The sequence below is a fragment of the Glycine soja genome, chromosome 1, assembly GCF_004193775.1.
Source record: "Glycine soja cultivar W05 chromosome 1, ASM419377v2, whole genome shotgun sequence".
Taxonomy (NCBI): domain Eukaryota; kingdom Viridiplantae; phylum Streptophyta; class Magnoliopsida; order Fabales; family Fabaceae; genus Glycine; species Glycine soja.
In genome coordinates, this window is record NC_041002.1 from 8,494,448 (window position 1) to 8,563,069 (window position 68,622).

A 68,622-nucleotide genomic window follows, 5' to 3' on the forward strand; every position below is an offset into this window, starting at 1 on the left:
TTTCATGTATAAGGACTGTCTCAATTTATTGTATCATTTCTTATTTTACTTGAGTTACGTACATTCAAATATAGAGTTGGACGTATTTTAAGAAATGAGTGCGTTTCTTTGATAAACACCAGAATGGTCATAAATTATTTATTCAATCACTTATTTCCTTTGTGTCATTTCAAATAAAAATGTAATATGAACATTAATGAGACTTTTTTATCAATTGGGAGTAAAAAATTTCACAATTTTTCATTTGGGGGTATATTTTAAAAAATTATCCAAAACGGAGTAAGTCGTCAGAAATCGTAACAACTGTTACCATTTTTTAATTTTTTTTATTTTTTAATTGAAGTCGTAAAAATATTTACAACTTCAATATAAATATAATTTTTTTTTCGACTTTAAAATCGTACTAAAAAAACGAAAGTCGTATTTTGTTTTACAACTTTAAAGTCGTAAAACTGTATTTAAAAAAAATTGAGGTATACCACTTCAAAGTTATAACCTCCCTTTAAAAATAACGATATTTTTTTACTATTTGCAGCCTGTTTTTACTTTGTTAACCTTTTTTTTCATAAATTTGTTTTTTTAATTTAATAATGTTAACGATTTTATTTTTTTAAAATAAAAAATTTTAAAAATATATTTAAATATATAATAAATAATATTAAGTTATTTTTATTAGAATATTTTTTGTGATTTTATTTGATATGTTATTATTTTATTTTAATGTTTAATTATTTAAAACATATTATATATATTTTTATTATAGTTTACTTTAAATGTTTAATTATATAAATAATCTATCAATAAAAATTAAAAACAACATAATTAATACATTAATATAAAACACACAATACAAATAAAAGAAAAACATAAAAATTACAAGTTATTTTAGTCATGTACTTGTTTGTATGGACAATTATTCTGATTATGTCCTTCAGTTCTACATAATGAGCATTTCTTAGGCCTATTTGGAATTGGTTCATCCATCTCATTATGTATCCGAGTAGTGGTCGGCCTGCCTGATGTCTGCCGCCGTTTTGAAGGATTAAACATAAATTGCGGACCTAAATAGTGAAACCATGTGTCTTCACTTCCAAGGGAATGAAAATAATATTGATAAACTTTGAAAATATTTTTCAACTTGTATACAGGGTCAACAAAGTCATCATAATTTAAATTGCAAAAAGCACACGCTGCAATTGCATGTGAGCAAGGTAGTCGAAGTGCTTGAAATTATCCATAATCACACAATCATTCATTCAATTTGACAGTGCATGTCATTGCTCATCGACCAAGTCGCGTATTTGCAATTTCTTAAACCTCAAACTCCCCTGTTTCTCGAACATACATGCGAACATAATGTGAGGTAGTAATGTGTTGATTTTCTTGCATCATGACATATACGTCTTCGGAGTACCTATGCCCTGCCTTTACCAAAAATATACTAATAAAATCAACTTAATATTATTTATTATATATTTAAATATATTTTTTAACTTTTTTATTTAAAAAAAATAAAATTGTAAACATTATTAAATTAAAAAAACAAATTTACGAAAAAAAGGTTAACAAATTAAAAACAGGCTGCAAATAGTAAAATAGCTTTTTTTTTAAAAAGGAGGTTTACCTCAAATTTTTTTAAAAATACAGTTTTACAACTTTAAAGTCATAAAACAAAATAGGATTTTCATTTTTTTTAAAATACGACTTTAAAGTTGTAAAAAAAATTATATTTACACTGAAGTCGTAAATATTGTTACGACTTCAGTTAAAAAATAAAAAAGATTAAAAAGTCATAACACTTCTGACTTTAGAAGTCGTACCAACTATTACGACTTATCCCATTTTGGATAATTTTTTGAAATATACCCCCAAATGTAAAATTGCGAATTTTAATTTTTTACCCCCGATTGGTTAAAAAGTCCATTAATGAAGGTGTGGATTAATTAGTAGGAGATTGTTCCATTTTAACTAATTGTTTCAAGTTCAGTCTTAAGTATTCAACTATGTTAAGAATTTATGTTCCTTGTTCCTGTTCGTAATTTATTTTTTAAAACTATAAAATGGGGGTAGATTTTGAAAAAAATGACTTATTTAAGGGTAACAAACACGACTTCGACAAAGCAGTTTGGTTTCATATTACGACTTTCAATTTTTATTTTTTTTGTTTATGAAGTTGTGAAAGTAGCAATGACTTTAACTTTTTTTTAAAAAACTTTTTTTATGAAAGTAGTGTTTAAATTAAATACTTCAATTTTTTGAAAGAAAAAAAATTATGTGGCTTCACTCACGACTTTGTTTATGTTTTTTTTTTAATTAAATTTTTCCCTTTTTTCATAGTTTGTTTGTTTTTGGCCTAAATATAGGTTAAAATTTTGTTAAGCATTTTGAAAATTTATGAATTAATTTTTTATGTAAAATGATCGAATTGTTGTAATTATTGTTTTGTGGTTAATTTTTATTGTTTAACTTATATAATATAATATTTTACAAACTACACTTATACTCCTAAACTTTTTTCGAATTACATACAACAACTATATTTATAAGATATTTTAATTAAATTTTAATTTTTTTTATTAATTGAAAATTTTATTTGACTGTTTAATAAATAAATTTTTTGAATAGTTTCTAATATTTTTTTGAAACATTACTTCAAACAAACATTATTTTTTAAAAGGCTAATTTTTATCCTTTTATATTTTTCATCTTTATGTTCTTAGTTATTTATTAGATTTCTTTTTAAATATTTTTTAAGGTAAAATTTTATTATTTTTATCTTTTATGTAATTTTACATGTAAACTACGGACAATTTTACCAAATATTTTTTATTCAATAAAACTGCTTTCTAGCTCACCTTCAGCTACCTCAAGTTAATTTTTTAATTTTCAACTAATTTTTTAGTTAGTTTTATCACACATAGTCAATATCATCTTTTTTTTTTACGCTAACCATCCTTAATATTTGAAAATATTACACAAACACCCTTTTACATATTACATTACCCACTTTAATGTTTGAAAACATTATATGACACTTTATAGACTTCCTATAAAGAAGGTTAGTGTAAATATTAAATAAGGAGAATTATTCTGTGTAATGTGATAAAACCTAATAAAATGTTAATGTGATTCGTTCTATAATATATTATGTTGCTTTCATTTTATCAATTAATATTTTTAGTAAATAATTTTTTATTCTTAAAATTATGATAATTTATTAGATTTATTTTTTGATTTTATAATAATTCATTTTCCATAAAAAAAAAATCAATTCATATGTTTTAAAATGTTTAACAGAAGTTTAATCTAAAACTGAGTATGAAATAAGAAAACTAAAAATTATTAAACAGGTCGTGAGTGTAACCACAACTTCTACAAAACAATTACTCTCTCCGTCCCACGAGGTATCCCTGAATGGCTGAATGGATAATTTTTCAAAATTTATTTCTAATTTCTATATATATATATATATATATATATATATATATATATATATATATATATATATATATATATATATATATATATATTCCCATTTCTATTTGATAATTTCAAATTACACACAATATCTCTCGTTCCATTGTATTACCACCTTTCCAAAACTTATGTTTTACCTTTTTATTTTTTAAGAAAATTTGATGTTTTAAAATTTTAAAGTCTAATTGATTCATGTTTTAAGTACAATCTCATTTAATATTAATTGCTAGTGATGTAAGTATCAATGATCAAGGTATTAAATAAGGATATTTTAGTTCAAATATAATAATTTTTAGTTTTATTAAATATTTTTAATCTAGGCGCAATAATCTTAAACATCAAAAGATATGGGAAGGAGATAATTTATGTAATTTTAATGATTATTTCAAAAGAATTTTTTTAAAAAAATTTAGTTAAATGAAAATCTTAAGACAAGGAAAGTTATGACATTTATTTTCAAGAATTTGAAATTCAAAAATTAAGTTATGTTAATGCTCATAAAAGTCAAGAGAGGGAGAATGACAATTATAGACGCATAATTGATTATAAAAAAAAAATTGGGTGATGGACGTGATTTCAAAGGTATTTGGGTGTCAATTTTTTTTTCTTCTCTTTACTTCTATTAATCTCTCTCACTCTTTATTCTTGGGTTGATTTTATCTTTACAAGTTCTATAACCTTAATTCTCCTACGACATTCCAGTTGTGTTATAGAAAGTTTGCGTGAGATATCGCAGATAAATCATTTAGGCTAGTGACTATCATGCGTTCAACCATATTCATGATTTTTTATTTCAACAAAAATAATAACAAATAGTGGAGTAAATGAGTCCAATTATTCGTGAATTACTCGAGATTGACTTGTTAACTACTTGATCAAGCTTATTTGTTTAATTAAATAAACAAATGCAAACTTGAGATTTGATTCAATTATTTATGAATCAAATCCAAACTTTACAAGTTCCACAGCTCCTCATGAATAACTCATTTATATAAAAAGAATATTAAAGTTACATGAATTCTACTATATATATATATAATTAAAATTACATTAGATTTGATAATATTATACCACATGTTTAACACATATATTCATTTGTAGATTATTATATATCATTAAAATATTTTTTTACAGAATAATTACTAAAATAATTTGTTAAATACTAAATTAATAAAGTTAAAAAATAATTTAGGAATTTTTTTAAAATAAAAAATAATTAAGTTTTAAATGAACTAAATAAGTTAAGTTTAAGTTTTAATTTGTTTAAATAAGTTAAATTTAAATTTTTGATTAAACTCACTTAAATAAATGAACTAAAATTAATCACCCATTTTTTCATAATTCAAACCTAAATTTTAAGTGTTAAGTTAGACTTGATTGATTTACACCTTTATAACAAGTAACAAATGTGGTTCAGCAGTGACTTTATTCTATAACACTACAGTGTTGCACATGGCAGCGCATGCACCTTGCTCGGTATATATGGTGAAAACTGACCTCTATATATAAATGACTAGGTAATAGGAAGGACAGCACAGAAATAGGCATAGGACATTAGGTACAGAGTGCAACCTAAAGAGTAAAGAGGTTCTGGACCCTCTACACTGACATTTATGCACAATAGGCAGAATGCTTCAGTTATTTTTAGGGTGGTGCCCGTTATCATTGCTTGTTGAGGTGGTAATGAATACTTTACCTCTTGTACCATAATATCATATGTTTATTTTTTTTGTTATAATAATATCTCGATGTTGCAGTACGAATAACGACAAAAATATCAAATAGGATCCTTTTAGAAATTTATTATTAAATAGGGTTTGTTTTGCAATTATTTATTTTGGGGTCTGTTTTTTTATTGTAAAGTGATCCCCACATGCGCTTCCCTACAGCGACATGTGGCGCCGCAAGACAGGAAGCGCAGCGCACAAGGGCGCCCTGGGTAGCGCCCCTGACGCGGGCGCGTTTGCTAGCGCCTAGGGACTAGGCGTGATTGGTGGCACCCCTGCTGCAGGTGCGACTGCAAGGACAGGGCTGCCAGGCGCGTCCCTCTCCCTCACTCCCTCCAGCTCCGTTAAAGGGCTAGGCGTGAACAAATTATTATTTATTATATATATATATAGATATAGATAAAATATATATATATTTTTTCTGAAAATTAAGAAAAAAAATTCTTCAATGTGAAGAAATTATTTTTTGTCACTAATGCAACCCGAGCTTAATGAATGGAATAGTCGCTATGAAAGGAGAGTAGAGCAAACGCCGCCACAAACAGGGACCCTTAGTCTGAATTCTGAATATATAAGGTGGTACAGGCGTAAAACAAAAGTTTATGTTGACTCAAAACATGCAAGAAGAGGACTATTGGTATACATTGTTCATTATAATTTAGACAATAATGTTGCGCTTATTGAAGATTATTTTAATAACTATTCATTTATTTTCTATGCAGGGTGAAATCGCCGAAACACTACATTTTATGATGTTGCCTGTTGGGAGAAGGGTTTGTACTTTTGACGATTTACTGTCATGTATCGAGAGAAGATCACTCTTTTGTCTGACGAAGAGGATAGGATACTTGAGGCACATGAAGATGCTCCCCCTTCTCAGCCACAATTTGAACATCAACAATTTAATATACTACAGCAAAGTGTGGAAACTATTGATGCAGCAACGTATAGTTTGCCTCCGATGCCAGAACGACAACATGTAATGTATTACACACTGCCGACATTCACCCAAGAACCGTCTCAGATGCCGCCGATGTATTCATACCCACATGATTTTCAACCAGGGTATAGTTTTGCAGGCATATTTGGGTCCTCTCCTCCTTCAACGGGAACTCCTTCATTTACCCAAAGTGGTCAACTATCGACCCCAAATGCCCCACTTGCTGGTCCGTAGAATGTACCTGGAGATATACCCGACATGGACGACTTATTAGGGGTCAATTTACGTCATGATTTCTCTGCCGAGGCTGACCAAGTGGATGAAAGGGCGAATCGTAAAAGAAAAAATCCTGATAGGGTAGCTAGAAATTGGGACCGGCCATGTGGGACTTCGTCGCGGCATCACAAACATAGTGATGATTGATTAATAATGAGTTTACATTTTTTTCGCATGATTTAACATTTTCATGTACTTTGTATTATTTTTTTCCATGTGTTTCATATTGTCATGTACTTTGTATGGTTTTTTTTCATGTTAATTTTATATTATTGCCACTTTAATGTTTCAATTTATTATGCAATGCTTTTAAAATAAATAAAAATAAATAACGATAATGTCAATGACACATAAAACAAAAGTGATCTCTAACGTAATTTAATGGCCAAATCAAAAAGCATTTTAAAACATTTTAGGATTTCAAAATGTATTTTAGGTGAAAATGTATTTTATTGAAAATGTACTTATATATACTTCAAAAAAAGAGAATAATAAAATATAAAAAAATAATAAATAATACTAATAATAAAAATGAAAAAAAAATATAATTTTTGATAAACAAATAATAAACAAATTAAAAAATATACAATTTAGAGTGTATAAAAAATAATCTTATTGAAATTTTGGGGTGGGGGGTGTGAGAATATAAAAAAATAACAAATAATGCTAATAAAAAAAATGAAAAAAAATTAAAATTTTTGATAAACAAATTAAAAAATATACAATTTAGAGTGTATAAAAAATAATGTTATTGAAATTTTGGGGTGAGGGGTGTGGGAAGAGGCTGGGGGATGTGGGAAAAAGAGACTGAGGGGTGTGGAAAGAAGCTGGAGGGTGTGAGAAAAAGAGACAGGGGGGAGTGTGGGAAGAGGCTGGGGGTAGGGGGGGCAGGCGCCAGACCCCTGGGCGCTAGCATACGCGCCCGTGTCAGGGGCGCTACCCAGGGCGTCCTCGTGCGCTGCGCTTCCTATCTTGCGGTGCCATGTGTTGCTGTGTGTAGGGAAGCGCCTGTGGGGGGCACTTTGCAATAAAAAAACAGACCCCAAGATAAATAATTATAAAAAAGATCCTATTTGGTAATAAGTTTCTAAAAGGGATCCTATTTGGTGTTTTTGCCTACTAATAACAGCTAGCTATTCATTGCATGAGAAGGAAAAGCAATCCTCCTTTATCTTAGTAAGCTGCTGTTATTATGGTACTGTAAATAAATTTTTTTACAAGAATTCAATGCAGTTACCATATATTAGGATTGGAACTAAAAATGATTGACTATATTAAAACAAATTTGTGTTAATTAATTTACGTGTTGGGTGATATCAATATGCAAATGTTATTCTCTTCTTTTTTTAATTATAAATTTTTTTTAGTTAATTCATATTCCATAAAAAATAATTAATTTAGTTAATCATATTAAATTTATCAATTAATTATATTTTTTTTATTCACTTAATTATTTCACATTAATATTTAGAGAGATAATAATTAAATAAAAATATATAAAAAATAATTAATATATTTAGAAATTAAAAAATGATCTTATAAAAACTAACATTTTTTTAAAATATATTTTATAATTAGGGATGGAGTGGGTATCTTATACTGAAGTTATATATCGAAAATATTAAATTCAAAAATATTAATTAAATTGAAATAATTTTATATTAGTAGGTTTACCCATTTGATGATTATTAATATCGTGTTTAAATGTTTAAATAGTCTGAAATTTTATTTTTATATTTGAAATAAAGAATCATACTATTCAATCTTAAAAAATGAAAAAAAATAAGACAAAAGAACATGGATAAAACATTATTTGAGTCATTCAAGAGTATATATCATTTTTATATTAGTATTTAAAAGTAATTTTTTAAAAAAAATCTTAAAAATATAATTTGTGGATCATTTTAGTTTAAAAACTAAAAAATTATCACTTAAATATTATTATTATTATATATTTAAGGATTAAATTAATAATAATCACTAGATTTAATAACTAATATTATTCTCGGAATTTTTTTTGAATTTCTTTAATTTCATAAATTAATATATGAACGTTTTAGGATTTTAAAAAAATGGTGTTTAAGGATATTTTGGCAGAGAAAGGAAGGAAAAAGAAGGAAAATTTTAGTAATTTTCACACTTTTAACACATTACTCTAATCAGTTAATTTTTTGTTCATTTTATTTCATTCTACTCTACCAAAATATGCATAAAGTGTGGCAGTGAAACAAAACTAGCGGCTGGGGTTTTATTTGGGTCATCCTGGTTTGTTGGTTCTTTCAAGAGATATTTCTTAGAAGCATCTCTCTTTGGTCAGCGTTTTGCTCTTACTACCAGCGTACCCTCTTCACTGGTGATTATGATTATTTAGCCAGATATATATGTATGCTTATTCTTCCTTCAGCCTTTTGATTTTTTGTGCTTATCATGATGGAGTGGGAGAATCCTGCATGCAATATTAAGGAGCTCGAACTTATTAAGTACGTGATCCTTGATTCTAAGACAATTATGTAAATATAATTTTTGAATAATCGAATAAAATTGTTTGAATTGAACATAGCACAAGTTAGTGCCGAGGCTTTCTGACAAATCCTTAGTTTAGTGTACCTAATAGGCTAATACATATAACTACACAATGGCAAGTGCATTATACATAGGAAAATGTTGCGTGGAATGTCAATGGACCGCATTTTTTTTCCTTTGAAACAAATGCATCGTAATGTTTTCCCCGTCTTATACTTCCATAAAACAATATTATAGTTTTTAAGTTAATAAAAAACTGAATTTTTTATTTCATTTTTCTCAAAATTACAAATCCCTGTATAATTTTCAAAATTTTATTATATTTATTTTATGTGTATGGCGGGATATACTATATTTATTTTGTATACTCACAACAAAATTTAAGTAAATATCACCCCGTGTAAAGTACTGGTCAACATACTAGTATATATACAATAGCTAACTTGGAGGGATTAATCGCCTAGTCTCGTAAGGTTTATCAACTTACTACATTGAAATTTCCATGCCATATATACAAATAGATTTAACGTATGAGTAGCTGATACATAAAAAAATATATAAATATAAATATAATAAACATACAATAATTTATACAATATTTTTTATGTATCGCTCTATCATTATATTTATTATATTTTAAATTTTAATTTTTCTCTCATGGTTAATCACTTGTACCATTAATACAATACTTTGTTGTACAAGTTATATAAAAAATTCTATTAGATAGCAATGTTTATTCTTATAACACTAATATACTTATTAATGTGATTTAGTTAAAAATAAATTATTTTCATCTACATGATTTCAACTAAATCTTATATTAGTTTGTTTGTTTTCAAGTAAACGACAAAAATCATGCAAAAAATATGAATGATTAAGGTTATGTTTAGCAAAATTAATTAAAAAAACTAGCTAAAAGCTGGTTAGAAGTTAAAACGATAATTGATAAACGAAATTTTAAAACTTGGTAGTTGAAAGTTATTAGCTAACTTATCAAATCATATGTATTTGATAGAAGTATTTGTTAAAGTAGATAAAAAAATGTAAATGACATAAATAAGCATATTTATTTGTTATTTTTATATAAATTTTAATTTTATTTTATGAATAAAAATATATTTTGAGGTGTTATAATTTTAATTTTTAATTAATTTTAAACTCTTGTAATTTTTATTTATAGATAAATTATTTTAGTTGCAATTTTAGTTTCAATTATTACATTTTATCATATTATGTATTCTACCATTAATTTTATATTATATCTTAAAATATTTGTAATCAAATTTATAATTAAAAAAACATATCCTTAAGTAGACATCATAATTTTATTAATTAGCTTGATGCTTAAAATAAATTGTCTAATATAAAATCATTTTAAAGCAATAGAAAAATAAAATAAATTTAACATTTGGCATTGCCAATTTCGTGATGTATAATGTGAATGAGTAAAAAAAAAAGCAAAACCCTATTTTATTTAAAAATGATAATTATAAATTTTTTAAGAATAAAAAATTAAATATGAAAAATTATAAATTAAAAGGTAATATTTTAAAAAATGTTACTTCAAGTGGTGTTTCAAAAAATATTACAAACTACTAAAAATATTATTTATCGAACAGTCAAATAAATTTTTCAGCTAATAAAAAAAGTTAAAAGCTAACTAAAATGGACTTTTACATTGTTTTAATTTCTTTTACACTGTTTTTAGTTTTTTAAACAATTTGTATTTACTTTTTATAATAGTTATATAACTTAAATCTTTCGACAATTGAAAACATGACTAATCTATCTTTTTAACTATATACACAATGTTTTATATTTAATCATAAACAAATGTTTATTAATCTTAAATTTTGTAATATGTAAAATGATGTTATTATAAAAAAAATTAGATAGAAATTTAGCAATCTAAAATTTTGAAATATTTGTAGTATAAATTAGTTGGATGAGGTATATGGCGAAGTGATTCCAACAACTTATTGTTCTGAGTGATACTGAACTCGGCTTTCTTAAGCAAGGTTGTGAGTTTAGGCCTTGTAAATGAAAAAAAAAAGGGATTGGGAGGAAAAACTCTCATTAAAGATTACTAACCAAGTTCTCCAACGGAGAAAAATTATTGGCAAATTCGGTAGATATTTTGTATCAATAACATGGTAACAAAAACATTATGGGGACGTGATAGTAGTTTCAAATTCACTTTTTCATGTTTGGTATCTCTTTCAAAAAAATAATATTTTCAAGAAAGAATGTTTTCGGAAAAGAATAGCTAGGTCCACAAAAACTTTTCCATGGAAGGAGATTAGAATCTAATTACTCTTGTTAGATTATTAAATGTGTTAAATAATTATAATAATTGATAAAAAAAATATCACATTTTTATGAAATAAAGGAGCCCAAAGCCCCTAACTCAAACCATTTTATTTTAAAAAAAACTCCAATGGAGTCGGTCAATAATAACACAGATAAAAATTCTGGAGAATGCTCAAAAGCAATAAATTCTACGTCAAGAGAATGATCATGCCTTGCAAGCACATCAACAACTTGGTTTGCCTTACAAAAGGTATGCCCAAAAGAAACATTGCGCTCCCTTTCTAACTCTTTAATGTCCATGACTAGTAATTAGCAAGGATGACTCTTCTCACACCCTTTAATTATCAACTTTATAGTTTCATGAGAATCACTCTCAAACATCCCAAAAACCTTTGTCATAAGCAAGTTGAACTCCCAACTGATTGGCTCCGTGTAAGTTATGTTTCATAATTATTTTTACAAGTGATTACATTAAATTACAAGAGGAAATAAATTCAATTTAAGTGTTTATAATTAATTAATTACTATGAGATGATGTTGTGTGATGCTTGTGTGTATATTTATGTTCACATATCTGAAAAATCTTGTTTTAGGTGCGAATAACAAGTTCTAGAGTGTTTGGGTTGAAATGAATAGGCCTTGAGTGGTAATAATGAGGTAGTTGAATTTAGGAAGTAATAAGGTGTAAACAGATAGAAGTAGAAGAGTCATAGACTCAACTATTTGTATTTCAAAGTTGAAACAAAACATTCACACTTTCATTTCACTCTCTTCTACTCTCTCACCAAGAAACCCACCATTGGAGAAATCTTGAGCTTTGGTGCTATGCAAAAATGGAGTTCATTTCTCTTTCCTTTAGTGTTTTTTGATTGTCCCTATGTGAGGTAATTCCCCATTCTTCCTCTCTTTGAGTTCATTTTCATTTTCCTCCATGGACACTCTTCAAAGCTTCATAAAGTGTTCATTTTCATGGTTTTAATGTGTTTTTTGTTTGGGGTGGTGTGGATGATGCAGAACTATTGTAGGAGTGAGAGAAAGCGTGATAGGTCTGCTCATTTATTCCTTTTTTTCATCTTAAAGCTAACCCATTGAGTTTGATAGGTAAGTGAAGCTTAAACCATCTTTAATCTTACGTTTTATGTGTGTTGAATCGTTGTTTTTGGTTCTTTAAATGTGTTTTAATTCGATGTTCATGTTTAAAAATGAAAATTTTAAGTTGAAATTCAATTTGGGATCTATTAAAGGAGATTTGATAGAAATCGTGCAGGCTTGCAGACCTATCGCGCTTAAGCACACTCAGGGTGCGCTTAAGCGAGACAAGGGAACTAGCTATTAGAAGTTGGCACTTAAGCGTGAGCTAGTAGAAAGGAATCAAAGACCACACTTAAGTGTAGGGTAAGTCGATTTCAAGCGAGACTGTCTACCAAGATTCTTTTGTACATTTCATTTGAATTTCCATCTCAAATGCTTCTTGAAGTGTATGTGAACCTTAAATGGGATAAGTGAAATTGATATGTCTTGTTATTCTCACGTAATTCACATTCATATGTCGAGATTGGTGTTTGATTATGAGAACTTATGGCGTGAAAAGTCTCATGATGTTTAGATGAACTATGTGAGAGTTCATGATTGGTGAGAAGGATATGAATGGTGAATTGATGATGAAATGAACAAAATGTGAATATTGAATTGATGATATGTTGAATGAGATATGCATGATGAGTTGACGAAGGATTAAATTGTTGATGAAATGAATTATATTGATGATGGCTGATGAATGTAATGATGAATGTGATATAATGTATAATCATACCATACATGCATTGATGAATGACATTGCATGTGAGTAGGCATGCAAGTTGAAGATACTAGGAAGGCCCTCAACCTAGTGCTGGAGGTTGACATTGTGGTTAACGCCGTATGGGCCTATAGAATGGATGAATGGGCGAAACTCTAGATAGGTTAAGGTTCTTGCAAGCTTTACTGAGGTAAGCCACTACCCATACTTGTCCATTTTTTATAAAACCACATTTTCTCCATAGGGTTAATTTGAGTCTCCCCGAATAATCAAATCATAGAGTATGACTATGTTAAGGGATGTACTTGGGTTAATTGCTTAAAAGGTGAAATCTCTCAGGAATAACGAGTCGGCATGGCATAACATGATAGTTAGACATATGCATTAATAATTGTGACTTGAGAATAATGTATTACTTGATGAGTTGTATAACTACATTGCTTTCGAAAATGTGAAGAACTTTATATATATATATATATATATATATATATATATATATATATATATATATATATATTATATATATATATCTTTTGAAATGATGATCTTATGATGTTTTCAATTATGTGATGTCTCTTTTAAAATGAGTTTGCCCTTGTATTTTCTGTTGAAATGTGATGATCGTGTCATTTGACATGAGAGCAAATTATGATGTAGCTTTTGAGGAGTAGATTAAGATGTTTTCAATTATATGATGTCTCTTTTAAAATGAGCTTACCCTTGTATTTTCTGTTGAACTATGATGATCGTCTCATTTGACATGGGAGCAATGTAACTTTTGAGAAACAAATTAACATGTTTTCAATTATATGATGTCTCTTTTAAAATGAGCTTATCCTTGCATTTTTTGTTGAACTGTGATGATCGTGTCATTTGACAAGGGGGCAAATTATGATGTAGCTTCTACGGAGTAGATTAAGATGTTTTCAATTATATGATGTTCTCTCTTAAAATGAGCTTACCTTTACATTTTTTATTGAACTGTGATGATCATGTCATTTGAAATGAGAGTAGATTATGATGTAGCTTCTACGGAACAAATAAAGATGTTTTCAATTATATGATCTCTCTTTTAAAATAAGCTTACCCTTACATTTTTGTTGAACTGTGACGATCATGTCATTTGACACGGGAGCAGATTATGATGTAGCTTTTGAGAAGCAAATTAAGATGTTTACAATTATATGATGTCTCTTTTAAAATGACTTTACCCTTGCATTTTTTGTTGGACTGTGATGATTTTGTCATTTGGCACTAGAGCAAATTATGATGTAGCTTCTGAGAAGCATGTCCTTTAGGGTTGAGATGGACTCAGTGGTGGGCTTAGGGGCAAGATCTGACCCTTAGGCATTTATTTATGCTTTATCTTAGTGGGGACCAACTTAGGGTTTAGATATGATATTAGATTTGTGTTATGTTTATTCCCTTAATGGAACCCTTGAGATTTGTTAAGACCTTTTATGATTGATATTTATATGACATACTTGTATTTACAAAAAAAAAAATTAAGTATTTTCAAAAATTAAACAAATTCAAGAGTTTTATAAGGAGTAAAAGTGAATCTTTTTTTGTCAAAGTCTTTGTGTTTAGGGTTGTTACACTCTCAATGTCACAAATGTCACCAATCCTCCCTACAAAACCAGTACAAATTCTGAAGCATGGTCTCATAACACCCTATCATATGAAGCTTCATCGTCTCCCGTATTAACTCTCGTATCTGCATTAAGCTTAATGCAATTTGGCTGAGGAGCCTACCAATACATACCATCAGAGTCATCCCCTTCTAGCTCCATCTTGTCGATCATTAACAAGCTTTGCACCATACTCTGGGCTCGTTGCTTGACTTTAAACATGATATTGTTGTTCTCACCCTACCATCTATTATGGAAAACCAACTTATTTATACAAAACCATATATAGTCAATGGTTATCACAAAAATAACTAGCCAATCCTTCTGCGTATTCCTACACGGATTGACATTAGTCTCGATCCTATCACACACAACATCACTATTAAAATTAGTAATAGTTCTCCCATTCAAAAGCTCCCCCCACACTTCCCTTACTCTAACACAATCTTTCAACATATGAAACAATGATTCAAGTGCCATGTTTCACATTATACATGTAGTATCATTCCCCAAGTGGCACCTACTTCCCTCCTCATTGGTTAGTAATAAACCACGAGCCACCTTCCACACATGCATCCTAATTCACTTAGTTACTCACAGTCTACAAATCAACTTAAACACACAGTGATTTGGCCTATTTGAAGGGCCAAATAATAACAAATAGGTATCTTTCGAATTAAATCTCCCATCATTAGATTTCTTCCAATACACAACATCATCCTAGCTCTCCATCTGTGGCACTGGCAACCTCATGATGCATTGCACGATTTTCCCTTATAGGAAACTCCTTAGTTGATCCTCATGCCATGTCTGGTTCCCTAAAACAAAACTGGCCATCTTCTTCAATTTCTCAATCTCAAATAGGTTAACCAATGAAGAATTGGACAATTTCCCCACTACCATAACCTAATCATCACTCTAAAAAATGATAAGCAACCCATTATTTACTCTCCATGCAAGGTGTTCCCCCATTTTAGGCCAAATCCTTTTAACACCTCTCCAAACATTGGAACCTGGTCTCCTACCATTCACTCAAGGAAAAATATCCACACCATACCTATATGTGCTTCTAAGTGTTCAAGCCTAAAGATAATTTCTATTATGGATAATCCTCCAACCCATCTTCATCATAGACACCTGGTTGACTATTCTTGTCTCTCAAAGTTCTAACCTGCCAAGATGTTTTGGCAAACAAAGAGAACCCCATGCAACAATATGGATCCTACGTCTTTGAGGTGTGTCTTACCACACAAAATCCCTACACTTCCTATCAATAGCATCACAAACTAACTTAGGAAGCCACATTATTTGCATGACATAAATGTGTAGAGCTTGGAGCATGGACTTGGTAAGAGTGACCTGCCCTGGAAATGATAATGGCCAAGTTTTCCATGTACTCAATCTAATATTCATCTTATCAATAATAAATTGGTATGTATTCTAGTTCTCCTTTTTGTGTAATATAGGAACCCCTGAATAATTACCCAAATCCTCCGTCCTTTGGAAACCCAATCCTTCACTTAAATGCTCCTTCACTTGCTACAAAACATTTTGAGAAAATAAAACATGTGTTTTATCCACGTTAATTTTTTGCATTGAGCTCTTACAAAACAAATCAAGAATGGTTTTGAAAATTCCCACTTAGCTCTCTTCCGCCTTTGCAAAAAAAGTAGGTTGTCTGCAAAAGCCAAATATGAAAAAGTAGGGCCTTCCCTAGATAGCTGGATAAGCTTCTACATCTTCTAATCCACAACTATATTAATTAGTTGAATCTATCTCTCAATGCATAATAGAAACAAATACGATGACATGGGATAATCTTGATGAATCCCTCTAGTAGGTTTAAACTCCCCCAAAGCTTCCCCATTCCAAAGAACTCTTATTTTAGATGAAGAAGTACACCACAAAATGAGCTCTACTAAGTTGTGAGACAGACCAATATCAAGTAAAGTCTCCTTAATATGTACCCAACTGAACCTACTGTAGGCCTTTTCAAGGTCTATCTTAATTTCCATCCACCAGCAGTTGCCTTTCTTAGTCTTTATTGAGTGAAACACTTCTTGTACAATTATCACATTATCCACACTTTGTCTATTGGGTATAAAGATACTTTGATAAGGAGAGACAAGACCTTGAATAACTTCCTGAAGCCTCCTATCCAAAATTTGTCATAATTTTATTGGCCACATTGCAAAGACTAGTTGACCTAAAATTCTTCATATTCTAGACTCTTTCCACTTTAGGAATTAGAAATCAAAGTATTATTAATTTCTCCCACCCTTTTAGGATCCTCAAACACCCCAGTCACCAAATTTGTCAAAGCCTGACCAACCACACTTCATTGGCTTTGGTAAAACATTACATGAAATCCATCTGGTACAGGTGCCTTTAAGGCACCCATCAAGAAAATGATAGCACAAACTTCCTCCCAAGTTACCATCTTCCCCACCTCCTGCACGCTCTTATTAGATAGTCAAGGAAAAGTTCCAATCAAGTAGAATGGCTTACACTCAACATCCTTTGTAAATAAATCTTTATAAAAGTTTGAAACCATGCTCTCAAGTTTAGCAGGACCACTCATCCAGTCACCATCATCTCTTTGAAAGGATTCATAAGTGTTCTCCTTTATTATAATAATAGTTTGACCATGGAAATATTTTGTACTCTTATCTCCATAGACTAACTAATTAGACCTATATTTCTAGTACCACCCCATCTTTTCATGCAACACTGTGGTCGTTTACTCCTTCCAGATCCTCTCTTGTGCCTCCTCAAGATACATAGTATCATGGTGTTCTCTTCGGTTTACAATCCTATTAAGACGCCTTAACAAGATTCACTTCCTTATGACAATATTGCCACACACCCTTTTATTCCACTCTTCAAGCTCGAATTGGAAAGCCTTGATATTTTGCTTCCAATCTCCCTTACTCCTCCATTAGTTTATAAACTATGGAAAATATTAATGAGAAGTCTAGGTAGCCATAAACCTAAAAGGTTGTCTTCTTCAATTATTTTCCCCATAGTTAAAAATCGAATTCATATAAGGGTATGATCTAACTTTTGGGGAGCAAGACGTTGGATTGTAGCCTTTTGGATGCATAATCTCCACGTCAAATTCACCAACATGTGATCCAATCTTTCCTGCAGGTTCCTCATTTGCCAAGTAAACAGGTATTCCTCAAAACCTGCAATCAACTCACAATCATGCACAAATGGATTAAAATAAGTTAAATTCCGCATAAAGGGGGAACAGCCCCCCCCCTCATGTTCAACTAGAATAGAATTGAAAGCCCTAGCAATGGCCGAAGCTCCCCCCATCAACTAACTCCTCCAAGTCCCCCCCCCCCCCCCCAATAATTGTTGTCTTCAAGAAAAATGAGGAGACCTATACACTGCTGTCAAATGCCATGGTTGCGCATTCCTTCTTACAACCTTTCATATGGAAAAACTAGTAAGCAACCTTTATAACATCCACATTCCCCCTTTTCCATCCCATGAGCACCAAATACCCCCAAATGCATATTTTGTATCTTAAACAAAGGATTTATCAAATGGCATACACTTAATAATGTCCTCTGCCCTCAACCCACTACCTTGAGTTTCTACTAACACCAACAAACCAACTTCTTAATACTAACACATCTTTAATCATAGTTGGGAAACCTTTCGTTGATGTTCCCTTATAATTCCAAATGAGGAAATTCATAAACACATGTTAAGGTTGGTAGGGTTCTTAGACCCCAAGCAATCTGATGTAGCTTCATCCACTACCATGGTTTCTATCTTATGACCATTCTCATTCACCACCTCTTCATCCTTTGATAATGGTTCCGAAATCTCTTTTATATTTCCTGCTGAAGTGTTGCCCACATGAACCGATCTCATGAAATTTAAGAAATTCACACCCTCACCTCCATTTCTCCACTTAGCATCATTGAGAAGAAGCCCACTCTCGTTTTTTCATCTCAATTGCTATTCCTGGGTCTAAAAGCTTGAATTTCCCCTCCATTTTAGCCTTCATCTTCTCTACCCTATCTTCCATTCTCTATTGAAGCCACTAGTACTACCCTTCTTTGTACTCATGGGACGTTGGTAGTTAGATATTATCAATAAAAGAGTCATACTCTTTTTTATTTCTAATAAGCCCCAATCCTTTGCCTCCCTTACTTGTTTTTGATATGTTTCCTTTTTTAGAATTTTTCCCTACTAGTGGATTGCATACTTTATTTTAAACCACCTAAGGTAGTGGATCCCTTCCATTCATTGGAACAGTAAAAAAAAGCTGATGTGACTTCCCTTCCAGCCCCATTAGGTCAACACTTCTTTTTTCCTCAACAATTTCTCTCTCCAATGCTAACAAAATCTCAAATTGTGAGACATTAACTGTTTTTTGTTTATTCTCCTCAATTTTCACATTTGCAATATTGCCTTTCCTCATAACCGCATTTGCATTAATACCTTTCCCTTAACCACCTTACTCTTCATTTGAGGATTGTGCTTCACTAACATCCAGGGCCCAAATGATTGGTCCTAACTACTTGGGATTAGATCCTGCAAATCCTTGTTTTCCATTAATTGTTTACCCTGATCTATAGCAATAACCTCCACATCAGCCTTCGTCTCATCCACCTTCATCCCCACATTAGTACCTTCGACCAACACCAATTTTGTTGGCCTACCAGCAACCACTTGAACAACCTCCAAAACACCAAACCTAAGCACTGAAAGTAACACCTCAAATTTTAAACTAAAAATATTACTTGAAAATACTTTAATTTAATTTATTTTAGAAATACACATCACTTTTTTTAACCACTACTTATAAATAATAAAAACAACTTCCTATACTATTTTTTTTAAACAAAATGCGATAGTCGAGAAATGCTAAATAGTTGCATCAAATTAAAATAAATGCATATGTCGAGTAATTCAGTTTTCATACATAAATAAATGAGTGAATAGGCAATTTAGTCCCTGAGATTGTATCCATTTTGTATATTAGTCCCTAACTTAATATTAAATTCAAAATAGTCCCTATCTTTGCAAAAGTGTTGCAAAATAGTCCTTCCGTTAAATTTTAAAGTAACGCCGTTAATGATGTCAATTTTAGTGCCACGTGGACTATCCAACGTGGCACTAAAGGATGACGTGGCATGACACGTGGATGTGCCTCTTAAAAGATGCCACGTCATTTGATAATAACAAAACGAGTAAATAGGAAATTTAGTCCCTGACTTTGTACCCCTGTTGCATATTAGTCCCTAACTTAATGAAAAATTCAAAATAGTCCCTATCTTTTGCATAAGTATTGCAAAATAGTCCTTTTGTTAAATTTTAAAGTAATGTTGTTAGTGAGGTCAATTTTAGTGCCACATCATTTGATGATGATAAAATGAGTGGCTTCTTCAAATTTGATGGTTCTGAACCAATTGAGGCATATATACGAAAAAGAACCCACACACACTTGCACAAATAAAAAGAACCAAAAATCCACAGCAACAACCTTATCTCTATAGCTGTCAACACCAATGGGCGAGGTCTGCATAACCATTCTCTTTTCCTCTCTTTTTTTCTTCAATTACCATCAATATATCATTCCGAGTTCTGATTTTTTTTGTGTGTGTTTTGAATAGGAATAGAAAAAACTAGAGGAAAACAAAGTGGAGGAGAAAAAAGCAAATGAAGAAGAAAAGAAAGAAGAAGAGAAAAAACCAGAGGAATCAAAAGATGACAAGGAATTCAAGGAGGAATCTGTGCCGCCAGAAATTGTGTTAGGCACAACCTTTGCAATACATGGACACTTTAAGCACGATTTCCGGCATCTTTTAAATTAAGGACTATTTTGCAACACTTATGCAAAAGATAGGGACTATTTTGAATTTTTCATTAAGTCAGGGACTAATATGCAACAGGAGTACAAAGTCAGGGACTAAATTGTCTATTTACTCGTTTTGTTATCATCAAATGACGTGGCATCTTTTAGAAGGCACATCCACGGGTCATGTCACGTCATCCTTTAGTGCCACGTTGGATAGTCCACGTGGCACTAAAATTGACCTCACTAACGGCGTTACTTTAAAATTTAACGGAAGGACTATTTTGCAACACTTTTGTAAAGATAGAGACTATTTTGAATTTAATATTAAGTTAGGGACTAATATGAAAAATAGGTACAATCTCAGGGACTAAATTCCTATTCACTCTAAAATTTGTAGTGTCACAAAGAAATATATGGATACAACCCTTAATAGTGTTATCCCTACTACAACAAAATACATGTCTGTGGAAAAAATATCTCTCAAAATACATTAAAACAGTAAAGAAACTAGGACTAGAGCAAATCATTTATCACACTAGAAGTATAGAACTAACTAAGGAGTGTTCTCGGAAGAATCGTCACTCTCCACCTCATACGACGGTTCCAATTACCTTAGTAGTTCTCGTTACTCCTCCATCTCCTTGGATAACATATTCAAATGGTCACCTCGGTCCTTTGTAACCTCCACTAGGTGTACTTGATGCACGTTGTATCCAGTCTATCAGTTGGCACTACGTGGACTTGAGAATGGCAGGTGTAACGTGTAGTCCATGTTACAGCGCAGAACCATACCTACTCTCTTTGCGAGCTACGTTGAGCCTGCACACTCCTCGGTGTACTCGACATTGTTATTTCCTAAAAGTTGTTGGTTGTAGGGGTGAGTCCTCTACTCCTCCAACACCACAAACAATAGACAATAGTAAAACAAAATTAAAACATACAATCTATGTAACCATTGTATGTGGTTATCTAAACAAACAACACTCTCACATCCTAAGTGTGTAACTATCACACTTAATTCACAATAGGGCCCAATCATTGCCACCAATCCTCCCAGGTCTTGATGGGCTTACAAAAATCATATGGATAACAGTCGAGAGGGATTGCTACATATGGATACATCGTACACCGGCCCCTCATCTCTCAACTCAAAAAGCATAGTCTCGAAGCCCGTCAGAAGTAGCAAAGTGAGGCCTATAAATTACCCGCACCAAATGAGTGTACCAACAGTTGGGTAGTCACCACTCGCTAATTCTCCTAGGTTCTTCAAACCTCTCCACCCACTACACCACTTGTCACACAAACAATTGAACAACATAACACCTGTAATTGTAGCTAACCAAACATAGCAAACAATTTGTCAAGGGTCGAACACCCTAGGACCCAAACCACAACACGTACTAATAAAAATGACAATATGCAAACATATATATATTAGAAAATATATTTGCATGCCACAGATATAATTGTTGGAGTTTGCACTCTGCTAATCTTATCATTCAATAATCATAATACAATACAAGCACACATTTCAATAATATGTTTAGCATAGAATCATCACAATTTCAGAACATGCTTAGTCCTCAGATCTTGCATTTATCTCAGTAATATAATAGTAAATATATCAGCAGTTCTAGAAAATAAATAATTCCAAGAGAATTTATACGGGGCACAAATTCCAAAGTTAAGTTATATACTATCTAAAATCACTTTGTCGCTTGATTTTTCAAAATTTTGCTCCTAACTTATTTTTACTGCTCTCGGTGCTCTGGAAGTCGGATTTTCGCAAATCTTATATGCTACCCTACATTTTTAAACCTAAAAAATTCATTTTTGAGGTAAAAAATGTAATAAAAATAGTCCATATTTCTGTAACTCTCAATCCAAATTCGTGACAAAATTTTCATTTTACTAAAGGTCCTTAAACTTGTTTTATTTGTAACTTTTGCTAGAAAATTCTTATTTAGGTTAAATTTAAGGCTAACTCTATGTTTTAGCATGCAAAGAACTCATTTTTGGCATAAAAAAAACTCAAGGAAAATAGCTCAGTACATAGATTCAGGACATGAAGACAAGCTCAAAAATTTCAAAGCAACAACATGTTCAAGGAAGTTTATCAACAAGCATAAGGTTTAAGAGTTGGAGAGACCCCCTTACCTCTTGATGAACTCTCGAAATCTTGAAGTAGAATGAAGAATATTCAATTTTTTTCAAAGTTTTCCTTCATGAGTAAACTAAATGATAGTTTCAAGTTATTAGAGAAGCTAGAACAAGAGAATGAAGAGGAATGAAGTCTAGGATGAAGAATGAAGCTCATTTACCTAAGCTTGATGACTCAAAGGCTCAAGAACACTAGGAACAAGCTTGGATGAAGAAGAAGCACAACTGAACTCCACTCCCTCAAGTTTGAATTCGTACAAAATGAAAGGACGAAGGCTCCAAAAGATTTTTTGTCACAAAGACCTATAAGCTATGATGTAGGCTTAAATTGGCAAGGCTTTGTGACACTTGAATGACCTCCTTGGCTTCCATTTTGAACGTGTCAATCTATACCAAAAATGGGTAGTTTTGTTTTTTTTTCTAAAACTAGTAAATCTTATCTTAATCGTCAAGGTTATTCCACTAATCTTCCAAGGAATATGTGTATCCAAAGTGATCCTCACACAATGAACACTCTTAAACAGAGTTAAATTATATTGTCGCTCAGTGTACCGTGCAATTTCATTACAGATGAAATTTTTATTCAGATAAATTCCAACTTTCTATCAACTAACTAAATTAATAAATTATTTATACTAAAAAAATATAACTAACACTAAAATTATACAATTAATATCATATAGATAATAAATTAAATCACATAGTCATATATTAAATTACATAATGTAAAATTTTCACTATCTAACATTTAATAGTAATTTTACACATGTAGAAAAATAAATAAATTGAGAAAGAAATTGCAGGATGTTATATTCATGGTTCTTGTGGCTATACTTTCCATATCTAAAGCACACTGCATGTAACTCCTCCTACTCCAAATTCAAATGAATGTCTCTCTCTAATCACTATATGCGTTACCAGTCTCTTAAGAGAGATCCATTTCCACACATAGTCTTGCAAATTGAACCCTTTAGTGTATTGATGTTAGTTTATCAATCTTTAACATTGTCTCATGGTTTGATCCAACCCTCCATAAGAACTTATTATCGTAAACCTCAAGCGATAGTTCTGGAATCCTCACCCACACAACCACCTTTGTTTGTCGCTTTCTCTACACTTAATGGAAAAAATGGCCTCCACCTTTGAACCAAGAGATGATGATCAGTAAACATCCATGGTCCCTCAAAGAGAGCATGCCTACAATATTCTTCTGCAAAAAAACCACTGTGAAATAGTTTCTAGGCATATCAATTATCTGCAGTGTTCCCACTTTCGCCCAACCCCTCTTCAGCTTACTCTTCAACGCCTTGAAGGTGATTCTCTTCCTCGTCAAATGAACCACCAATGCCTTTTGTCACAGTGCACTCCACTCCCCCAGCTCTGTGCCCGATACGACAATTTCAGGGCATAAATTTATTGCATCCTCACTCTCCTCTGCAATGTTACTATTTTCACCGGGACCACTCTCTTATTTCTTTCATCCCTCATTTCGTTCTTCACCCATAGTGACCATCAACTTTTCCTTGTAAGGTGAGCCCCATTTCTTGAACTAAATACGATACCTCTGATTCCATATCCTCCACAACTCCTTCCATATAATCTCTAGCCTTGACCTTTTTTGTGCTACGGTCAAGTTAGTCTTTCTCTTCCTCTATCAGTTGGTTTGGCTCGCTCAAAACCTTAGCACTCTCCATTTTTATTTCTATGACTGGTTTAACATAAAAATATTACATAATTCTTTGATTCCCATAAAATTTCTATAAATATTTCTAATATTGATGACCAATCAAATAAATTTTATTCATACCTAAGAATCATGATTCTCATGATATATAATTTTTAGGAATGATTCCCAAAAGTATTTTTTTCCTACCACATGTCTCCCAAGGTTACAATTATATTATTTATACAATTTTTTTGTAATATTATTTACTCTTTATCCTTCTTTCTCTTTATTACATTATTTATTTTTTTACCTCGTATTTATTTTTCTTTCCTTGGCAATGTTTGATAAGTCATTCTAACTTGTTTCTAACTATTTTTATTAGCTGAAAAGAATTTTTAGTAATTTTATCTCCCCTACCAAGCTTACTTATTTCTCCTTCCTAACGTTTTTCGAAATACTACTCGAAGTAAAAAAATTTAAAACACCAACTTCTAGATTTTGATTATTATATTTTATCTCCTTTTTATACTTAATTTTTTTTGTTAAATTTTCCAATTATCCTTTTTAAATAAAACATGGTTTAATTACTTATTTATTTATTTTCACTTATTCACATTATAGTTCACGAAATTGACAATGATAAATGTTAGATATTTTTATTTTACTATCTTTTTAAATAATTTTATATTAGACAATTTATTTTAACAATTATGAGAATTAACATAATAAAATTATAATGCCTACTTAAGTGTATGTTATTTTTACTTTTTCTAAAATTTGATTAAAAATATTTTAAGATGTAATATAAGATTAATGTAGAATACATAGTGTAAAAAATATAATAGTTGAAACAAAAAATATAATTACAATAATTTATCTATAAAAAATTACAAGAGTTAAAAATTAATTAAAACTAAAATTATAACACTTTAAAATATATTTTTATCTAAAAATAAATTAAAATTTATATAAAAATATAATATAAATATGTAATTTTACAATTTTTAGATACTTAAACAAATATTTTTATAAAATATTTATTATTTGATAAGTTAACTTAACAATTTTCACCTATCAACTTTCAGCTATAAGTTAATTTTTATGTTTTTAATTATCTTTTTAACTAATTTTATCTAACATAATCTCTATAGAGTTTTTTCGTAAGATTGTTATATTGCACATGTATAAAAAGGTAATAGGGTATCTTATGATTTTCTCTACTTAAATGAGTAGTGTTTGGATTGCATTACTTTTAAAGATTAATTATTGTAAATATATAAAATCAACCATTGTTAGAATTACTTATTGTTTAGATATGTATGCTAAGTTATCATTTGGATTGTTTAAGAGAGTTGTTTTTTAATAGTAAAATTACAGAAGAAAAAGGGCATAAAGTTATTGATACTAGTTAATGTTGTATTTAACTTAATCAATTACTTATAATTTTTTCCATAAGAAATTTTATTATTTTTGGTGGAATATTCGTGTATAATTAACGTTATCATTTCCGTTATTGGTTTTCTAGTGAGGATTAAAGGGTCTACCACCCCTAAAACTTTGTACGTCCACTCTAAAAAATATAGTAATAATGGACTAACGGTCGATGAAGGACAAAGTTGTCACTGTTTGGGTAGAAATTTGCCAACAAGAACTATAATCAAAGAGTGCAAGACAAAGAGGTTCTTAGCCAAAAAGAAATAACAGATCACGACTTGAGGAAAGAAAACAGGCCCCAACACTATTCTTTTCTTCCATTGTTGTGAGTAAGGTCCCAAACCTTCTTAAAAGTAAACAATAAAACATTAGAGTTCAATAAATAAATAAGTAGGCAACAAATACTAGAGAGCAACATTTGAGAGCGATGGCTTTGCATTTCAGCAACATTTGGAAGCAATTTCTGTCACTGAAAAGCGACAGAAGTCAATTTTCAATACTCAAATATACCAACATAAAATTAACTCTTCTTCTATATATACCAATATTTTTTATTTTAAAGACACTTCTTTGCTGCAAGCACAATCCTACGTATATGCAATTATTAAATGCGAATTATTTTGACTGTAGAGTGCAATGAACGGTGAGGTGTTTGTGAATTCATATTGCAAATGGATCATCACAAGCTTAATTCCGCAAGTATATCAATTGTACAAGTAAAAAAGTAATAAGTGAAATGTTGTTCTTCTAAAGACTATAACAAGCATTGCGTACTAATTTTCAGCATTAGTTAAGCAAAAGTGGGGTTAAGTTAATAGGGATTAGTATAAGAGGTTCATCCAAATAAAGAAAATATTTAATATTTTTTACTTATTTATTTGTATAAGAAGTAAAGAAAATACTTCTATCATTTTTATCAATTCAAATAACATTATTTAATCTTATTTTCATTTATTTTTAATTCTTTTTTATCTCTTGTGTCTCCTCCAAACAAAGTGTAATCATGAGTAGGCTATTTATAAGTGTAATTAATAATGAGTAAGCTATTCATAATTCCAAAATACTAATACCCTGTCTTAGTTAGTTGTGATACCCATGCATAATACATTCCTCATTTTAACACCTACTCAATAGAAAAAATGACCATTTTATATTTTTTCAAATTTATGCATATACACCTTCATCCTGTGTGGCAGTTAGAAAGAAAAAAAGCTAAGAAAAATTAGTTTAGTTGATAAGAACTAAACTTATATCCCACAAAAATATGAATTTGATTTTTGTTATTAATGTGTGAATCAATTATAATTGGCTGGTATTACTTTTAATTGATTTTGTGAAAATTGATAAAGTAATCATAAATGAAAATTTCTGATTAGACAATATTATAACTTTTTAAATTATTAGTACATGTACTTTTTTTAAATGTATTTTAGGTGGAGTTTTGCTTGTCAATTCATTATTTCACAACCTAATAACCTACATTATTCTATCTTTTGGTAGGTCAATCTACCAATTCACCTCAAACTAGAGTGACTTGAATTTCTTAACCCACTTTTACTAGCAATTTAATCCACACTTACTCCACTTAAGACATTTTGCTACCCTATATTTCATATATTAAAATTATTAAATATTTAATAATTATCATACATAAACAAATAGAAGTATTATGCATAAAAAATATAAAAGAATTATTAATGAGAAATGTTTCATGTAATCTCACGATAATTTTTTGAGGAGAGTTAACAGTACATTCCTTAACATACTCTTTATAATGCATACTCTATTATCAAAATTTATTCTATATTACAAAATTAAGATAAAAATTTATTAAATGAGTAACGCGACCTATTAAAATTTGTAAATACTCATAAAATTCAGCATATTGTAGAGAGTGTAGTGAGAGAGAAGGCCAAATTTAACTTAAGCATAGGCAGGTTAATTTCTTGATATTGCATAGAAAAGTTAATAACTAAATTTAACATTATTTGGAGTATAATTATTTGGATCTTGCTAATATGTGTCCTAAAGGTATTGGGTAAGAAATTAAAAGAAAAAAATATTTATTATAAAAATTATAAGATAACATAAAAAATTATAAACAAAAATAATTTGTGTATTCTTATAATAAAAAAATTTCTTTAATTTATTAACTAATATCTTAATAGTACTTATATATTTATAAAACAGATATAGGAGTGAAAAATTTTACCAAAATATTATTTGGTATTTCGTGTTGCAATAAGTTAAATAAGCTGCCATAAATGTATAAATTTCGTGTTTTAGTTGGACAAAAGTTGTTTGTACCTTATCCGAGCTTGGTCACTACAAGAAAAGAAACGGCACCGCATCATCCTACTTATTTAGGCTGAGTTTGAGACCTGAGTGTGAGGTCACTGTTGTTGCAACATTATTTCAGCCCACTACACATGTCAACACAGTGTTAATTTTCTTGATATCACCAAAAAGATATACTACTAGTTTTTTTTTTTTAATGGGAGAATATACTAGTAGCATACAGTGTAACACTCGTCGGCTGGTAACATACTATGATATTTTATAATCATACTTTATTTAATTTTTTTTTTGTCAGAATCTTTTATGATAAGAATTTTTTGTAAATAATCTTTTTTAAGACATCAATAATTAATAACTTTCAAAAAAATCACTTATTAATAAATAAAAAATTATGATTTATTAGATATAACTCAGTTAATAATACATATTGAGTTTACGAAAAAATGATCTAAGTCCGATTCTAGTATAATAATATTTATTTATTCTCAATTATTTAAAAAATAAATCAATTAAGTTTATATATATATATATATAAAAGAAAATCACATGTTGTTTTCTTGTCACACATACTTCCTAGTTCAATGGGCCATGGACTAATCACATGCCTAAGCAGTAAGCATACATAGAAGTTGAATGGGCAATGGAAAAATCACCGAGCAAAGGACCAATGAAAAACAGAACCAACATTGGCAATGAAAATTATAATCAGTTGCCTAGGGTGGGCCCGGACCCAATTCATAAAAAAAAAGTAATTAAATGGCAACAGCTGCAACTCCATTTCCCAAACCCCAAAATTGATTCTCTCACCCACGGCAATAAATAGTACTACTAACCTCTGGCCCACAGTCCTATTACAGGTATATTTTGTCTTAATACCATTAAGGTTTTGTTTTCCTTAATAACCTCCATGTGCACTCTAGACTAAATATTCAATTTCAACCGAAAAAAACATAACATAACCTATGTAGTATCTTAAAAAAAAATTAAGTTATGATTGGTTCATTAATTTTAAAAGCTTAATTTTGATTCTTTATATTCTTGAAAGTTTAATTTTAATATTTTTATTTTCCGTCAAATATTAACATTTTGTCTACTTTCAAATTTTTGAAATAATTAATATAAAATAATAACAAATAAAAATTATTATCACACTGTTATTAGTGTTGGCCACTAAGCTCACCGTCGTCATCACAAGATCAATATTGCATTGCCGATATTGCATCAGGTTGCATAAAATATTATGGCACACCATCGTCCTGCGGATTCGCACCAATGTTTCTAGTACTATGATGTGAACAAAGAATACATAACAACATTGAGTGTAAAAGAGATATCGTATATGATTAAGGTTGATGAAGTTCACAAAGGGAACAAAAAAAAAAATGATTCAAATCAACCTAGGTAGTGGTAGTGGTCATCGTTCCCCTTAGCCCACAATTTTTCTGTCGACACAATAATGGATTTCGAATATACAGTGTAGTGAAACAAGGTTCCTCCAATTAAAGATGGAGAACCTTCATTAGTGCTTTATTTTTAAAATAAATATAGTGATTATTAAAATCATTATTATTTTAAAATTCAAAAGCTGATGGAGTACTAATATTTTTGACAGAAAATGAACAAAAATTATCAAAATGAAAATTTCAAAAATATAAAAAATTGAAATTAAACATTTAAAACTTAATATATTAAAATGAAATAAGTATAAAACACTACTAGAAAAAACATCTATGATGATGGTTCTTAGAGACATTCGACAACGATTTTGAACTATCTTTAAAGATTATGTGTGAAAAGTCAACATTTTTCACAATGGTTCCTTAATCGTCTTAGAATGATAGATTTCACATCGATTTCATGATAAACCGTCTTTAAAAAATCATCATTCGAAGAAGGCTTTTACTTAGAAGCGTAGCTTTCTAAGACTGTTTTTATATGAAAATCATCTTAGAATGTATTTTTTAAAAAAATTAAAAAAAATGAGGATTCTAAGACAATTTTTACGTGAAAATTGTCTTAGAATGTATTTTTTATAAAAAAAATAAAAAAATGAGGATTCTAAGACTCTTTAAGACAATTTTTTAAAAAACCGTCTTAGAATATCTTTTAAAAAAAGTTAAAAAAACATTGAGAATTCTAAGACAATTTTCTAAAAATTTGTCAAAACCGTCTTAAAATGTTTTTTTTAAATAAAAAAAATGCCAACATGTCAATTACATTATACACAATTACACAACCCAAATTCTAATAGTCTTATTCCAAAGAAAATTAATCCTAAGAGTTTAAACATTTTTAATTATATTTGAATTATGATTTGGTAGCAATTGTATCATGTAATGCAATCTATAAAATAATTAAGTGAATCACTAAAAATCAAATAGAGATAAAGAGGTTCAGATATCAATATTAGAATTACATCAAGAGATTTCTTAGCATGGTAGTTCACCAGATCATAAAAATGAAAGAAGTTCACATATATTATTAATATTGTAATTATATAAATCAGGAACTGAAGCCTGTCATGGATAAAGAATTTCATGTAAGTGATTCGCACATCATGTAAGTTTATATTCACTCGAAGCATATAAATTGCTGCCAAAATAGAAACAATATAGTTCACCAGCAAAATTCCAGAACCAAGGAAAGCAATGTTTCGAACTCCTAATTTTGTGGCAAAGGTAATTTGATACTTGAAGTTAGTTATGACATGCAAATCCATGTTAGATGCAACACCTAATTAAAGGGTGGAAGCAGAGTATGCTTTATAAGCAGTATATATACATTTCACACACATACACAAATGCAAATTCTATCTTAGATATTTTATTATTTTGATTATATCTTTTTCTTGGTTGAAACATCAAAAGTTCATAGTTAGTATACTCTTCAAAGAGCCTCTATTTAAACACCAGTCGGGCAGCCACCCATGAGCTCATTTGTTCTACTTTACCAATTACAAATATGAAGCAATAAATGATAAACTCTAACCCACCTCCATTCAAATGCAAGCCCAAGGGCAACTCTAGTGGCATAGTACACACCAAAGTTAAGGAGAAACGCCTGTACCTACATATGCCTTTTCTGTCAATATTTTCAACTTAATCAACAAATACTTAAAATTCAATAACCTACTGAATTTATCCCCAAAAAAGAACAAATTCACAAATTGTTTTTAGTAGTGAAAATATTAGTAAGAATGGAGGATATATCACACTGTGGCAATTATAAGAAATGTTGTAGTAGGAAAGTGTTTCATTCTAAATGGAGGAATATAATAGATAGTACTCAAGAAAAGGTCAAGTATGTAAAGAGAAAAAATGAAGGGCCCAAAGTTCAACCCCACAATTGACAGGCCAACAACTGCAACAAATATAACCAAGAACCGTGCAGATTGGACAGAAAGATCTCCAGTAGCTATAGGTAAATAAGGTTTGTTTGCCCTGAAAAAAGAATATAAAACCAACATAGATTAACACAACTATCTAGTTTTATTTACATAGACATTTAACTACGATGGGAATAATTTAAGAACTAGAGCAAAAGAATCTTATAATGAATAATTTAGACATTTAACTACCCCAACTTTCTCTCCAATGCATTCATTCATAATCGTACATGGCATAATAATTTTTTTTTGAATAATTTTTAAATTATCAAGAAATGAATTACTTACATCATCTTTAAGGCTATCTCTAATCATTTTTACTTCATTTGGTTGAACTTCCCAAAGAATACAAATATGCAGTAGCGGACTTGGATCAGGTTTATAAGGATGAAATTCCCTGCTTAATGTTGAAGAAAATGTAATCTGCAGCAATGAGGTATAACATATAATGAACAAGTATAACACTCCAAAAGAAAGAAGAGTTAGAAGAGCAACATACTTGTGAAATACATTACACATGTTTCACTCAACTACAAGTGCAAATTAATTGAGAAAAAAAATCATACAATAAAGATAAATGACTTTACTTCAACTAAAATCATCACATTACTTTGACACATACCTCATTACCATGCAAATTTATGAGTCTATTCAACTCAGCTCTATGGAATAGTGCTTCATGTCGATGGCCCAACAAAAAATATAACGACTGGAAAACCACATAAATTTACATAAAGCCAATAAAGAAATGAAAATTAGGACAAAACAAATTAAATTTGCTCCATGTTTACTAGTATAAAAGTAATAAAAGTTCTAGTAAATGTATGTCACCTTACTAATTGGATAGACAACAAGAAAACATATGCATACAACCACACAGACAAAGGGAGCCATTGATGCACCAATAGCCAAACCATATCGAGAACAAACTGATAGGGGTATAATCTCTACACAAGTAGACATATGTCAGAGCACTTTCACAAACAACACTAAGTAAGTGAAAGTTAATATATTCATATTATATATTTAGACAAATAAATATCTGCCACTCATACATTAATCCAAAGGTAAGTTATTGAAATCACCATACAATAGGATAAATAAATCATGATTTAAGTATAAAAAAAACTTAACTACTTCTCATTATTGAAATCACCATACAATCAGGATAGCACCCCACGTAGTAACAAACCCATCGAGAAAAATAGGAAGTGTCAGAAAAAAACAACAACCATTAAGAATAAGAAATTTGTGTGACAATATAAAGACAAGCATAAGCTTGTAGCTTTAATCAACCCATCACTCTCACATTGCATATAATTTCTCTCATAATGTTGCCGAAATAAGACAACAATTATATAGGCATTACAACTTAAACGTGAAAAATAAATAATACAAATGTTTATCTAGAAGTAGCTTTAATCAACCCATCACCCTCACCTGTCAAATCATCATCATCATCATCATCATCTTCACCACCACTGCCACCACCTTTATTGCTTTCAATATCCAACTATTTGGGCTAGGCCAGAGCACTCTCAAGCCCATTCACAGACTATTGGTAAAGAATCCCTCCAACAATAGTAAAAAGAAAACAAACCAACCCAATGGTAAAGAATCCCCAAATAAGCACATTGATCGCCACGGTGAGAAACTTGTTGATGTAGCTCCATGTGGAGCTTGTAGGCCTTGGATCTTCTTCATCAATGGAGTCCTTTGCTTTTTGAATTTTAATGGCAGCGGAGTGGATAAGAAAAAGAGTTGAGAGGAGATGTCACTTTAAGAAGAAGATGAGTCTAGAAGAAGCTCACCACCATAGGAAGTCATGGATAAGAGCTTAAAGGTAGGAGGAGATGAATGGAGGGAGAGGGAGATAAGGAGTACAAAATTTTGTGCCTCAAAAGATATCTGAACTTTGAAGTTTAACTCTCAAATGATCAAAGTTGAAAAAAATGCACACACATGACCTCTATTTATAGCCTAAGTGTCACACAAAATTGGAGGTAAATTTGAATTTCTATTCAAATTTCACTTGGATTTTAAATTGAATTTGTGGAGTTAAAATTTCACTAATTATAATTAGTGAATTTTAGTTATGGTTCAGCCCACTAATCCAAGATTCTCCACTAAGTGTGCTTAGGTGTCATGAGACATGTAAAGCATGAAGGACATGCACAAAGTGTGACTATATGATGTGACAATGGGGTGTAGCAAGCAAATGCTCACCTCCCCCTCTAAAATTTAATTGGATTGGGCTTCTCCCAATTCAATTAAATTTATTTTCCAACACACACATCAAATATTCACTTAATGCATGTGAAATTACAAAACTACCCCTAATACAAAAACTAGTCTAGGTGCCCTAAAATACAAGGGAAGAAAAATCCTATATTTTTAAGGTACACTACCTACACTATGGAGTCCTAAATACAAGGTCCAAAAATAATGAAACTTTAATCTAATATGTACAAAGATATGTGGGCTCATACTTAGCCCATGGGCCCGAAATCTACCTTAAGGCTTATGAGAACCCTAGGGCCTTCTCTTGCATCTCTGGCCTAATCTATTTGGAGTCTTCTATCCAATGCCCTTATGGGGTAGGATTGCATCACTTGTTCACCACACCGGTGACGATGAATGTGATGGCAGAAACGACCCTCTTGGCCGCGAACCCGAAGGAACTAATGAGCAAATCGAAAAGGTAAGACATGGAGACAACGTAGAAGGCGACGAGGTCGAAAAGGTCATCGAATCTAATCGTAGCGAGAACCTCGGCATTCTCATCGATGAGGAAGGAGAAAAAGGGAGCCATCCCTAAGAGAGAGGAGGTTGTTGTAGAAGACGAAGTCCTATGTGTTGAGGCTGAGGCTCATGACCATGTGCTTGATGTAGACCATCTCAATGGTGATGGTGATGAGATAAGCGAAGGCCCAAGAGTAGGCGATGAAGGTGAAGGAAAAGTTGGTGGTGACGAAGTCGAAGGCGTCAACGAGGATGACGAGGAGGGAGAGGAAGGTGAGGTTGGAGGGGCAAGGCTGAATGCAGAAGGCGGTGTCGGCAAGGGCGACGAGGAAAGAGGTGAGGGATCAGAAGACAATGAAGGTGTCAATGTTTGCATGTCGGAGGAGATTGGTGTTGGTGAAGATGGCGAGGTAGAAGACAAGTGCGGCGGGGAAGAATTTTTTGGCAGTGGGGAGTGTGAAGGGGTCATGATGGAGAAATCCTAATTTTTTCAGCCTTTAGTGTGACTGTGTGAGAGCCAAAGAGCTGCACAAGAGAATGAGAGAGCAAGAAGGAATAAATGTAAATGGGTAAGAATTTCAAAGGTGATTTTTTCAAAATCGTCTTTGATCACTTGTTTTTAAAGACGATTTTTCCAAAACTGTCATTGAATACTTGCTTTCAAAGACAATTTTTTAAAAACTATCTTTGAACACTTTCTTTCAAAGATGATTTTTATAAAACCATCGTCATTCATTTTCTTTTATTTACAAATTTATTACCGTGTTTTATTTTAAGACGGTTTCAAAACAACCATATATCATGAATTTAACATCATAAAATATTATTATTCTAATAGTGAAACTTAATGAAACAAAAAGTGACATCAAACTAAAAAAACATAACCTATGTAGTATTTTTTATCTTTTTCAACCTTAACTTCAAATTACCGTTTTCTGTGCTTATTCACGTTTTTTTAAATGAGTTAAATATAATTTTTTTTATTTGGAAAATGATAGGAACAATTTCTTGGATATTCTTTCTTTAGTTCACTTTTTATTTAATTTCATTAAAATTATAAAATTTTGTGATTCATATATTCTATTTAGTTAAATTCTTTTGCTATTTTATAGTTTTTAATATTTTAACTTATATATATATATATATATATATATATATATATATATTTGTTAAAGTAAATAAATCTATCTCAGTATCTCTTTTTTTTAATATTGGGTTTTCTTATCAATATCTTCTTCTATCCGAAATTTTTATTTTCAATTATATTATTACATATACTCTGTAAAACATTATTTTTATGTTTATCTATTACTTTCTTCATTTCAAAATAAGTATTGTTTTAGGTTATCTTACACAAACAAAAAAATTAATAAATAAATGAAAAAAATGACAAATTTACAAAAAAGAAATCTTATTAAATATATGAAAGAAAATAATATTAATGTTACATTGAAAAGATCAATTAAAGTTGCATTGAAAAATCAAATATAATACTTATTTTGGAGAAAAAAATTGTGACACTTATTTTTGAGATAGAGGTATTCCTTTGGTTCCTAAATTTAAAAATATTTTAATTAATTCACGTCCCTTTAGAAAATAACTAATCTAATTAATCACATTAAATTTATCAATTAATTATATTATCATTCTAAAATTATCGTTTTTTTTATCTCTATTCATTTAATTATTTCTAATTAATATTTAGAGAAAAAATAATTAAATAAAAATATATAAGAAAAAATAATTAATATATCTAAAAATTTAAAAAAATTATAAAAAGAACAAATAAATTTATAAAAATCATGTTATAATTAGAAAAAGAGGAGTAGTATTTAGTACTCGAATACTATATCACACATTTATTTCTCTTTTCTATTTTTAATTACTATACTAACATTCTTTTTTTAAGTTTTCCTTATTCTGTTTAACCATGGTTAACCAAACTTTTAACCACCCCTCATGGACTCTCCTATATAACCAGTAACTAACCCTCTCCACACCATCCACTACTCTCCTTAGTTCCAGCACAATAACCTCTTCATCTCTCCCACACTTTTCTTTATTTTCATCTCTGCAACAACAGTCACAAAAAAACCAAAACAAAACAAAAAATGTCACCAGATTTTACACTCTTGTTCTTCCCGGAACTCATCCAACCCCCTATCGTCACCCTCCAAGCCGCCCTATGCATCCTTCTCTTAACCTTCCTCCTCACGTTTTTCCTCACTCCAGGCGGGCTTGCGTGGGCCTGGGCCACCAAGTCCTCGACCCGGCCCATCATTCCGGGCCCAGTAATGGCCCTGCTCAGCGTCTTCACCGGCTCCACCCCGCACCGCAGGTTATCCATGCTCGCCCGCTCTTACCACGCAGAAAAGCTCATGGCTTTTTCAATCGGTCTGACCCGGTTCGTCATCTCGAGTGAACCGGAAACCGCAAAGGAGATTCTCGGCAGCCCCGGTTTTGCTGACAGACCAGTGAAGGAATCGGCCTACCAGCTTCTCTTCCACCGCGCAATGGGGTTTGCACCATACGGAGAATACTGGAGAAACCTGAGGAGAATCTCCGCCCTTCATCTCTTCTCTCCCAAGAGAATCACCGGCTCGGAAGCCTTTAGGAACGAGGTGGGGTTGAAAATGGTAGATGAAGTTAAGAAGGTTATGAAGGATAACCGACACGTGGAGGTTAAGAGGATTTTGCACTACGGGTCGTTGAACAATGTGATGATGACGGTGTTCGGTAAGTGTTATGAGTTCTACGAGGGTGAGGGTGTTGAGCTTGAGGCTTTGGTGAGCGAAGGGTATGAGCTGTTGGGTGTTTTTAACTGGAGCGACCATTTTCCGGTTCTGGGGTGGTTGGATTTGCAGGGTGTGAGGAAGAGGTGTAGGTGTTTGGTTGAAAAGGTTAATGCGTTTGTTGGGGGTGTTATTGAGGAGCATAGAGTGAAGAGGGTGAGAGGTGGGTGTGTGAAGGATGAAGGGACTGGGGATTTTGTTGATGTTTTGCTTGATTTGGAGAACGAGAACAAGCTTAGTGAGGCTGACATGATCGCTGTTCTTTGGGTAAATTATTTGTTTTGTCCTTTTTAATGTTTTAATGGTTTTTTTTACATGGAAACACGTTAGACAAACTTATGACCTTTCTATCTTTTTCATTTACCAAACAGATCATATAATATACAGTTTGATAGATATTTTCAATTTTATTTACTAGTTACAATTAAAAACTAATTTCTCTAAATTAGAAGTTATTAAGAATATAAATTTGTCGGTCTTATTTCAATTATTATTTCAACATATATAGTGTGTTGTACTTCTTTTGTTGGTGTTGTTTAATGTTGAAGCGTTTCATTTTGTTGTAGGAAATGATATTTAGGGGAACTGACACGGTGGCAATTCTGCTGGAGTGGATCTTGGCTCGGATGGTTCTCCACCCCGACATCCAAGCCAAAGCACAGCGCGAAATAGACTCCGTCTGCGGACCCTACAGGCTCGTATCCGAAGCAGACATGCCGAACCTGCGCTACCTTCAGGGCATAGTAAAAGAAACTCTCCGCGTGCACCCTCCAGGCCCGCTACTCTCGTGGGCTCGCCTGGCGGTGCACGACGTTACCGTGGGCGGCAAGCACGTGATTCCCAAGGGCACCACCGCGATGGTGAACATGTGGGCCATAACGCACGACGAGAGGTTTTGGGCCGAGCCCGAGAGGTTCAGGCCCGAGCGGTTTGTGGAGGAGGAGGATGTGAACATAATGGGGTCTGATTTGAGGTTGGCACCTTTCGGGTCTGGGAGAAGAGTGTGCCCTGGGAAGGCCTTGGGCTTGGCCTCGGTTCATCTTTGGCTCGCTCAGTTGCTACAAAATTTTCATTGGGTTCAATTTGATGGTGTCTCTGTTGAGTTGGATGAGTGTCTTAAGCTTTCTATGGAGATGAAGAAGCCACTTGCTTGCAAGGCTGTGCCTAGGGTTGCTGTTTAGTTTATGGGTGTTGTTGGGTTACTTGGGTGGGTTTGGGTTATTTGCTAAGTTTAGTAAAAACAAGAAGAAGAAAAAGTTGGGTTTAGATGACCTTTTTATTAAAATCTAATACTAATGGGTTGTTTTTAGGTTTAATGGTAGGGTTTGGAGGTTGTAGCAAAGAGAAGGTAAGAGGTTACTTTTGTGTGAGAAGTTTTTAATTAAGGGGATATATATGGGTGTCGAACTTTATGTGCGTGTTGTTGTATATACGTGCAGTTAAGTTTAATTGATCATGTGGATTTAGTGATCTACTCTACCTATATGTTTTTAACGAGTGATGTTATGTTTTCTTCCTACCTTTATATATTTGATGTTATAGAAATGTAAAAATAGGGAAAGTTGGAGAATTTGGAAATACTATTCATTTTGGATTTGGTTTTGTAGATCACGTTCATATCGTTTAAAATACCAATGACCTGCGCGTAACTTGGGAATACAATGAACGGAACGAATTCAAATAGCTCAATATTAATTGTGTTGTGGGATGTGTAGAAATTTTGTGTGGCTTGATATTAATGGTGATTTGGGATAAGTATGGAGTTCATTGAACTAAGGAATGGAAACGTCATTGTTATTAATAAATCTTGTTTGTGATGAAGATTTTTGTTTGAAAATTTCTAATGCATGTCTATAAGCGGTGGATGTAATGTAGTTGGCGATTAATAGCATGCATGTATTTGGTTAAGGAATTTATTCAATTTCACGATGAGTTTTTAGATGGTTTTTGATTTGAGTTCAAGATAAGATGTATACGAGAGACCATTGGACATTTTCACTAAGTTAAAATAATTTAGGAAGAGTTTGACAATGACATGGATGTGATGAGAAACGGTTATATGAATTTTGTTAGTTATGAATAAACTTGCTTTAATTTCCTGTAAATTAAACAACCCTTTAAGTAAAAGAAATTCTATTCACTTCATACAAGAAATATTTGGAAGAAACAGTAAGCACATGGTCAGATGGTAGTACTTTTTTTATATTATTATCTATTTTATTAGTATTAAATAAATATGAGATGATGTAAAATTTCTTGTACGTAAACGTTATTATAGTTAACTGAACCTTTAAACTCATATTTTATAATCGATAAATTGAATTTTATTTTCATAAGAAAAATTAAAAAAAGGTGTTTTAAACGATCCAAATAGGCACCAACTGTGATTATGCTCGTTCAACGATTCTTCGAGTACAACCTGCTCTTAACTCTGCCGTATATGGCCGACATGTGAGACAGTTTATTCTTCTAAAGTCGATTCTATGAATTGAGTTTTTTGGGTTGTGGAATTATATGCATTCTTTATGGCTGGAAAATTGACATGCGTTTTTCGTTTATGAATTATTGAAGTATTAGAGTTTGAATAATTACTACTTAGTGCGGACGTATTGTATTTTGGTTATCCACAAGGATTTACTACTATATCATATTCTTGGAGGAAGAACCTTATTTAATTTAATAAAAATAGTACATTAGAAAATCTTAAACATACTTTAATACATATTTATAGTTATTTTTATTCAGGTGATGTATAATTGTATATATGCATATATGATGATGGTTTTGTTATGTAATAATAATAAGAGTAATATATGTAAATTATAATGTCGAAAATTTTATAGAGATTTAAAGATAATGTAAAGATATTTATAGCTTTTTTAAAATCATTTTAACTTCTTATTATATTATTTTATTTTATTTATTCCAAACATTTTTTACTGTCTATTAACCGTCTTAAAAAGAATAAAAATTGACAAATACATATGCTTTATAAATTTTATGAACTTATTTCATAAGCCTGCACTTGTAGCAAGGGCGCAATATGTTTGAATTCTGGAATATTTTCCAACTCTTTTTTGCGTTTCAACTCATTTGTATTTTTTTTTTCTTTGGGTGCATATGATTGTATTTGTAAATTGATAAAGGAGAAAAAAGTGTAAAATGGGTTCTCAAATTCTAACTGAGGAGTTGAAATTAGTGAATCTATTAAGTACCGTCATTGTTTATTACTCACTTGGTAATTAATTATAAGTTTTAAAAAAATTATTTTTTTATAAGATTATTTTTTAATTTTTATATGCATTAATTATTTTTTTTTCTACATGTTCTTATTTAATTATTCTTTTTTTAAACATGCACAAGAAGTAATTAAGTGAATAAAAAAATAAAAATTTTAAAATAATAATACAAATAATTAATATATTTAATTTAATTAATTAATTTTCTTAAAAAACATGATTGAAAGATTTTTGTAATTAAGTAAAAAGGGAGTACACATATTATGAAACATTTCATTTCTCTTGAGAGCTTATATTGGCATAGCGTTAGATTGAACAGTAAAAGGATCTGAGAGAGGTGTCAATGTATATCTCTTCTTTTACTTTAATTTTTAGTGTCCCACAAGTACAGACACGTTTTAATAGTTTCTTGTTATAGTTTTTTTTTTCAAGAGAGATTTATGTGAAGTTGAGAAGTTTAACCACTATAACTTATTCAATATATAACCATAAAATTATTACTCTATATACAAAGAAAGTAAGAAATTGATTTTTTTTTTATCTTTCAATAACCACGTCAAATTATCAAGTTTTAAAATTAAAATTCATGTATCCAAAAATCCAAATAAAAGTACTAATAATTAAGAGCCAAGATAGGTCCCTTTATTTTTTTTGAAAAAAAGATCTTAATGTAATTTTTTAAAAAGTGATATTGTAAGGTGGTAACTAGATAATGTGATATATTTATAATTTATACAATATTTACTTATTGTTTAAGATAAATGTTAATTAGTCATCCTTAGAATATTGATTAATTAAGAAAACAAACAAAAATTGAGAAACAAAAAGTTTATTATGTCGAAATTGTAAAAGTCATCTAATAATTGTTTTTTCCAACAATTGGGAATATTTAATAAGATCTATTTAATTAATATCTCATTATGTGTACGTTTAGACTGTTTGCTAATAAGATCTATATATACATGGTATTTTATTAGTTAGTGTTACTATTGTTATTGTTATTTTATTAAATAGTTGATTAACACTTTTATGCTAAAACTTTTAATATAAACATAATTTAACTAGTGTCCATACATAAATTATTTATCAATTAAGAAAATCTATTTCAGTTGATGAATAAAGTATATAAATTATTATAAATATTTTTTAATTTTTATGGATAAAAAATACACAAATGATCACATTGTTTATATTATTCGATGAGCAGATAACCCTAGAAAAGTCCATTTCATGAAATTCCTATACAAACATGTATTTTAAGCCTTGTCATGTGACTCACCTCTCTAACTGTATTTGTGTGCGTTTGTACTAACATACTTTTGTTTCCCAGCTAAACTTCTTTTATTGATTCCTTATAATTACCCTCTTTAGGAATGAGGTAGACTGATAGTGAAGGGAGCACACCTTTTTTCCCTTGGTTCGTTCTTCAACAAACCCCACTTTTCTTTTTGCTTAAAAAATAACCTAATTTAATGCAACTTTCATGCAACAATTTTGGCTATCATCACCAAACACCGATATATCACATATACCCTATGGCCCATCTACCTTTATTCTTTTTTGTTTTCATTTGCAACTTAGTTTTTAATTATGCATGCATGCCATTTGAATGAACCAACCATCACCACATATCTTCCAAGTATCGCCATATGTTCTTGTTGTACACTCGAATTGACTAAAGCTAAAAGATTTTTTTTCCCTTGAAATTCTGAACAAATGCTTTTTTTTTAAAAATAATTCAGTACATCATAAAGATTTAGAATCAAGTTCTGCATGCTTTCTTTGAGATTTGTTCATGTTGTGATCATTTGGCAACTAGTAGCGTCCAATTAGACAACTTCTCTATGTTTAATTTTGACTATACATAATCCACTTTTCTAATTAGTTGGTAAAATTTAAAAAAAAAAGATTTTATATTCTATATATACTTACTTTAGAAAGAAACTAAAAGTGGAAATTATAGTTTCAAATTTTTAATTAAGAATATTGATTTATTTCTATATTTGAGACATAAATAATTGAAATATAAATCATAATTATACACAGCATTAAAAAATAAGAACATTAATGACTCTGACAAAATAGCGATTAGAAGTCACTGGCTTTGTCAGCAGTTAGAGGACACAAATAGTTTCTTTTTGAAAAGCAAGAGGACACAAATAGTAATATCGATTATTGGAGGTCATTGGCATAATATTGCAAGTGCCAAACAACAATGGTTAATAGTTAGAATAATGAAATTTTTTAGAATATGCAAGGACAAAGATAATAAATAGGAAACTGTAAAATTTTAACTCTTATATTTATCTTCAGTACTTGGAATTATACCATGTACGTAAGCTAAGATAAGAATTCAATAATATATATTTTTAATTGATAAGTTTTTATTAATAATTTTCTTACTATTCATATATATATATATGTGTGTATATGTATATGTATATATATATATATGTATGTATATATATGTTTAACGTAGGAAAAACTTATTGCAGTAGTTTTGATTAAATGGATGTGAATAATTAATAATCATATGCAATAAAATTTTAATTATGTTCATTGAATGCATACAAAAAACTGAGGCAACTACTAAGTAGAATCTTAAGATTGATTCCTGGTATTAATAAACAAATAAAATGCTATTGTTAAAAAAATAAAGATACTCTCTACTTACTTGCAGCACAGTGCAGCAGAAAATCGAAAAAATAAAATAAAACATATTTTTTATGGAATTTACCGAACACAACTTGGAGATATTTTTTTCCCAATGGCTCTAGTCTTTTCATTGTTATTGGAAATAGAACTGGTTTTCTCATGAGATATAGTGTGAACTTTTTTTTAATATCTAGTTAGTCTTAATAGATCCTTTAGGAAACTAATAATTATCTTTTTAATGTGCTTGTGCGCAAATCAAAGTCTTCAATAACAAAAGATTCCTAGATAGTGGTTTTAGATGTATGAAACTTGAGATAGAACCTCCATCTAAGAACTTTAATGATACGAAGGGCACTTCACGGTGCCACTTTCAAATGATTGAAGAATAAGAACCCAGACACAAACAATTTTTTGTTGGGGCATATCAATGGTTCAGTTCTCTTTTTCTTGGATTCACATTCTTTAAGAAAAGAACATTTCAGAGCCTTCCAAAAGCTTCCCAACTTTTTTTCCATGTAAAGGAGATGCATTTAGGATTTGTATATCCAAACGGACATTTTTTATTACTTGCCCCATAACCATAAGTGCAAGTTGCTTTCGTTACTTTTTTTATTTATTATTATTGATTCTCATATCTAATGATTCCATGGCCAAACATATTTTACTGATTTTCTCTGTGCAATTAACCAATTTACCTAGAATACTTCTTTTAACAATTCTCTATATATAATGGCAAATTTGACCAGTAAGAGAGCATTGATTTGGAAGGGAATATTGTCACATAGCTGGCTAGTATCTAATTTATACCTACTCTAAACCTTATGCATTATTATTCTCCAAGATCGAACATTGTTTACACAAACATGGTGTTGCTAGCTTATTTCAGATATGTATCCCACCTAAACTTTGATCGATTCCAACCATTTAAATTGTCCTAAGAAAACTGCAAGCAGCATTTTGTACTAGTGTATGCGTGGAAAGAGCTTACGTAATTAAAAAGATTTATGTTGCTTTTTAGGTCGATAACTTTTTGGTTAAATTTTAGGTTGACTATCTGTAGTATATGTATGGGAAATTCTTTGATTTGTTTATTTCGTCTAAATTCAACTAAATATGTTTAATTTTTTTTTTTTTTTTGCATACAAGCTAAGGAGATTATTAAAACACTAGTTTTATATTTTTAAAGAAAACTGCCCACTAGGATCGGATCAATTTAGTAATAGGAAATTTGGATAGTGTGCATGAGAACTTATATTCCGTTTTCATTGCCATCATTATGCGTAAAAAAGAAATATTTTAAAGAAGATTAACATCTCTACCTCAGGAGATTAGTCTCTTACTCTAGACTAAACTTGGACCACCAAAAAAATTATAAAGAAGAATGCTAATTGGGTAAGATACGGTAAACACTATTTTTCTTTAAAAAAAATTGTTATTGATATATTTTCACTGTAAATTTTCAATATAATCACATCATCAATTTTAATAGAACATTTGTTTATTTATCTTTTTCTTCAGTATTCTCAAAACATTAATTCGCAAGATTTCACTATAAATATGCTAATTTTTGTTCTTAATTTTCAGTGCCTTTATTTTTCAACCTTTTAAGTTTATCTACTCTTAACACAATCAATAGGAAATAGCACTACGATTGGCTTACTGGTAGAAAATTTAGGTAATATACATGGGGCCATTGATTCTAACCAGGGCAACCATTGTACACCAAAAAGATAATAGCTAGACAACAAATAAGTTACTCAAATCTTAAAATTAAATACCAAACACGAGTTAATTAACATAATATATATATATATATATAAACTATGTTTTTATTCTTTATAAATTAACAATTTTTTTTAAAATGTTAATTTTAATTAGCCTTTAAAAATGTAATTTTTAATATTATTATTTAATAATAACATGATATGTGGTGTGATATATTTAAATATATGTCATATCAGTACTAGATAAAAATAGGAATCATTTTCAAAACTTTTAAATTTTACGAGTATTAAAACTAAAAAAAAATTAAAAGACAAAAAAAATTTTAACTTATGTATTTTTATTCCTAATTTATATATCATATGTGTAATACCTACCAATCATATTTAAATTTGAAAATATAAGGTGAATTGAATAATTAATGAGAAAGGAAAGAAGAAAATTAAAATGTGACATATTTAAACCCTTTTACTTTGTTAACAAAAAAAAACTAACATTTGGAGATTAAAAAAATATTTAACTTTATATGATTTAATTAATGAACAATTCCAAAGGGTGACATGTGAGGTGATCTATAATATTTTGTACAACTTAGTCTTTAGTATAAATAAGGTGACTTGGGTCTTTTTGCAAAGATATTATAAAGAATGTTTGTATCGGGATAAAGGCATTGACATTAATTGGTTTTTTCTTTTCTCATTTACAAGCTTGTTTTTCTTCTATGTAATTTTTTAAAACAATCCTAATTAACACTTTTTTACTTTCTGGTAGAACCTCAAAGTATTTTACAAGATTTTTAGTTTGAGATTTAATTAGTCACACTTAAATCTCTCACTCTTTTTCAAAAATTTATTATGTAAGAATGAAATCCAAATTCTTTCAACATATGAATCATATTTATTGAGTTCTTGAGTATCATACTTGAATCCAAAGCACAAGAATGTTTATTATAGGAAATGATACAGTACAAGAGCTCACATTTTGGGTACTTGCAATATCCATTGAAATTGAAAAAACACTGCTCTTCCAAATGTATACTTATTGTCGCATCAATAGTAGGGATTCATGAGTCTAGGTCTATTTATGATCCAATTGGACTTAATTATATTAGGTTATTTTTTTAAGTGTTTGAGTCGAATCTGACTCGATCATAAACGAGATAGATAATGAGTTCTATTTTTTGAATCCAACCAAACCCGATTATACTCATCCCATATAATTAAATTTATTAATATATATAAATTAATTATTAAATGTAAAACACATTAATATTTAACTCATATAATTTATTAAATTAAATTACGCATGAGTGTTTTCTTTTTTAAGTTGTTGTTTTTATTTTAATCTTAATTTGTCTATGTTTCCTTATACTAATACAATACTTTATTCCTATCTAAATAAAAAAAAATATCGTATTAAGATTGAAATGATTAACTCTATTAGTCAAATATTGTCACAATTTGATTTCTTTTAAGTATATTTAGTTATTATATACTAATAAAGTTTTAGACAAAAATAAAGTATTATTCTAAAAATGATTATTTTTTACAAAATAAAAAACATTTAAACATGACTAACCCAATATGATGGTGTTAGTTTGAGTGGAGTTTGTAAAAAAAATTACAAAATTCAAACCAATTCAATTTGTAAAATTTTGATTGAGTTTGGTAATGAATTTAGTCAAACTCAAAATGTAAATACTCCTAATAAGATTTTTTTATTTATTTATTTACATCTAAGCCAAATTCATAATAATTAGACTAGAAGCATTTTGTAAGTGAACTGCATATCTTCACTTCTCCAATCATGTCATTAGTCTACTAGCTCCAAGTTTGAGAAATAGCAAAAAACTTGTATGGATTATCCTATTGAGTTCATTGACTTAAATGAAGCATTGACTTTAACATAGTTTAAATGGCTGGAGGAGTGGACCCATGAAATTGGTCACAGCATGTATGGCCCCTGCAACAATTTTGTGAAGCAGTATTTTTCTACCTTTTTAACACAAAGTCTTGGTAAAAGTAGGCCCTATTCTGCATGATGTTGATGAACTAAGTTCTAAACTCAATTGTACTGTTAATATTTAAATAGTGAGACAATGCAAATTGCCCTATACTCTTAAATTAATTTTAATATAATATGAAATTTTTAAAATAAATTTATTTTGAATCATTTTCAAAACTTGATTAAATTTTTTTAAAAAAAATTAAAACTAAAATTTGGTTATTATTTTTAAACTCAAACTTAAAAATCACCCCAAAAAACCTTAACTAGTTGGGTTAATAGATTTGACATGCGAGCATTCATATTAGTTCCTTCCTCTATGACAATTTAATTAATTATTAAAACATAAGTTTGTACCTTAAAATCTAATATTGTCTCTAAACCTTGTTCGGTTGATGTGCACATGTTCTACCAATCTTAAGCACCTTGCCTCTTACCAAACTAAATTTCGATTATGTGCGTATGTTGCATGATGATGTAACAAATGATAAGATTTTAATTAATCAATGTTTAATTTTTAATGTTAAGAAATTGTGATTTTAAAATAATTTTTAATCAATATTACTTAATATGAAATATGTTACAAATTATAAAAATATTATTATATTTTTATTATGATTTGAACATTGAATCTTAAATTAGGCCCTTAACTAATGATCTATCCAGTTTTAAAATGTTTCACTCTTATGATTGGTTGACTTTGCCTGGAAAAGAGGAAGAGAGGCATTAAGTGGATGAATAAGTGAATAACCATAAATGAAGGAGAAAAACTAATTTAAAGATTTTTTGTTCCTCCTAATTTGGAGGGAAGAAAAATGAGATTAAAGAGTAATTAATATTGAATGGTGCATGTTTTATTTTGTTTCATTTTATTCTATCTTTTTTACGTAATAAATTCATTTGTTGGCTAAAAAAAATCATTTGATTTTACTCATTTTCATTCTATTATACTTTTTCAAGGACCGACAACTATGGACCTTAATCCCTCCCTCCTTAATTTTATTTGAAAAATATATAAGTTTTCATTAATTAGAAAAATTTTGTAACTATATATTAATATAATTTTATATGCAAAGATCACGAAAAGTATATGAACACTTTTAAATAGTAGTTGTGTCATTGTGTGACATATGTTTTATTCGTATTCATGTTGGATGCATGGGCACTTGAAAATCTCCAACTGCATTTTATAATTTTTTACTTCTATCTTTAATTATATCAATAAAAAAATTGAAATGATACTATGACTAGATAAGTTATAGCATTTGATTATATTTACTCATGCTTATTTTTTAAAATTTAAATTCTTTGTCGTGGTTTAATTTTTTTTATTATATGTCCATTTTAGACTAATTTTCTGTTGTACGCTGAATTTTGTAAATTTTAAAATTTGTTATATATCTGTATCTACATCATATTGTATATTGTATTCATGTCTTTGTTGTATTTGTATTTTTTAAGTAAAAATTTATTTACTATTAATCATTTTTTCATATATTTTTGGGACGAACTTTCCCTATATATAAAAAATATATTATAATTTTTTACTTTTATAAGAATAAATAACCATTATAGATACATAACATGATGCATTACTAGAAAAAGGATCTACCATAACGATTTTGAATCATATTTAAAGATAATGTCGTAGAAAGTCAACATTTTTCACAATGATGTCAACAAAATCATCTTAAAAAAGTTATCATCATCCTAAGACGATTCTCAAACAAATAACTGTCTTAAAAAGTGATTTTCGAAGATAGTTCACTTAATAATCATCTTAAAATTATTATTTTTTAAATAAAAACAAAAAAAAAATTTAAGAAGGTTTTTCATAAAATCATCTTAAAATATCTTTTTCTAAAAAAATTAAAAAACAGAAAAATTCTAAAATGATCATCTAAATAACTGTCTTAAAATATATATTTTTTTAAAAAAACTATAAAAAATTAGGAGACCATTTTACCGGTACAAAACAAATTTCTTTTACATATAAAATAATTGTAATTAAATTCATATATATATATATATATATATATATATATATATATATATATATATATATATATATATATATATATATATATATATAATTGCCCACCAAGAAAATAAAGGGAAACTCAAGGAAACAACTAATTGCCGACCAATAGATACCAAGTAAAAAAAGTCATGGGTTATATGCACTAAGCATCATAGACTCGTAGATACCAAAAACTTCTAGTTCTACTTATTTAAATAGTCATGCCCAATTGCCCATCAATGGTTTCGGATGAGAAATGTGTGAAATAAGCTCCAAGTTAATAAATAATCAAATAACATAACATACTCATTCCTGCAGGCAATGCAAATGAGAAAATTTTCCGACCAAAATTGTCTGCTTTAAAAACTAGTCTATAGTGAGAAGAAAATCACAGTTAAATCTAGGTACTACATCAAAAGAACGTGACCAATAACTGTTGGAAGAAAATAAAAATTGAACTCAAAATAAACAAGGTAAAGCCTCCCAAAGCAACACACATGCATTAATTTTTGTCAATTATACATAATACATTATCTCCCTACACGAAACAAATTATGAGGGTGATATTTTCTATTATTTTAAAAAAATAATTTTTAAACTTTGAAAATATTAATAAAAAAATATATATATTTATAAATAAAAACTAATGTAACATTACAATTTTTTTTAACTTTCCATGTTCAAGCAACCAAACACTAAGTAAACTTTTTGTTCCTGCAACTTTAAGTACACTTATCATCTCAATTTTCATTTATTAAAATTTTAAAATTCTCAATATATTTATATTTATTAATTGGTTTAATAAATTAATTAGGGTAAATAAAATAAATTGTTTGAAGTTTATTACGTGGATGATAAATCATTTAATTTTATGAATATTTTTAAAATAGAATTTACATGATGATGATAGTAGATAATCAGAAAATGCATCAGGGCATTCAAGTTAGTGAAGTTACACACGGTAAAATAATGATGAAATTTAATATTAGGAGATGCACTACAACTTAATATGATCTCAAAAATATTATGGTCTATGAGTGTAATTTTAGATCGAAAAATTAAAATATGTTCTGATATTCTACTCATATCAGATTAGACAATATTTTTTATGAAACCGATTACACTAGCTCAAAACAGTAACCACAAAAATGATATATATGTTATGCCGTAAGTTTGCGATGGAAATATCAGAATTCAATTTGTGAAGTTTAGAGAACAAATTACCATTAAATAGAAAATAAAAAAGTTAAGATGGGTGCAATTATCATGATAGGATCCAATGACATTAATTGGAGATTAAACAAAACTTAAGGCCGCTGGATTTACCTATGAAAAGTTGAAAATGTGAAAATAGTAACTGAAGAATGCCTAAAGTAATCAAAAGAATGAGACAAAACAAGGAAATGATGAAATCTTGCCTACACGAGAAACAGAAGCGAGGTATACTCCCTTACATATGTTTTTCTATAAATACAACTGAATAGGCAAAAGCATCAAATGCCAAGTCACGAGCTCCAGCGACAAAAGCACCAGCTATGATTATCCCAACACTGATCAAAGTTGTGTTTTTAGTCCTAACGAAGGACTAAAACTATATCACTTTTAGTAAATGTAATATCAATCTGTAGAGATTAAAACTAAACATTGAAATATGTTGTGGAATTGAAAAATATATTTTAATCTTATTGGACTGCTATTTTGGTTATTACCTGAATCCGGATGGCCTCTGAGGCCATAGATGTGGAAACCTTATAGTCTCAATGGCAAGGCCAAACATGTTGCACGAATCTAACTTCTAGTCCTCTGAGAAAACCAAAGCCTGGCCATAACCTTGAAAAGTACCTGGAATCAATGCATATTTCAGTTTTTCTTCCAAAGGTAACATGAAGAACCCCCTGGTGATCTTCTCTATGCTTTCCAGCAAATCCAGATCAATATCATGATTAATTATCTAACAAGTAACAACAAACTCAGCACATATCATATATTAAAAAAAAACACAAATTTTGTGGATGAGTTAGTAAAAGAGAAAGTATATATACTCTTCCATATCTTCCCGTGGGATCAACTTCCACATACTCACAACACTCTGCCTCAACACATGCAGCACCATTCATGCTTAGTTTCTTATTATCTGTTATCTCCTTTGCTTATATTTATAAATTATAAATAAAGGCCTTTTACTTCTGCTATGAGCTAGCGAGAGAGATAAAGAACACGAGAAAAGAAAGACAGAAAAAAAAGTGAGTAGTTTTGTCAATGCATATACAAGGAATATAGGAACTGTGATAACTAATTATTTGGTTTTCCGCGGATAAGGAGAGAGAGAGATAGAAACAGCCTAGGAAGGTCCATCAAAAGGACAAAGTTATTGCCAAATGCCAAGTGCCAACTAACCTATACCCAAGACTTGCCTTTACTACATATAGTATTACTTATTACATACTGTTCTATTACGAGCAAGAGCTTTTAAGAGTTATGAGCAATCTTCATCAAATAAGCCTTTTACCCTTCTTTTGCCGGCTAGACTTTGAACCCTCTTTCAACATAATAAGCCCTTTACCCTTCTTCCATCAACATTAATTTAACATTAGCATGGAAGAAAACGAACCCCACTTATTACAAACAATAAATATATTATTCATAAAAGACTAAAAAAACACCCCCCTAAATTGCTATCTTTCACTGTTTCTTCAACTAACAGATCCCAAAAGTTGCATCTCTCACAAAAATCGGATGATTTATTGCCACTAAACTACCCAAACACATTCTTGAATCTCATCTTTATATTATAAAAAAAAACTAAAAAAACCTAACTTTCCTATCACAAACCTACTAATTTCACTAGCTTTCTTTCTCCACCAAGGTTTAATTGAATCTTGTTGAATGAACTATTATCGAAGGAGTTTGTACGTCCATTCCTGAGGCAGGCGAAGAGCTTCAAAGTTTTCTGCCTCCTCTCGCCACATGCTTAACTTCTGCAGCAAGAGAAGAGCATTCCTCCTCGCTAGCAAAGCATCTACAAGAAAATAAAACAACAAAACACAAATTAGTCATAAAATCCGATAAATGACTCTGTTAAACTTCACTCTGAACCAAAATGTTACTCTTTTGTTAAAACCCCACTAACCATAGTCCACGCCAAAAAAACTTGAGAAGCATGGTTGGCCAACGACATTTAGTTCATCAATGTTGAGGTTCAGAGCATGAATAACCTTAGCTGGGACCAAAACAGGTGTGGCACAGCCTATAACAACAGAACAAAACACAAGGAGAGAAAAAGAAAAATAGATTCAATGATTATATATTACCTGTTTTCTTGCAAGAATCCGGAGGAGGGGCCCCATATTGACAAGGCAAGAAAACCCATATTCCAGTGCAAGAAAATTCGGATCCAGCTTGTAACCCGGGTCGTGACCTGGATCTAAAAATAATAGGGCTTCGGTTTTTGACATCTCGACAGAGAAGATTTCGCTGGCGGTGATCATGGCGAGAGGAAGAACATCCTTTAGAAGTTGTGGTTAACATCTTCGCTTCGGTCATTCCTTCTCTTCACCTCTTCTTCTATAAACAAACAGGAGGAGTTGTGGTGGTGCTCAGTGAATGATGAAGCGAAGATGACGGCGAGGTGCGAAGAAGATTTCGCGGTGAAATTGGAAGGGAAAAATGTGAAGTTGTAGAAAGTGGAGGGAAAGCGAAAGCGGAGGAAGAAGCATGGTGTGCGTGGGAATGGAGAATGGAAGATGCCACTGTTCACTGTGTGAGTGTTGCCATGGCCTTTATTTAGTATCTCTCTTTGCTGTCAAAGACCAAGAAGGAAGAAGATGGAGAGAATGGAAGATGAAAAGAACAAAAGAGGTTCTAGGGTTCGTGAGTGAGAATGAGAGTAAGAGTGAGAGTAATAAGTAATAGAGTAGAGGGCACTTTCAATGAAGACGGTTTTTACAAAACCTTCTTAGAATAACAACCTTCTAAGACGGTTTTTGCGAAACCGTCGTCGAATGCTAGTTTCTAAGACGGTTTTCATAAAATCATATTCGTTGAAAAACCTCATATTTACAAAATTGTCATCACCTTACATACTAAGATGGTTTTCGAGAACTGTCGTCGAAGGTGTGTTGTAAAAAACTATTTTTTAAGTAGTGATTATTACTTGTAAAAAAAATTTGAGCATAATAATATTAGATGAAAAATAATTTTTTTTTTACCTTTTTGTCTAATGTTTATTAATTTTATATATGTATCAAATACCGAGATAAAATATTTTTATATCTTTATCAAATTCGGAGTGTGCCTTTAAATTTCAAAAGCATAATGGGTTCTTTCTCAATATTTTTTACAATAAAGTTAACAATAATTTAAGTGAGCAATGTAAACAACAAAATTAAAACCTAGGAAGTAAAACTTTGTTTTTATCATTTAGAAAATTACAAAAAAAGCTAGAGACGAGCAAAGTGAACCCCTTGCATGTTTGCCATAACTAATAAACTTACTTGGGGAGGACAAATCTTCCATCTAACCCAAGATAAATCTGAGGAAGAGTCATTCTTAGGTAGCCAATCCACACATTAGTTACCCTCAGAGTGTGATTGCAAGAAAAGCACTATTGATTGTTTTTCAAAGCCTTTATTTTGCTAATGATAGCAGCATAAGGATGCCAATGATATATGTCTCATTGATGAGCTCCAAGGCCATAAGTGAATCAGATTCACATACTAACTTCTTGAACCTTTCGTTCCATACTAGTTGGAAACTACTGAGTTAAAAGGACATTTGCGTCTTAAAGATGAATAGCGATATTTAATTATTTTGATTAGATGTATATAAATACAAAGGTTAAAAGTTGCATGTTATGCATTTGATATTTCGTATGTGATAAAATCTATGTCTGATGTTTTAGACGATAGGAAGATGGAGTCATAATCTGATACAACAAATGTGATGACTTTTAAGACCTCATTTTATACTTTTTGTCTGAGATTTTCTTTGCAGAAACATTCTTCTAGGATTTTTCAAATCCTATGAAGAATAAATGAAGTCAAGATCTGAAATCCCTCAATCGACATCAAAAGGAGTTACTACCTGCTGCAATTCTCTAACATGCAAGCATTGAAGAGAGGACTGAGGACTTTCTGCATGAGAAAATGACGTGTATTTAATGCTAGCATTAAATTCTCCCAGCAACCTTTTTCATCAAACGAAGATCAAGTGAAGATATCTACCGTTGTAAGAAAACATATACTTGAAGATGAGGCCTATATAAATCATAAGTTTTGAAGATTGAAGATGTATCTTGCACGAAAAGCATTCATCATTATTTTTGCAAAAAGCTTTCTGTATATTCTTGTAAAATTAGAAAAAGCTCTCAAAACACCTTGAACACATTGAGATGAAAAAAAAACTAAGCATTGATTTGTATATCTATCTATAAGACGATTCTAGTTTTAGTCTCTTAGCAATCTTCAACCACAAATCTGTTCTAATTTGTTTAGAGCCAACAATGGCTTGGTAGGACAAATAATACTGAATATTAATCAAACTTGGGGTAGAGTCATAAGTGGTCGTGACACAATACTTGTAACTTGTGAGAAGTTATTGGACCTTGGTGGTTTGCCAAGAATTGAACGTAGTCTCAGTGGTAAAGACGAACTAGTATAACTCTATGTGCTTGATATTTTCTTGTTCTCCCTCTGCTTTTAACTAACCTAGAGTCTAAATTGGTTTTTAGGCTCTTGAAAACTTATTGTGCTTTATGATTTCTTTTTACATCGTCTGATTGTGTTTCTCATAAAATCAATTATCTATTTTACAAAGTTTTCTTTTTAGACGAAAAACTTTGTTGGATTGCAAAAAAGTTTAAAATTCACTAAAATCACAATTTAATCTGTTTTCTTGTGATATTTGTCTTTAAAAAAATCATGAAGTATCAACAAAAACCCATAAATTTTAGTTTCCAAAAGTCATATGCATCCTGAATCACTCCTCCAAAACTATATAGGCCAAGGTTGCCTGGAGAACTTCCATTAAACCTTCGACACCAATACACCACACACTTGAAAATTGATTATTTTTCATCATTAATAGATTAAATACATTCATTTAATCAATTATATAGTTAATTTAATCAATTAAAGTTGGTCAATAGTCATGCAAACACCAAGAGTATAGGAGTATTTTTTTTTTATAAATTTTTTAAATTCTTTATTTTCATTTCATCCAAACCAAACAATTTTAGAATATTATTTCTACTCAATTTGTCACCTCTTAACCAAATAATTCAACTTATATTTAACTTTATTTTTATTCTATTTTCATTTACTCTATTTCTCTTCTCACAACTAAACATAGCCTTAAATATGTTATACACCTTACCTTTACATGACAAGAAATATTTATTGAGCCTTAACATCTCATTGTGTACAGTACACAGTACCATATAATCACCCAGACAAAAAGAGAGAAAAAGATATGGATGAATGGTAACATAGCTCAAAACACATACTCTATGTGAGATTCACATGAGGTAGCACTGTAGCAACTAGCAACTATATGGGATATGTCATATGTGATGTAATTAAGCAGAGATTCTCAATGCAATATGTATATGGTGGTTGTGGCAGGAGATATATGTTGTTGTGGAGACCACAACACTTAATTCATTCAATACACACAATTTTTCCCCTCTCCTTTCCCCTCTCATTTGACAGGTAAGTGCATGATGCAACCCAAGCCGCATATATTATCCATCACATTTGTCACCTTTCAGGGGGAATAATTTTTTTCCATAATAAAAAGTTTAATGAGTTAGATCTCAAATAATTCATTAAAATCATGACAAATTCAAGGTTCAATAAACACTTATAGATGTTCTTATATATTAGATACTTATGAGATCTTCATATCGACAATGAAAATTGAGCTTATATCCTTTTAGATATGAGTCTTTTTTTTTTATCAATTAGACCAATTTTTGTTGGTGTTTATTCAAGGGAATATCAAGATATCTATAAAGGGAAAAAAAGTTCTCCACATAGATAATAAATTCTCTACCCCATACAAAGTTACCCATAATTTTGGATATGTTGGGTGTTGTTTTCACCATGTCTAAGTAAAAGTGGCATTTCATTCATTGATTGGATGAATTTTGGTGTGGGATCATCATTATCTGATATATAAAGATATAAAGATGTCACGACGTGTTTGAAAAGATATATGAAATTTAAGATTATTCTTATCTAGTAGTTCTTGATTACAGATCTAAACAATCTTCTTGATTACATATCTAGACAATCTTTGTTAGTTGGAAATGTAAATGTATATGTGTCGTTGCACAATTTTTTTTATTAAGAACTTAATGTGTTTTAGTAATTTTGAAAATACCATTTCTGATCAAAATAATAATGTTTGAATATGTTTTTAGTCCTTTAAATTTGTGTAATTGTTTTTATAGTCCTTTAAAAATAATTCATTTTAGTAGTCCCTGAAATTCTTGAAAAACTACTTTTAATCCCTCTCATTCTTTGTGTTAATGGTATTATAATTTGTGACGATTTTTCACCGTTAAACATGTTATTTTAATTTAATTTTTTTAAAAAGGATTTGTAATAGTTTAAAACAACCAAAATATTTTTTAAAAAAAATCATGACAATTCCATGTTCATATTTTTATTTTTCTTCTTCAAAATTGCCAAAATATGTAAAAAAAAAAAGACCACCAAACCATACGAATAAATATTTTGGCGGTTTAAAGTCATTAAAAAAATTTAAAAAATAAATTTTGGCGGTTAAAAATCACGACAAATTCTGAAACCATGAACACATTGAATAATGAGAAACTAAAAGTAATTTTTCAAAAATTTGAGAGGCTAATAAAAATAATTTTTTTAAGAACTAAAAATAATAATGATCTAAATTTAAAGGACTATAAACGTATTTAACCCAAATAATAATAATAATATGATGTAATTAATGTTTAAGTAAAAAAAGTTAAAGCATGATTTGCCTGATCACTAGTATGTCTTTTGAAATCTTTATTCTAAGCAAACTAAAACATTATTTCACTTGCCTATGTCTTATTTAATGAGACTCTTTCCAAAAATACTCTTCATTTAATAAGGTTAAGAACTTTTTTATGTTTGATATCAAGTTCTAATGAATGATAGTTTAGGAAAAATATTTATTTTTTAATTGAAAATGATACAATTTAATGAAATTAACTAATGTTCTTAATAAGTGTGAAGTATTTTTTTTTACTTATAAATGAGACCAAAAGAAGTATTTTATGGCCTAAATAATCTTTATTCACTAAAAATTAGTGTATTTTTATTTAATCTTTTATAAAAAAAATTCTTGTAAAATATAACATTTTTATTTTAGTATTTGCTCAAATAGTTGAAGATGAATTTAAAAACATAATTTCCAAAAATAAAAAATTACATGTGACTACTTATAAAATTCCTTAGATGACGTGATAAGTCAATAAATTATCAACGATTTGGTTCAATTAAATGTTGTTACTTGATAGTACGGGCTAAAAAAATTATAGACTAAAATCTTAAAAAAATTAAAGAACTAAAAAATTGAAAAAGTTCAAACTAGTATTACTTTGCTAATAGTTTGAACTGGAGGGTGGAAAATGAGATTGACAATGTTTTAAGGGTAATTTCCTTATTCTGCAATTATTAACTACCCTTCTTTGCTACATCTCATTTTTTCTAAAAATTCTTGCATCTAAGATTTATTGAAGTCCAAATGTTTGACAAAATCCTCATTTACCATTTATGTTAAGTTTGGTAATTTAAGCTAAATGTAAGGCAAATAATGGGAGGGTTACAATATTTAAATGACCGATATACATGTAAAACTCAATTTGAAGATATCTGATGATTTTGGAACATTCCTAAGTGTGTGTTTTATTTATTTATAGGCTCTTGTTATCTAGTGCTAAAAAAGAACAATACATAATGAATAGTATGACATCCAATACATTGGAGGCTTAAAAAAATTACATTTCATTTAATACTTTCTACTTTTGAATCCTTAGCAAGTGCCTTGAGAGCAATTATTAGCATTTGCCAATTTATTAATTTTAAGATAGGTGTAAACCACATGCATCAATTTATGTGTGCAGAAAAAGAAAAGGACTAATTCTAGTTGTCACATTCTCCCTTTCTCCAAACTTCAGTCTCTTATATATGTGTGAATAATCTGATATGGACAATAGAAGAGCCATAAGTTGGTTCTTAGAGTGAATTTTTCTAACCAAGTGTATATATAGTCTTATTGGTATTAAGCGTATTAAACTTCTAAATCTATTTTAATTGCTTTCTACCATGGATGGATACATGAAACTAAGGATTGTCACTTATGGATTGACTTTCGATCCCATCTATTTAGAACTTTTATTAGTATAAAATACTTACACTTTTGACAAATTGGCACATGTTGGTGTCAATAGACTCAATACTATAAAAAAAAGCATATCATTATGGGTACAGGAATTTGGGTAAAATCACTCTACAGATGAGATTCACATGGTTAGTAAAATTATTTAGCATTCTTTCTTATTCTTATTCATATCTATTCATCACACTTTATCACACCATAAATTTTTATTATATTTCTCAATTGGATCATAATTGTGATGCATTGTTGAAGTTTATCTTTTTTGTATAACAGAAGCCTATCCCAACGGATTTGTACAGAGCCATACGAGATTCTCAACTCATAGGAAAGTCTAGTTACTCAAAGGAGGTACTCATGTTTTAGTTAGATCTTTTGATCTCTAATATGAATTTAAGTTTTATATTCATCCTCCCTTTTGGTTCTTCCCTTCCCTACCTTCAACCTACATGGATGATGCTATTATTATAAGAAATAAAAAATTACATCTTTCTAAACAATCTGAAACACTTCTATCAACAAATAATTCCTAATTGCTTTCATTTTTGGCTGAATTTTGCCCAGTTCTACCTGTCATTGATGTTAGTGTTGGGCTCAGTACATATTATAAAACATCTGTAAGGATATTTATCATCTTTTTTCATTTTATCTTTACACTACAATACATAAACTATACCAATTCATTATCGATCGCTTACCAGACTAGAGGTCTTTTTTTCCTCCTAGGAAACTTCAATTTCTGAGAATCTTTTAACATCTTACAAGGTTTCTTTAATAGACATTAACTATTGCACTACTCCACATAAATGCTTCAATGTTCAATGCTTGCTTGGTGTTGCTACCTATATTCCTCAATGTGGCATCTAAACTCCTTTGAATTATCTATTTGATATTAAATTGCCCATTCTTTTTGTTCAGGACAAATACTATATACAATCACACATCCAACTGAATGAATATAGGGATTAAGTGTTCTTGGTGAGTACCTTAGACTGCTTAATTAATCTTAGAAATTCTTTGATGCCCTGATAGCATGTTCAATTATTTGAAATTTTCATTTTAGGCAACAACTACAAGGAAACATGAACGATACATTGACACTTGTGTGAAAGTCTAGGTTATGATTGGTTTAAAATTTTCAGCATTGAATCAATTGAGGGTATGCCAGTACTTTAGGTAAAATATTTTTTTTCCTTCTCCCAATCTCCCATTTTCTTAATAGTTGGCAGTCTTTGTTTGATCACCTTCTACAGTTGTTGACTGCTATATCTACAATAGATGACTTGAACTATTTGGAAAAGATAGACACATACTATATTGTTAATATGTAATATGTATTCTCAGAGTGTTGGAAGGTTTATGCATGTCTTAATGTTTGAAAAGTTTGGACTGCTTCACTTTCATCCTTAATTTCATAAACATCATTCAAATTCCAAAGATCGCTAAAATATTTTTTCTTTAATAATATTTGGAAGGTTGTGAAGCCTTTTTTGAAAGAAAGAACAAGGAAAAAAATCCAGGTGTTGCAAGGTTATGGGAAGGAGGAATTACTGAAAGTAAATATCAACATTATTTTCAAGGATCTATTTTTAGCTCTCACAATATCACCAATCCTATATGTATAGAGTTTGTTTGTTGGTTCTCTTGACTAATCAAAGTAACATCAATGAAAATAATTGTTGCAGTTATATTTTACTTTAGATTTATGTCTAACCCAATCAATCACTTGTCATATTAGTGTTGTTACACTAGCCCTGATAATAGCATCATCATGCCTGTGGATTTTGTTTGCTAGTTTCCAGTTCAATACTATCAAATTACTATTCTAAAGATGCTAATATTTAATTTTAACTTGTCGTCAATTTAACTCATAAGAAACAAAATTTTATCAATTTTGTTTATAATTGGTTAGACAAGGTAAAATTTGACAAGATCTGCATAGTGTCCTACCTCTGCATTATGGAGGATGTGATATATCAAATATTTCATATTGCTTCATCCTACGTATAATTATTCTTGTCATTAAGAATTTCTCTCTCTTTCTCTGTCTCTCTCATGTCATGATACTTTTGAATTTCATCTTGAGACTTGAGAACGAAGTGAATCAAAGGCCTCCTTTCTTCCTACATTTGTTACAACTAAAAGACTTTTATCATACTCGAGTTCTTTTAAAACTGGTTGTAGGTAATGAACTAGGCATCCTTCCCACACTTCTACAAAAAAGAAGATTCCATGTCATCGAAACATCCGGCATCATGAAACACTAAAAATTGTTTCTCCTTCAATCACGCCTTCCATCAACAACTCAACAATCACATCAAGCAACAATTCATCATTGTGGAGTCAATTTCACCAATCAGACAAGGGTCCTTCTATGTAGACATACCAAAGCTAGACCATGATGATGCCAAAATAGCTAAGACCATAGAAATTGAGTTCTACAAATTGGAGAATCAAAAGAATGGCTTTACCAACTCACTAAATGGTCTTACAGTTAATGGTCATTGAAAGCTATTCTACTAAAGTTAGTAACTGTGTTTTTTAGCCTCTCTTGGGCCACTTTTATCTGTTGATTACTTTATGATTCCTTTTGGATAAGGAGGGTTATACTTGTGAGGTCATACTTATACCTGGTTATTAGATGTAATATTGTAATGTTTGCATCAACTCGATGCAAAATTCTTCTGACGGACCTTAATCTAATTTCTAAAACCACCTTGGGATGATAAGCATATGATATTCGTTCAATGTAGAAAAGATGGCATCATGCTACAATTCATATGACTGTCTCGGTACATTGTTACTTGTCATCATTATTTGATCTCAATTGTTTTTTACTCTAAGATATGGAACCATTTTCAAAACCATTATGAAGGTTACTAGCTAGAAGAGTTTAAGGGAATATTCAACGCTCACTGAGTGTCACACGATGTTAGAACTACGTTTAATACGTATTTTCCTACATTATGAAATATTACACGGTTAATTAATCAAAAATTATTTTTTGTATGATTTTTAATATATTTTTATTATAAAAGTTAACAAACTTATTATATCTATAGTAGCGTGTATGTGTGTATAAAAACTAGTAGTTTAAAGAAGAAAAAAGGAATATATGTGTCTTTATCCTTTTATTTTCGCATGCATATGTAACTTGCAAGGAATATTTTGGTTGTTCACCGAAACTAATATTTTGGAATACACACTTAAAAGGTAGATTGTCTCCTTCTAACTAGGTTTTTTTCATTCGCATGAGTCAAAATTCAAATTCATAACCAATTGAGATCTGAATGGTCAATAGAATACCTGGTTACATGTTTAGATAACTGAATTATGGATTTGGTATAAGACAGGTAAGGTTCTCAATAAATTGATTCTGAATAATGATAGCTAATGTCACATGATCCTATTCGTTTAAGTTGTATTTGAGTACTACTTGCAATTTCCAATTGCTGCATTCATTTGCGGATTCACATGTGATAATAATGCTTTTAATATGACTGGTGTAGCACTTCTTTTGTGCATAGTTAAGGTCCTAGGGACTACTTTTATTGGTCTTGCATTCCTTATCACCATAAACCTTGAACTGAAAATGCATCACACAAATATCTTCATTCAAATTGATCTCGATATCATATGTAACTATTTTTATTCTTGGAAAATTTTTTACACAATAAAATGCAAGCCATCTAAATGACACAATGAAAAAATGAAAGAAAATTAATCACATTGCAATAAAAAGTGCAAGTGATGTTGAGAAACTAAGGCATCAGTTACTCATACCCACATATATGAGATTAAGAAGTATAATGTTGTACACCCCTTCTTATGAGTAAATAAATCATTTGGACAACCAAATTACCTAGGAAGAAAAATTTCCAAGGATTATGAAAATGAAAACCAAGAAAGCAAAACATCAAATATTTACATCACTCTTGTTATGATAGCTACTCTTAAACTTGAAGTGGCAATAGGCTTCACAAACTTACAACTTCAAAACAAGATTGAAAACAAAACAGAATGACAAACCCATGCCAAGTATAGGGTCCAACAGTAACATATGCCTATTTGAGATATATAATTTGGTAACTAGTTGTCATTAGTTTACAATTGATTAGAGAGATATATCATTGAATGAAAGAGAGATAGTAACAAAGCATACATGCAGATGGACAAACCTTCTTTAAGGATTAGAATCTTCCCACTCTTATACCTTTATGGCATGCACTTAAAGCATTATGCAAACTCTCCCCACCAATGTAGATATTAATTAAAATACAATAAAATACTTTTATGAAGAATAAATTCTAAACTGCAAAGATATAAGTTCACATCAACCTTGACCTCCATGGATGGACTAGTTCATGCCACAAAATATAACCTAATGAATTTGATACTTTCAAACCCACACAAATTTTACCTTTATATATTTTGTCTAAGGTGAATTTTGGTAAGAAAAAAAATGATGGCAATTAAGTAGAAGCTAACTTTGAGTTAGCATCCCAATATGTTAAATTTGTGTGTCAATGTATAAACATATTTACACACTATAGGCAATACTCTCTTATAATTTCTAGCAAATGTTGAAGGCAACGCTTAGCACCCCATTTACATTTTTATAAACAAATAGATTTTCTATATTAATCTAGGTCAATTATCAAAGAGTAAATATCTTATCTTAGAATTTAGTTAAACTCACATTATAAATAACTTATTTTATGATTTAGATAGATATTTTATCTAGATAGATTTACTTTAGTTTAAATAATAACTATCTTATTTTATCTAAATATTTAGGTTTGATTGTAAAATTTGTTCCTAATAACCTATCATTTTCTTGTGGATTTTGTTTTCAACTTCTTTTTTTTTACGTATTTTCCCATATTTTTTAAAATGTTACAAATTGTACTCTTTTTTCATATTTTTGTTAAATTCTAAAGAACATTAACACTTTCTAACAAGTTTAAATCTTCACTAAAAGAACGTATTTAAAATAAGTATTTTCAACATAGTAATACCTTTTAAATGTTACTATTATTAACTTTTATTTTCTTTTTCTCTTGAAGGTGACCATAATCCTTAGCCGTTGAAATGACCATGTAAATTTAATTTAATTTAAATTTATTGAGTTTAAGTATGTTTTTTTGGGGAGGAATTAGTATAGAGAAAAAAATAGAAACTTCATGGGAATAGTTTGAAAATGGTATTGTTCTAAAGTAAAGAGAAAAATGTTACACTATAAAATAGTCCCAAAGAATTAACATGATTTGTTGGATGAATTTTTAAAAAATTTTGGGAGAGAAAATGTCACAATTTGAATTCTTATGATAAAAATATTTAGATAATAAATCTTTAGTCAATATCCTTTTGTGAAAAAAATCATTCTTTTAAGGCGCACTTTGGTAAAAAAGAAAGGATGGCTATTACAGTCATTATTTTAATTATTTATATCAATTACATATAACAACAATAGTGTTTAATCTTATAATAATAATAATATATAACAATATTATTTTCATTATATATAATAATTATTTACAGTAATTATTATTTGTAGACTTAATTGCATTTGTGTTCTATTTGGTATTGCAATTGTGCAATTTTGTTGATGTTTTTAACAAAATTAGCAAATATCCTTTCATTAGTGTTTTGTTATGTTTTTAACAAATTTTGTTGATGTAACATTAGATTATGATGAAAATTGGGAATGGAGATGTTATGTAGAACATATATTGTTTTGATAAGATTTGTTTTTCTCATCATAGTATTGGTGCGAAGTAATTTTTATTGTAAGTGGTGATTAATCTTTGTTGAAGACCGTGAGCACACACAAGCTGAGTCTTGACAAGATTATGATACAAGACAAACAAAAAATATAATTAAATTATACTAGCATATATAGCGGGCAATCCATGACATGTCACTACATCAACAAGTCATCACAAAGTGTTAAGACAATAAAATATATTGGTTGGATTAGAGACAAATCAAGAAACCATTGAAGGGCGGGATTGAATTTTTTTTTTGTACTTTAACTATTTAAATATATAACTTATAACAAAGAAATATTTAATAAATAATGAACTTTATAAAATTATTATTAGTTTTAAATGTAAAATTAAAATTAATTTTTATTTCAAATTATACAAGAAGAAATTACATGTATTTATAACTCATACAATTTTTTTCCAATTTTAAAAGATTTTTGGTCTCACAAGCCCAATAACAATCAAATAACACTCACAATAATAATCACAAGATAACAAAAGGAACATAGACATAAAAAAAAAATAATAACTAAAAGTCATCAAATTTCATAGAAATTATATATATATATATATATATATATATATATATATATATATATATATATATATATATATATATATAATGTTAATAATAATTAGTGTTGATAATTAGATATATAAATAGATATATGAGATTTATTATAATACACAAAATATAGTTAGTCTAGATGATAACAATTGATGGAAAGTCATATGAAAATAAGATCTATTAATAAGTATATATATCTCTGAGTTAAATTATAATTTGTGACAATATATATTATTAAAAAAATTAATATATAATTAGCAGTATTTTACTTTTAGTAGAAGTAGTATATATAATTAATTGTTATTATATATATTATTAATAATATTTTTATTCAAAAAAAAGTATCAACATAAATGTTGATGATGGCAAAATCATACTAGCTTCAGCTAGCTATTGAATGTAACAAAGAGGCTAAAAAAAGTATTAGGTATTGTAAATGTAAAAGAATTTACACAATCAACCAATAAGAAATTATGGTAGGTATGACCATTTTTTAATGGATGAGAATGTAAAAAACATTTTCACAATGCCCATGCATATTAGACTAATTATTATTCTAAGATAGCCCAAAACCAAAACATTAGTGTTCACTAGTATTAAAATTCCTCTATTTCAATTTCCATTCAAAACTATGAATGAGCAGGACTCAATAAACTCCCTTCTCTCTTTCATCAAGATATTCATTTGGTGAAGCTCACTTTGAACGAACATCCCAAGCACTTTAGCAATGTACATCTCAAAGTCAGACTTTACTCCATCAAAAGAATAACTTTCCTTCTAAGTTGTTGTTCTACCAAGTTCTTCTTGCCAATTAATTGAACTACAATCATAGACATTGCTGAAATAGCCTTCATTTCTAGCACCGAGTGATGAGTGAATAGTATCCATAGATCTAACATGATCTCTCTAGGATATTCAACATTAGTTGATGTTGATGATTTTAGCAATGTGTCTCTCAAAGTGTGATGTTTATCAAAAGGATAACTTGATCTATGAGCTCTTGTTCAATCAAGTTCTTCTTGAAAACAATTTGACTAGCTACCATAGACCTGATAGCCTTAGTTCCTAGCACTAAGTGATAAGGGAACAATATGCATTGTTCTACTATGTTCCTTTTGCAAATATTTTGACTTGCCACCATAGACATAATAGCCTTCATCCCTAGCACCAAGTGATAATGGAATAATATGCATTGTTTTGCCAAGTTCTTCTTGCAAATATTTTGACTTACCACCATAGAAGCCTTCATTTCTAGTATCAAGGGATATGGGAATAGTATCCATTGTTCCAAGATGATCTATTAGAAAGTATCTAACATTAGTTGATGTTGTCCATGGTCACAAAGATTGCAATGGATCCATTGGTTGCAATGTTCTTGGAGGGCCTGGACTCATACCAGGAGAAGAATAGCCACTAGAAGGAGCAACTCTTCCATGTACTTCAGCCATGGTACTCAAGTGAAACCCATCGATTGAAGTGCGTCTATTTGTTAAGTCAAATATTGATGTCTCTTCATTTTTGGAAAGCGACTTGTTTGTGGATAATAATTGAGATGAACTAAAGTTAGTAATCTAGAATCCACAACAACCTCAATCTCTTGCAATGGGAAACATATTTGTTGTCTAGAAACCACCATTTGATTTCTCTTCACATGGTTTTGTCGCTTTGCTTTAGAATTGTAGATAAAGTAGAATGTGTTGCACTTACCAAGTGGAAAGGGTTCATCACATCTATAGTTATCACCTCTCTTATTGTTGTAACTTAGGTAATCCTCTCTCTTGAAGTCAACGGACTCAATCAATGACAAAAAGCATTGTGCATCTGTAAGGATATTTATCATCTATTTTCATCTAACCTTTACACTATAATACACAGACTGCACCAATTCATTAGTGATTGCTTATTGGACTAGAGGTCATTTTTTTCTTCCTGGGAAACTTCAATTTTTTAAGAATCTTTTAACACCTTGCAAGGTTTCTTCAATAGACATTAACAATTCTGCTACTCTTCATAAATACTTTAGTGTTCAATGCTTGCCTATTGTCTGTTGCCTATATTATTATTTGATATTAAATCACCAATTCTTTTTGTTCAAGACAAATATTGTATACAATCACACATCCGACTAAATGAATATAAGGATCGAGTGATCTTGGTGAGTACCTTAGACTGCTCGGTTAATCTTAGAAAATCTCTGATGCCCTGCTAGCATATTCAGTTATTTGAAATTTTTATATTAGCCAACAACTACAAGGAAACATGGATGATACATTGGCACCTGTGTAAAAGTCTTGGATATGACTAGTTTAAAAATTTTAGCATTGAATCAATTGAGGGTATGCCAATTTCCATTCAAAAGTATGAAATTTACCATTGGCTTAAAGCATGACACTTGCATTCTTGAAGAATCCAAGTACAAGGGCTTTATGCATCCTGTAAATTCATGAGCAAAAACACAAAATGTCACGCACAATCACATAGAGGGCTGATAAGAATTTCATAATTAAAAACCTTGAGTATGATAAACATAGAAACTTAACATGATTCAATATACAAACCAACAGTTCTATAAAAACTAGCAATGTGCAAATATAACGTGAAAGTCTTCCACATACTTTGGAAGATAGAACCAAGCCAAACTTTTACTCATGGTTGTTAAAATCACGTTTTAAATCATAAAATCGTACGATTTTACAATTCCACTAAGGTTTGGCAAGTTAAATCGGAAGCAGAATCAAAAACGGAGTAGACTCGTCCGATTTAGCGCAGACTCGGGCGAGTCTAGGTAGACTCGGGATTCTACTTCGAGTCCGCGAGTTTACGAAAACCCAAAACGGCGTTGTGCTGGTGCAAAGCTACTCACTTACACAAACCTGAAAATGACTCTGTGCTAAGCTACTCACGACTCTATCTACTCACTCTACCTTGTTGAAGTTTGGTTTGGCTAATGAGCTACTCGCATCGGCATCGTGGTGGTCTTCATCATCGCTAGCCCTTTCTCGTGACTCTGTCTGACTCGCGTCGTGTTAGACTGTTGGTCCACGCCATCGTAGAACACTCGTCGAAAGCCCTCATTTTCTCCTGAGCTACTCGCGTCGTGCTGGACTGCTGCTCCAAGCTTTACTCCACGATGCTAAGGTAATTTCTCCTCTCCTTTATAGTCATAAAAAACCAGGGTCATAAGATTTGAACCCTTCTTCCTCAAACATTCTGCAAAAAGTTACCCGTTTTGAACTTGTTTCTTCACACTTTACAAGACTATTTTTTTGCATCTGTTCCAAGTTCACAGTCTACGAATTTTATCTAATTTGTTATTTCCTTTTTCTATTAATTTCACAATCATCTTTCATTTTTTACTTCATTACTATGTTTTGTTTGCTCTTAGATTGATAGGTGTTATGTGTGTAAGCTGTGACTAATTAGTTATTATTTACATGAATTTCTTTAACTATGGTTTTCTTAGTATTTGTGTAGTATAAATTATTTAGTTTGCATAGTATTTAAAATGGTTGTCATCCCACTTCTCGCACTGCCAATCTGAGATTGATAACCATGTCTTATTAATTGAATTTCTTCCATTATATTGGAGATCTTTGTCTTAAATTTTCATTTGAAGAATATTTCTGTTTGTTTTTTTATTTTTGTTTATAATCCTGTATTTTTTAGTTATTTATACTGTTGGAAGAATTACTTGGAATGCATGGATTTTGTGAAAAGAAAATGCCAGTTTGAGTGCTGAAGCATTGCCTACCCTCGGATTTAAAGTTACTTTTGTACCACTGTAGTTGAGGTCCTAATGTTCTTTCTCACTCATACATGAATCATCCTCATTCTTTAACCCCACAATAATTTTGTGCAAGGGAATAGAAGAGAAGGGAAATTGATTGAAAACCAAAACTTCAACACTTTGTTCTTGTTTTTGCTCAAGCCAAGTTGACCATCCATACTATTTGCCACTCATCACCACCTTGTTTTTGTCCATTTTGACTATGAGCAGAAATACAATTGCTGCATATTTCGAACATGGAAAATCGTAGACAGCCACAATTAAGTGTGGATTGTGGACTATGTTAGTTTATTGAATTATTGTTAAATTATTATTTTCATTTATTTTAGAGTTAAAATATTTACTTATGATTATATAAAAAGGAATATTAATATTTTTTTATTTGAGTAAACTTTTATGAGTTTACGATTCGATTCTACGAGTCGAGTTTACGGAGCCTCCACGATTCTACAGAGAATCGCGAGTCTAATAACCTTG

The 68,622-nt window shown here is 30.1% G+C and overlaps 1 protein-coding gene, 1 long non-coding RNA gene and 2 pseudogenes across 3 annotated transcripts; 2 read left to right on the forward strand and 2 right to left on the reverse strand.

Moving 5' to 3' along the window:
• Positions 1-32,968: 32,968 nt before the first annotated feature.
• LOC114387541 lies at positions 32,969-36,191 on the reverse strand (annotated as a pseudogene).
• Positions 36,182-38,507, forward strand: LOC114412172 (cytochrome P450 78A5-like). Its single transcript, XM_028375974.1, has 2 exons — positions 36,182-37,247; positions 37,547-38,507. The coding sequence occupies exons 1-2, from the start codon at positions 36,300-36,302 to the stop codon at positions 38,159-38,161; spliced, it is 1,563 nt and encodes a 520-aa protein (XP_028231775.1). The 5' UTR covers positions 36,182-36,299; the 3' UTR covers positions 38,162-38,507.
• An 11,351-nt stretch (positions 38,508-49,858) lies between these two features.
• On the reverse strand, positions 49,859-50,985 carry LOC114402578. 2 transcript variants are annotated; one of them, XR_003664484.1, is made up of 3 exons: positions 50,663-50,985; positions 50,330-50,462; positions 49,859-50,242 (listed from the first exon to the last, which is right to left on the reverse strand). It is a non-coding gene; the product is annotated as an uncharacterized LOC114402578 (long non-coding RNA). The 2 variants fall into 2 exon arrangements; XR_003664477.1 differs by having other exon boundaries at positions 49,859-50,462.
• Positions 50,986-52,237: 1,252 nt separating this feature from the next.
• LOC114388360 lies at positions 52,238-60,530 on the forward strand (annotated as a pseudogene).
• The last annotated feature ends 8,092 nt before the right edge of the window (positions 60,531-68,622 follow it).

Excerpts from the sequence above, each read along its gene's own strand:
- LOC114412172 (XM_028375974.1), top strand. The coding sequence starts at position 36,300 with ATGTCACCAGATTTTACACTCTTGTTCTTCCCGGAACTCATCCAACCC. Across the intron at positions 37,248-37,546 it reads ACATGATCGCTGTTCTTTGG|GAAATGATATTTAGGGGAAC; the intron begins GTAAATTATTTG and ends ATTTTGTTGTAG.